This window comes from Odocoileus virginianus, chromosome 10, assembly GCF_023699985.2.
Source record: "Odocoileus virginianus isolate 20LAN1187 ecotype Illinois chromosome 10, Ovbor_1.2, whole genome shotgun sequence".
Lineage (NCBI taxonomy): Eukaryota > Metazoa > Chordata > Mammalia > Artiodactyla > Cervidae > Odocoileus > Odocoileus virginianus.
The window spans coordinates 11,611,952-11,684,040 of NC_069683.1; the positions used below are offsets into that span (position 1 = coordinate 11,611,952).

General features: G+C 40.3%; 5 protein-coding genes and 1 non-coding gene across 6 annotated transcripts; 2 read left to right on the forward strand and 4 right to left on the reverse strand.

Annotated features, from left to right (window-relative positions):
- Nucleotides 1-15,695: 15,695 nt before the first annotated feature.
- LOC139037000 (olfactory receptor 4C5-like) lies at nt 15,696-16,610 on the forward strand. The gene has a single exon (XM_070472848.1). It carries the CDS (start codon nt 15,702-15,704, stop codon nt 16,608-16,610), a length of 909 nt encoding a protein of 302 aa, XP_070328949.1. The 5' UTR covers nt 15,696-15,701.
- An 8,770-nt stretch (nt 16,611-25,380) lies between these two features.
- On the forward strand, nt 25,381-26,310 carry LOC139036999 (olfactory receptor 4C45-like). The gene has a single exon (XM_070472847.1). It carries the CDS (start codon nt 25,381-25,383, stop codon nt 26,308-26,310), a length of 930 nt encoding a protein of 309 aa, XP_070328948.1.
- A 7,242-nt stretch (nt 26,311-33,552) lies between these two features.
- LOC110123941 (olfactory receptor 4C45-like) lies at nt 33,553-34,482 on the reverse strand. The gene has a single exon (XM_020872216.2). It carries the CDS (start codon nt 34,480-34,482, stop codon nt 33,553-33,555), a length of 930 nt encoding a protein of 309 aa, XP_020727875.2.
- Nucleotides 34,483-37,900: 3,418 nt separating this feature from the next.
- Nucleotides 37,901-37,971, reverse strand: TRNAC-GCA (transfer RNA cysteine (anticodon GCA)). Its single transcript has one exon. It is a non-coding gene; the product is annotated as a tRNA-Arg (tRNA).
- Nucleotides 37,972-43,157: 5,186 nt separating this feature from the next.
- LOC139036955 (olfactory receptor 4C3D) lies at nt 43,158-44,156 on the reverse strand. Its single transcript, XM_070472795.1, has one exon. The coding sequence runs from the start codon at nt 44,154-44,156 to the stop codon at nt 43,158-43,160; it is 999 nt and encodes a 332-aa protein (XP_070328896.1).
- Nucleotides 44,157-69,545: 25,389 nt separating this feature from the next.
- Nucleotides 69,546-70,475, reverse strand: LOC139037001 (olfactory receptor 4X2-like). Its single transcript, XM_070472850.1, has one exon. The coding sequence runs from the start codon at nt 70,473-70,475 to the stop codon at nt 69,546-69,548; it is 930 nt and encodes a 309-aa protein (XP_070328951.1).
- Between the last annotated feature and the right edge of the window lie 1,614 nt (nt 70,476-72,089).

The window sequence follows — 72,089 nt, forward strand, 5'->3', positions numbered from 1 at the left end:
AAATTATGTAAAAATAGGGGAAAATTTAGTGAATATATTTATTGAATTAGTTTTAAAGATTACAGATTTTATATGCATCTTTTAAAAATAAAGTTCAAATTCAAAAATTTCACTTAGAAAATGTTATATACTTTTCTAATCTATGTTAAAACATATGTATAGAAGATTGGTAAGAAAAATAATTAAATACACTGAGGACATTTACTCCTGAATGTGAGATTATGGTTTATATTTTATTTCCCATGTTTTTCAGTATTTTGCAAATTTCTACAGCTTACATAACTAATTCTATGATTAGAAATTAAATATAACCTTCATGATTTGTCTTAGAGTTCTAAAGCTGAAACTATGTGGTTTTAAATTGACTGGAATATCCATGAGAAAACAGACATAGGGAATTGTATTTTGACACACCATGGGACCCCAAGAAAGATCTGAATATAATTAAAGTAACTGCTCTAATATACTCAAAATTGTTATCAATTCAGCAGCTGGACATAGAGTAGGGGCAGGACTGGGTGCTCACTGCTTTGAGAAAATTACTGTGAGGGGTGAGGCTGCCCTGACTGCCCCATGGGTCTCATAATTACCCTAAATCCCATCTTTATTCTACCATGCAAATATTATTGTCCTCTGCATTTAACTTATACCATTTATACTGGTAGCCAATAAGTCCTCTGAATAACCAAACCGATCAGTTTACTACAAAGTCTATTTCAACTTACTTAATGAGGAATACACATATTATTCAATTAAACTTTAAGGTAGTATATAAAACTAAGTTTTATAGGACATCAATAATGACATTTTTAATGTTCACTTTTTCCTGTATCTCAGACTCCATTATTCTCTTTATATATTCTTAAAGCAAAAAAAAAGTAGTGAAGAGTAAAATGAGTTCTCCCAGTTACACGTGGTCAAGTTGAATAATGAGGTATGTGGAAAGGAAACCTCTTACAAATGATCCCATCAACTCTTCATTGAGAAGCTAGTTTAAGAGTTCCAAGCCTCAGGATAGTGGTCTCCTTTCTGGATAGGTCAGGGCATCAGAGAATCCTTCCAGGGAAAAGAACACCTGAGGAACAAGTCGCATGTACTTCTAATTGCCAGTTCTTCCCTGGAGAAGACGGCTCTAGGGAGAACCAAGAACCTAATAACACATTTTTATAATTTCCTGAAGGCCTGTACCAAAGATTGGATTTCATGATCGAAATCACATAGAAAATCTCAAATGTGACTCATTCATTTTTATTATTTCACTTATTGTTTCAGCTTCTTGCAAACCTTCAAGTAATCAGGACATAAGTTAAAAATAGTTCTATCTTATCAATGTCTTCGATATCCTCTGTTAACAGACAGACTAAAACACATGATCATTTTCTTCCTCTGTACCTTAGCTGTGTACCTGTATCTCTGTACCTTAGCTGTGCCTATTAACATTCAAATCCTCTATAATACATATTTTTGGAGAAATGAGAAATAAAGTGTTCATCTCACAGAATAATTATTTTCTCTCATAGGGCATTCATACTGCAGTTGATAGGCAAGAACTTAGACAAACTTCCTTCCAAGAGGAGAAACCTTTATTACTTATTTAAATTCCATATACTCACACATTATGAAATACAAACTTTTACTATAAATCTGCTGTTTTCTCATTCTTAATAGAATGCAGAGATTAATTTTCACCATATGATTCTTATAATAATCATTAAATGTTGTTGGGTTTTTGCTGTGTTCACACTATACTAAGTTTTACATTCACTATTCCATTTACAACACCTTCACAACAATCCTATGAGGTTGGCAAACTATTATCTACTTTAAAGATAAGGAAATGTGGTTAGAAGGTAAACAACTTGCCCGAGTCATGATACAAAAATAAAATAGAGCAATCGGTATTAAAAAATCAGGATGTCTGCCTCTAGCTCTTTGGAATTTAGGTCTCCAGTATAGGTCTAGTTTACTTCTTGGAATCAGCAATGTCAGAGTTTGCACAAAACCGCCACCTATGACTATGTGTAATCTATGGCAGTTATTTTGGCAAACTGTGTGATGCATAGTCAGATGTTAATGAGTTCAGGATCTATTTAACAAGTTCAGAAATTTTGTGCCCTAAAATTCTTCCAGTACCAAAGGATAGTTAGAGCGTTTGGGGTGGACATGTACACACTGCTGGATTTAAAATGGATCAATGCATGGAAATGTATAGCACATGGAACTCTGCTCAATGTTACGTGGCACCCGGGAGGGGAGGGAAGTTGGGGGATAATGGATATGTGTATATGTATGGCTGAGTCACCTGAAGCTATCACAGCATTGTTAACTGGCTATACCTCAATACAAATAAAAAGTTTAAAAGAAAATTCTTCCAGGTCCTTGCATTTTATCAACTCATATGCTCTTTTAAAATAAGGAAGCTGAGGCCCAGAGAGGAAACATGGTTGATTAGTGGTAAATAAGAATCCAAGTCTTTTAATTCCCAACACAGTGATTTTTTTATCCCACCACACCTTACCTCCCATAAGATGACTTAAGTCTAGCATATACAAAGGGGAAAGAAAAATCACCTTAAGCTAACAAAGAAAATTAACTTTCATCTCTTATCTTCAGCAATATGTGCCTTGACTCTCTAAGAGGAAGGTCTAAGTCTTAGGTCAGGGATGCAAAAGTTCAGTTATATTGCAGGGACACATCCACTTCAGCAGAAATAAGATCTTGCCTAGTTAGAAGATCCAAGAAAGTTTGAAAATAATCAGAATAAAAAGTGCCTTAGAACTTGGGGTTTAATGTGTATTCCCAACCACAGCAAAGGGTACATTTTCCCTTGTAAATGCTGCAAATTTATACATTCTCAATTTGGAATTCAATATGAGCTGACAAATTCCTTCAGAAAACATGATGTAAATGCTGACCTTCCTCTCAGTCCCATGCAGACTTAAAAATTGTCTTCAGAATCCACAGATTGTAATCCTATTCTGGATAAATCATAGATAAATCCATATACAGGAAGGAGAACAAATATTTCTGCTAAAGATCCCAGGGTATCTAAAAGTAACCCCCCATAAAATATCAGAGAATAAATCTTTAATGATTTTCACTGTAAAAACCCCTTGGAAAAAAACAGAACTATTAAAAACTCAATAAAAAAAAACAGCAATTCTAGTTCACTTACTGTGGCTTCCCTGTAGCTAAGAAGAATGATCAAGGTATTTAGAAATACGAAATAACTATTACTTATAATGTCAAATAATGTGTGTTTCTCAAGTCCCTACTGCCTGGACAATTCAACAGGAAGCATTTCTGTCAAGATGACACAAATTTATTTAAATGGATTCAGCATGCTCCAATGCCTTGGAAAATCAAGTCAAAAGAAAAGAAAATGCTATGTTGAATTTGAAACCCAAAGTCTTAGGTACTAAGAGGAATCTTCTGATCTTCAGAACCTAGTCTGTGGATATAGAAGAAGAGACACAAATATTTCTGTTACCTAATAAGCCCTTCTTAGTCTTCTCTTAAAATGAGGAAGCATCTTCTCCATGAATCTTAGTGTTTAGAGAGGATACTGAGAACATCAAAAGAACCAACCTTTCTACCTAAGGCGTTATCCTCCCAGGAATTAATTATCTCTGTTTTGTTTTTGTTTTTTTTTTTAAGATTTTGCCTAGAAACAGATATCTGGGAGAATTCATCCATGAACAACACATTTTCACCTGATTGGTTCTTTCCCTGCACTTTAACAGCCTGCATTCTTGGTCTGGAAAACTATGTGATAAAGTACTCTTCATGCAAGCCCTTGGGTATCAAGAGCTGAGGCATGAAGGACTCTAAATGATGGAACCATGGGGTTTCATCCAGGTGGAATATCCCTAAGAAAATTTACTCACTGACTGAGGTCACCAGAGGAGGTTGAGATACATATAGGTTCATGATTATTATATCTTGAGTAACTGACTATTTAATCATTATAAAATGTCTTTCTTGGTCTATAGCAACAATTTATGGCCTAAAGTTTATTTTGTCCTATATTTGCATTGTCTATTCTTTCACCCTCTTTGTTACTATTTCCATAATATATATTTCTTGCCATTTTCACTTTCTACTATCTGTGTCTTGGAATTATGAACCTTGTAGATAGAATATATATGAATCATGATTTTGTCCATTCTGCCAATCTCTGCCTATTAACTGGAGTGCTAGACCATTTCTATTTTATAAAATTACTGGTAATTCAGGGCTCCCTCAACAATGAGATGACTCCCATATCTGTGCTAATCCAGCTGACTCTTGACTACTGCAAGGGTAAGAGGCAGGACGGCCAGGGGTCCCCAAATGGAGGAAATAGGCTGCAAGTGCCAGATATTTTTATCTCTCTTAAGCGGCAGGATGAAACAAACTATTGATATTTTTTTCCTTCTCTACAAATTTAGAAGGAGATTTCTCTTAAAGTGCTGTGTTGCCATGACACCTGGTTTCACCTGAAGCTAACTATTCTCAAACCCTGAGTTAACCAATACATTTTTATTATGGAAATGTCTGTCTTAAGCTCTGTTAATGTGCCCCAGGCTCTGTCTTCAAGTTGGATCCACCAAAAGGCTCAACCTACTTGACAAACCGGTATGTTATACTCAGATATTGTTCCCCTAATCTATGTAAACAAAACTATTTGTATGGTAATCTGCCCTTCTACAAGATTCAAGTCAATTGTTTTATGGCCTGGGATGAATTATCTGGTGCCATTCTGAGTTTTAAGACATTCCTTTCTTTTCATTAACAGACTGCTAGTGACTATATAACATCCAGCTGAAGACTAGCGGGGGGTAATCTTTCTGCCCCCTTCTGATGCCTATCTCAGAAGCTTCCTCTATCTCCTTTATACTTTAATAAAACTTTATTACACAAAAGCTCTGAGCAGTCCAGCCTCGTCTCTGGCCCCGGATTGAATCCGTCTCCTCTGGAGGCCAAGAGTCCTGGCGTCTTATCGTTCAGCAGCAACCATGCACTACACAGTGTTTCTTGAGGGATAATGGAACAGGGGGAAGTTGATACTAACTAACTCTAGTTTTAATCTGTCACATATACTATGTCAGCAAATGATAAGGCTGCTGATTTCATTTGTGGATTATTAATTTATTCACTCTATCATCTGACAACTCAATTCTCTCTTCTGCTCAGCTGAGCCCTTGAGTCTATATATAAAATTATGATATCTGTGAATAACGATGGTCTTATATTTTAGTTTTCCATCTTTATACCTTTCATTTTATTTTCCTGTTGTATTATATTGGATGGGCTTCCCAGATGGTGCTAGTGGTAAAGAACCCACCTTCCAATGCAGGAGATCTAAGAGACGCAGGTTTGATCCCTGGGTCAAGAAGATCTCCTGGAGGAGGGCATGGCAAGTCACTCCAGTATTCCTGCCTGGAGAATCCCATGGAAAGAGGAGCCTGGTGGGCTACAGTCCATACAGTTGCAAGGACTAGGACACGACTGAAGCAACTTAGCACATTATATTGGATAAGACCTCCAATACTATATTAAATATAATATTTAATATATCCAATGCTATATTAAATTTCTGAGACTTTTCAAAAAACATAAGGATGCATGAGTTTCATAACTGTTTTATCTCCTGCCACCACTATAATTTAAACTTTATGAAAGGTATCAATATATTGATTATATAACAATTCATTGATTTTTAACTAACTCTAGTTCCTCCTCTAACAAATCAGCTTTCATCGGATGAATCTCATGGGGAGATTTTAATTAAATTTCCTAACATATTTGATCATAAATATCAGTGTTGTCACAGATTTCATTGAAATCAAATTAATCCTACCAGTTATACCTGTATTAACCCAAAAAACAGGTACATTATGATTTATTTATTGGCTCCCTTTTTAGCAACAATTATCTTTCTATTATTTGAATTAATTTTCACTCAGATTCCCCCATTTGATATAATCCAGGGTTCCCCCTATCTTCCAGTTATCTAAGGCCCATTTTGCAGACTTTATTATGAATCCATTGGACACTTCATAAGAATCAGTACAGTCCATCTGATGTCACTACCATTATAACCCACTTCTCATTCCACAAGTGTTAGGGGAAGCACACTGATTGAAACCGCCCACCCTGGCCAGGCACCATAGTAACCATTTGCATGAGCTGTTTTATGACAGGAGATCCTGATAAGGAATACGGAACTAGTAAGCCACCACCAACCGGAAGAGTTCGGGAAAGGTCCAAAGGAGACACCACATGTCGGTCCACTTCCCAGAATCCCTCTCGCTAGCATCCATTTTGACTGAGTGATGCGTGCACCACCAGGAAAGACTCTGAATTAGAATGATTGGCTAAAGACTACCCAGAAACTAATCCCATCACCATAAAACCCAAGACCGCGAGCCACACAGCAGAGCAGTTCTCCTGGGTTCCCTCACCCTCCTGCTCTCCACCCGGGTGCCCTTTCCCAATACAATCTCTTGGTTTATCAGCACGTGTCTCCTCAGACAATTCATTTCCGAGTGTTAGACATGAGTCCAGTTTCGGGCCCTGGAAGGGGTCCCCCTTCCTGCAACACAAGGAGCACCACTCTTAATTCTATTCATTGAGTAGATTTACATTTTCCTCTTCAGTGAATTGGTTTCTATGCTGCTGCTTTCCAGATTGAGAGATGGCTTTTCACTCTTGAGCCACCATTTGTAAATAATACTGATTTTAGGCATCCTCCAATAACTGATCATCGGGAGGGACTCCTTCAGCCATGAGGTTTAGATCGTCTTCAGGAGGATCTAATATAGGGCTTGAAGGCAAAGCAGCCATTGTTCATACATGCAATGATTACCACATTCACATATTCTTAAATTTGATTTCCTATTTGATAAAATAACTCTTCTGTTCATTTCCCTACATACTAGAATGATCATCTGACATAATTCAGGGTATTTTAGATTTCAATAATATACGTCCTTTTAGTAAAAAGCAGTTTCAGGTAAAGTTCAATTCAGTTCACTTCAGTTCAGTCACTCAGTCGTGTCCGACTCTTTGCGACCCCATGAATCGCAGCATGCCAGGCCTCCCTGTCCATCACCAACTCCCGGAGTCTACCCAAACCCATGCCCATCGAGTCGGTGATGCCATCCAACCATCTCATCCTCTGTCATCCCCTTCTCCTCCTGCCCCCAATCCCTCCCAGCATCAGGGTCCAATGAGTCAACTCTTTGCATGAGGTGGCCAAAGTACTGGAGTTCCAGCTTCAGCATCAGTCCTTCTAATGAACACCCAGGACTGATCTCATTTAGGATGGACTGGTTGGACCTCCTTGAAGTTCAAGGGACTCTCAAGAGTCTTCTCCAACACCATAGTTCAAAAACATCCATTTTTTGGTGCTCAGCTTTCTTCACAACTCTCACATCCATACATGACCACTGGAAAAACCATAGCCTTGACCAGATGGACGTTTTTGGCAAAATAATGTCTCTGCTTTTTAATATGCTATCTAGGTTGGTCATAACTTTCAATTACAAGCCAGCAAATCATCTATCAGCGTGTTCTTTTTAGTGTTTCAGGTAACTGCTCAGTCCAAAATCCCACTGATTACAGACAAGTGGCAATTCTGTCATTCCCTTGTGAAAAAGCATTTTTCAGAAAAGAAAATAAATTGCTTCCATGACTCTTATTAGGAACAGAGAAGCATCACTCTGAAGTGCACCCACATGCGGAGAAAAGGAAACCCTCCTACAAAGTTGGAGGGAATGCATGTTGGTGCAGCCACTATGGAAAATAGGACGGAGGTTCCTCAAAGAAACAAAACTAGAGTTGCCACATGACACAGCAATTCCACTTCTGAGCATTATATACTCAGACAAAACTAATTCAAAAAGATACAGGCATGCCTACGTTCACAGCAACACTGTTTACAATAGCCAATACAAGGAAACAGCCTAAATGTCCGTAACAGAGGAATGGATAAAGAAAGATGTGGTACATATATGCAGCTAGAATATTATTCAACCATCGAAAAGAATGAAACAATGCCATCTGCAGCAACGTGGATGGACCTAGAGATTATAATACTAAGAAAAGTAAGTCAGGAAGAGAAATATAAACACCATATGACATCACTTACATGGGGAATCTAAAATATGACACCAAAAAATGAGTGGGTATATGTATATGTATAATTGCTTCACTTCGCTATACACCTGAAACTAAGACAACATTGCAAATCAACCATACTCCAACAAAAATTTTAATAAATAAATAAAATATGACATAAATGAACATATCTACAAAACAGAAACAGATTCACAGACAGAGAGAAAAGAGTTGTGGTTGCCAAGGGGGAAGTTGGGTAGGGGAGGGAAGGAATGGAATGGGAGTTTAGGATTAACAGAAACAAACTATTATATACAAGATGGATAAACACGGTCATACTATTTAGCACGAGGAACCATATTCAATATCTTGTGACAAATCATAATGGAAAAGAATACATACACACACACACACACATATATATATATATACACATACATACATATATATATGTGTGTGTGTATTCTGAGTCACTTTGCAGTACAGAAGAAATTAACACAGTATTGTGAATCAACTATATTTCAATAAAATGTTTTTGAAAAGAACACCCATAGTTTTTTCCTTAGCAAGAATTGTGTCACATGCCTAAGTTTATCACTAGAAAGGAGAAAAACATAGTCATAGCTACTTAAACTAATTCAGATTCACAGTATGAACTGGGGATGGACCAGTTTCTCCCAAATACACGGCACCTGGTACCAGAACAAATGGAGATTTGGTTGAGAGAAAGAAGCTGAGAGCTAGCTCCTCTGTGGACAACTAACACTATCTGCCATACATAATAAGCCTCTCTGACTGCTCTCTCCTCGCTCCTATAGCTTTATCTCTCCTTCCCTGTCCCCTCCCATCTCCCTTCCCCTACGTCTTCCTCTTCTCTTCCTCTCTGCCAATTTCTCACCCTCCCTCATCTCCTCTTTTAGCTCTTCCCGTCGGTATTTAGACATGACCAACGTTCTCCCATTTTGAAAAACAATCATCTTCAATCCCATATCCCAAGACAATACCTAAGTACCTAATTTGATTCTGTGAGATACTATTATTATCTCTCTTATAAGATAAAGGAAACTGAGCCACAGAGAAGTTGAATAACTTACCCAAGATTACACAGCTTAGCCAGGATTCAATAAATGATGATCAACAGTATTATAGTAGTGAAGAAATGCAAAATTTTCTCTCAACTTATTTCAGGAAAGATTTGTTATGCATAAAGCACTAATTGATAATTTTATGTGCTATTTTTTGGTGTTGCTCCTAATAACTCCTATTTATTTAAGCTGTACTTAAGCTGTTTTACAGCTTCTGGTAAGTTCAGTAACAAGCATAAAATCTTACAGTAAATAGAATTGATCATCAATACCCAGGTTTGTGTCTTTGGTATATTATTTCTCTAGGACTCCACCATGTCCCATTCATATAGAGGATACTCCTGGTCCTAGGTCTGAACATCTGATCAGTCTTCCCTTCTACTCTGAAAACATCAGGAAATTTCCAGAATGAAAACTCCCAACAGAGTGCTTAGGAAGATATCCCAGATGAGGGCCAAATGTGGAAATGAAGAAGAGAAATATTCTCTTTTCTCAATGGTCCTTTCTGGTCAATGCTACACAGAGGGTCTGTCTGTGGGATATGTCCTCCCTGCCACTGGTGGTAAGAGCAAGGCCTCTAAACAATGCACTGCTGGTCTGAATCAGCACCTCCTCCCCCACCAATCCCAGTGCAAAAAGCACATCACAGAAGAATCAGTGTCCAGTGCCCTACAATAACATAATTGTTAGAGCTCAAGCTTAGAAATTAGACCAGCTTGTATTTCAATCCAAGGTCTACTTATTATTACCTTTTAGATCTTGGTCAAAAATGCTCATAGCAAGCATCAATTTTCATTTATATAAAGTAGGATTAATATATCCCACATGGAGATTATGTGAGAATTTGATGAAATACCACATGTAGGTAGCACAGTGATGTAAATACAGAGTGCTCATCATTTGTTAGTTCTCATTGCATCCACATTTCCTATATCTCCTACAACCTTTCTAAGACTCAACTACACTGTCAGATTTTTTAGTGAGAGAAGGCTGAACATCCATAGATTTCTGAACTATAATGACTTATGAATCAGTATTCAATACTTTAAAACTTAACCTTCCTTCTCTCTTAGTTTCTGCATTTGCCCAGATTCTACCAACCTTAAGAATAAAGAAGCCATGTATGTGAGTTGAGACAATTCTTTCCAGAAATTTGAATCAGTCGAGCCATGTGCTCTGGTTTCCTCTACAGAAAGTGACAACAGACACCAGTGAGCTTTTGCTTTATGCCAAGCACCACTGTAAGCACTTTACATGTGCTAACTCGTAGAAACCCCACAATATCCTGTGACAGGTATTCCTATCACCCTCGTCTTACAAGTGAGAGAACTCAGGTATAAAGAAAGAGGCTGAGGAACTTGCCAAGATCACATAGTTACCCAACAGAAGAGGCAGCAAAACTCACAGTTAATCACGATTCACTATTCTGTTACTAAAAGCAGTTTCTCTAGCTGGCAGTTGCTCAGTCGTGTCTGACTCGTTGCAATCCCAAGGACTGTAGCCCCCTAGGCTCCTCTGTCCCTGGAATTCTCCAGGCGAGAATACTGGAATGTGTTGCCATTCCCTTCTCCAGGGTGCCTTCTTGACCCAAGGACTAAACCCAGATCCCCTGCATTGCTGGCAAATTCTTTACAGTCTGAGCCAATCTAGCCTACACGCCTTTATCTACAGGGCATTAGCAGGGACTTAGTTCTGCAGGGACTTAGATATTTCCACATGTTCTCTTCCTCAATCCCCCTATAACTCTGTGAGACAGGTATGAATAAGGCTGTTTTATGAACACTAGGGAGCTCATGCATCCATTATCCCATGACTAGAACCTTCTGTGCCTTGGGTCCCAGAGTCCAAGATCATTTTCTAAACACAGTCATAGAGTGGCTGCAAACCCAGCCCAGATGCCCCTCCCTCATCTCCTTGATCACAGGTGCCATGGCCACAAGAGAGAATGGATAAACTGGTTTGGCTGCCATCTTGGTTGAAGCTGCTAGTTCTAATCCTCTGGGAGTTGAGAGATCAGAGACTCCCTAACTCCTTGCACTTGAGTAATACTTATTTAAATATTTCCCTGTAACCACACTGGAAAGTGTTGGTAAAGATGAACCCAGGAAGACCATATAAGCATAATCATCCCCAAATCACAGAAGCTGTGTGGTTTTGAGTCTCCAACACATTCGGATCCAGACTCCTAGGAACCAAATAAGATATCTATAGACTGAACACAGACTTAGTAAGAAAAATATTTGAAAGAGCTAACTTCAGGGAATTGCTACTTCAAATCAACTTTTATTTGTTGCTGATTTTATGGTGCTTGCAATTCCTAATTTTTCTACTTTAACAGTTTGCTATTTCCAGGGCTTTAAGTCAGGATAGATCTCAAGTCAAGTGGCTCTTTTTAATACACTTCATCTGAGCACAAGATAGACTGACAAATGTATAGTAAGACGGCATAAATGGAAATTTCCTCCAATGGTTAGGTTTTTTCCCATCACTTTCTTTCAAAGCCTAACACTTCGGAAGGTGTCAGACTAAAGAAATTTGTTACCTGAGTGAGATGTGTGTACCTCACTCACATAAAGGTATGAGCCAATAAAGCAAACCTAAAACCCAGTCCATGAACTCAGCATTATTTAGGAATTCTCTTTCAGCAATCATTTTCAAATAATTAAGTAAAGAAAAGGAAATTTACACTTAAGATAAAAAGTGAATAAACCTTTAAAGCAGCAGTATTGATAGGTCAATGATCACTACCCCCAAGCAAATTATGCTCTACAAGTAACACCTTGTTATGAAATGAGCACGTCACTTATTTCCCAAATGCACCCGGAGAGGTAAGTACAATCTGTGGCTTGTTTATCACGTTTTCCCAAGGTGATACTTTGCTGTTGTTGTTCAATCGCCATATCCAACTCTTTGCGACCCCATGGACTGCAGCACGCCAGTCTTCTCTGTCCTTCCTCAGCTCCAAGAGACTGCCCAAGTTCATGTCCATTGAATCAGTGATGCCAACCATCTCATACTAGGGTATTCAAATTACAGGTGAGTTAGGTTTAGACATCTATTTCTGCTGTCACAGATTTTTATGACTAATAAGAAAAGGAGTCACACAGAATATTATCTCTTTTATTAAATTATTTTTCTTATTATAAAGGTAATATATTCTCTCTGTAGAAAATTCAGATCAGAAAATTTTAAAAAGAATACAAAATTTATCTTAAATCCATAACCCAAATAAGCATTACTAGTCTTTAGAGCATTTCTTTCAGGTGTTTTTCTATGTTTATATGTCATTTTCGACCATTTAGATCATAATAAAGAAGCTGTTTAATATCTTGTGTTTTCCACTCAATATAATGTTGGAAGAATTTTTTCACACCACATTAATTTTTCCTGTAAATAGCCTCAATGGTCACCTGATATTTTATAACTATAATTTGCTTAATTGTTCCTCTTTATGTAGACATTCGAATTGTTTTCACTTTTTCATTATCATACAAAATATAAAATATAGCTTGTGTGCAGTTTTTGTCCATAATCTTTATACAGAATAGATTCTGAAGGATAAGGAGTACTGGATCAAGGGGCATGGCCAATTATAAAGCCCTTACTATACAAAGTCAAACTTCTTTCCAGAATATTTTATATCAACACAGTACTAATAAAACTATCATAATTTTTTGCTCATTTTCTAATTTAAAGTATTTCACTGTTTTTAAATTGTATTTCCTTGATGACTTATGAAATAGGGACTTTTTTAAGGCATCTAATGCTTTTTCTAAGAATTTTCTTTTCATTAAAAAGTTTTGTTAATTTTTATAATTGTGTAGGTAGAACTTTTTTTTGTAAAAACTGTGTCTATGATAATAGTTATCTATCATACTTGTTGCAAATAGTTTTCCAATGTGTTCTATACCTTTATGTAGTAAAATCTGTTAGCTTTGTCCTAGTTTTTATACCAATGAATTTTGCTTAAAATGCTCTTCCCCACCTAGAGATTAGATATATATTTGTTCATTTGATTTTCTGTTTTTGAAGATATCTGTTTTATTAAAAGTCTTTAATGCATGCTACCCTTTTTTCTCTCTTTTTCTTTTTATTTTATTTGGTGATGGCATAAAAGATAGGCTTTATTTGAAAAATATCTATTCAGTTGTTTAAAAATATTTTATGAACTACACATAATATTTCTTCAAATTTTCTTTAAAAATAATGACCTTTTACAGTTTGACCATACTTGCCTCTTATTGAGCTTGTCTGCTCATTTATTTCATTCATATTTTTAAAACTCTAAAAAAAGCATTTGAATTCATTTATAGTCTACTAGTTTTCTATTATTTAATATGTTGATTTCTACATTCAACTTTTTCTGAATATATTTAGTTGCTTTTCTAACCTCTTGAGTTGATTAATTAATTCACCTATTTTCTCTCTTTGTGTTCTTTCTAGATACTAACTATAATAATCAAATATTTCAAGGATAAGAATAATGATATGTCTGTTTTTTCACTTTTATACTCATCAAAAATTTGGAGTGTGTGGAAAGTTATGCATTTTACTCTTAGTATAGCATTTTGATCTATATTTTAATAATATTCTTCAATTCCTCCATACCATCTGTTATTTTTCTTTATTTGTATATGAGAAAGTTTAGGTGCAGTAAGACTAAGGTCATCACATAGCTTCTAACCAGTGAAAACAGAATTTAAAAATACCTGACTGTATATAACACACTCTGCTAAACAAATTATAATGCTTTAGTTCCCTTACCTTCCTTTCCTTACCTTAAAAGTACCTGTTTTCTAAAGAGATCTAGAGAATTTTTCATAGTCTTCCCTAAACCGAGCTTGATTTGCAAAATTTCTCTGAGACCTAAACATGATAAAAATTCTCCAAGTAGTGAATCATAATGTTTCAAATAAATCTGGGGGATATTGCATTCAGTTCAGTTCAGTTCAGTCGCTCAGTCATGTCTGACACTTTGCGACCCCATGAATTGCAGCACGCCAGTCCTCCCTGTCCATCACCAATTCCCAGAGTTTACTCAAACTCATGTCCATCAAGTCGGTTACACCATCCAGTCATCTCATCCTCTGTCATCCCCTTCTCCTCCTGCCCCCAATCCCTCCCTGCATCAGGGTCTTTTCCAATGAGTCAACCCTTCTCATGAGGTGGCCAAAGTATTGGAGTTTCAGCTTCAACATCAGTCCTTCCAATGAACACCCAGGACTGATCTCCTTTAGGATGGACTGGTTGGATCTCCTTGCAGTCCAAGGGACTCTCAAGAGTCTTCTCCAACATCACAGTTCTAAAGCATCAATTCTTCGGTGCTCAGCTTTCTTCACAGTCCAATGTTCACATCCACACATGACCACTGGAAAAACCATAGCTTTGACTAGATGGACCTTTGTTGGCAAAGTAACGTCTCTGCTTTTTAATATGATATTTAGGTTCCTTCCAAGGAGTAAGCATCTTTTAATTTCATGGCTGCAATCACCATCTGCAGAGATTTTGGAGATATTGCATTACATCATGCTATTTTATCCTCTTCAAAATATTCTTTTTTCTTCTTGTGTGTTGGTATTCTTAGAAAGTTTTATTTGGCTGTAATATAAATTCACAAATATAACTGCCAGTTATACCTCAGAAGTGAAAGTGCAAAAAGTGAAGTTGCTCAGTCATGTCCGACTCTTTGTGACCCCCATGGACTGTAGCCCACCAGGTTCCTCTATCCATGGGATTCTCCAGGCAGGAATACTGGAGTGTGCTGCCATTTCTTTCTCCAGGGGATCTTCCCTAGCAAGGGATTGAGCCAGGGTCTCCTGCATTGCAGGTGAATTCTTTACCACCTGAGCAACCAGGGAAGCCCTCAGTTATACCTTGTTAAGAAGTACACCTTAAGTAAAGAAGTTATACCTTACTGGAGCCTTAAGCATTCATTCAGTCCAGTTTTTTCTGAGGTGTAATTAAATTATCCCTAATTTTGTGTTGAGTTTACCTGACATTTTATATTCACCCTGAAACAAGTTAAAAGTAAGAATAATAAATTCTGCAGCACCTCATCAGCCCAAGTGACTAGAGAAGGGACACAGGGAGTAAATTCTCATGAACTCAAGCCTCTGCTCCTTCGTATGGGTCCTCTTTTTATTCCTCTTTTCCTACAGGAGAAAATGCATGAGCATTTTGAGGGGAATACCCATCAATGTACACTTGTAGGAAGATGACTGGAATGTCAACAGTGATAAAACTGCATTTGTGTACATGACTGTGTATGTGCGTGTGTGGGTGAGTGGGGGTGTGTGTGAGAGAGAGAAGATAGTTATGCGTTCATTTTGTGGCTAATAATAATAATATGGCCCAACTTTAAGTCTTGGGTTTATCTACTTGATGTTTTTCTTACAAAAAATAATTCTGAGAAAACTTAGTGCGATTGGTCTAAATTGATCCTCACGATTGTGATCCCTGTGCTATTCTCAGGGAAATCAGTTATCTGAACGCCAGACTGGACTCCGGGAGCAAATGAACAGTGTGACGGAATTCCTCCTGCTTGGCCTGATGCAGAGCCCAGAGGTACGGAAGCTCCTGTTCACTCTCTTTACCCTCCTCTACTTTCCCACTGTGGCAGGCAACCTGCTCATCACTGTGACAGTCGCCACTAGCAGAGCCTTAGGTTCCCCCATGTATTTTTTCCTGTCTTTCTTGTCCTTCATAGACTGCTGCTGCTCTTCTACCATGGCCCCCAAAATGATATTTGACTTACTTGCTCAAAAGAAAGCCATCTCCTTCAGTGGGTGTATGACTCAGCTCTTTGCAGAGCATTTCTTTGGAGGAGTTGAGATCCTCTTGGTGGTGAGGGCCTATGACCGCTACATGGTCATCTGTAAGCCCCTGCAATACACCATCACAGTGAACAGGCAAGTGTGTGGCCTCCCGGCGGCCATGGTCTGGGCCGGAGGATTCCTTCATGCTCTGTTTCAAATTAATTTTAGAGTCTGGTTGTCCTGTGGCCCCAGTGTCATTGACCATTTCATCTGTGACCTTTTCCCTCTGCTGAAACTCTCCTGCACTGACACTCACATCTTTGGTCTTTTTGTTGCTGCCAACAGTGGGCTGATGTGTATGCTCATCTTTTCTATTCTTATCACCTCCTATGTTCTCATCCTTTGCTCTCTCAGAACACACAGCACTGCAGAACAGCAGAAAGCTCTCCCCACTTGCGCTTCCCATGTTGCTGTAGGGGTCCTGTTCTTTGTAGCCTGTATGTTTGTGTACCTTCGGCCCATGATCACCTTCCCTATTGATAAAGCAGTGGCTGTGTTTTATACCATGGTAACACCCATGTTAAACCCTTTAATCTACACCCTCAGAAACTCAGAGGTGAAAAATGCCATGAAGAACGCTCTGGAGCCAAAGAGTAACCTTGGGTAATAATTTTTGTGAGCAGAGAAGATAAAACAAAATCTGTTCATATCTTAAGGACTAATAGAAAGGATAATGATTTTGAAGTTAAAATATGTGACTTTAAGTATATTATTCACCCCCTTGCTTTCTGGAATCTTTAATGGTTCATCTTTCATAAAATATCAAGATTTGATTAAATGATGACTAAAGCTCTTCAAATAGAAACTTCTTTGCTTCTATCAATCACTACTAATCAAGGGATGTTGTTTTTAAAAGAATTACTTTTTAAATTTATTTTTTCAGGGTCTTTGTTTTTTTTTTGTTTGTTTGTTTGTTTGTTTGTTTTTGGCTACACTGAGTCTTCGTTGTAGCACGCGTGCTTTCTCTGGTAGCAGTGAGCGAGGGCATCTCTCTAGTTGAGGTGCTCGGGCTTCTCATCACAGCTGCTCCTCTAATTTCAGAGCACGGGCTCTAGGTGTCAGGGCTTCAGCAGTCGTGGTGCGTGGGCTTCTGCAGTTGTGGCTCACAGGTTCAGTTGCTTCTCAGCATGTGGGATCTTCCAGGATCAGAGACTGAACCATATCCGCTGCAATGGCAGGTGGATTCTTAACCACTGGACCACCCTCAAAGGGGCATTGTTAATCAACTTAAAGAATCACAGAGGCTGGAAAAACTTTGAGTTACTGTTTTCAGTAGAACGATTCTCTGTAAAGCTTCAGATATAGAGTATATAACCAATAGGCCAAATAATTAAAATAAGTTCTAACAACCACAATATTTAAATAAACAATAAGTCCTAACAACCACATATTTTTTTTAAATGAATAGTTTTAGTACTGTAGGCAAGGTAGAGTTATTATTGTGAGAGATAATGACCAATGAGAAATGAATGAGTTTTGAGAAATGAGAGTGACATAAAGGCAGGACTCATTCCAAAATTAGTACCAAGTGCTGCACAATTCCAGTGGCACCCTTTACAGTGTAATCTGGGCTGTTATCAAAATGAATTATTTTTATGTCTAAAGCCAAGAAGGGATATAAAATTCTTCCAGGCACAACTGTAGAGCTATCTTGCACACAATTTCCCAGGCAGAGTTTTGTGGAGCACTGTTTTTGTAAAAGATACCCAAATAGTTTTGGGGGGACTGATTTGTGCTTTAGCTAATGGATAGAAAAGTATCCAGTACAAACAAAAATTAAGTTGATGATAGGTAAGTAATCAAGTCAGAAAGCGTGCACATTCAAATTTGAATGGAAAATTTTAGACCAATTGTAAACCAATGAGATGGAAAATAATTTGAGATATAGACACAGTGCAAGTTTAAAGGAAATAACCCCAGTAAAAGAAAGGGATCCAAATTGGGGCCAGGACTCAAGTTTTGCAAATCCATCAAAGTTATGTCTCCCTTCAGAAGGACATGAATTAACCCAAATGACTCCACAGGCATACCTAACGTGCTCATTGCATATACATTAATCTTCAATGGTTTAGTAAGTAGTTTATTCTAAATGGGAGACACTCAGTCATGTCTGACTCTGTGGCCCCGTGGACTGCAGTCCGCCAGACTCCTCTGTCCATGGGATTTTCCAGTCTAGAATACTGGAGTGGGTTGCCATTCCCTTCCCCAGGGGATATTCCTGACCCAGTGATTGAACCCACGTCTCTTACGTCTCCTGTATTGGCAGGTGGACTCTTTACCACGGCACCACCTGGGAAACCCCTGAAATGGGAGATTTTTTTTTTTCAAATGTTACCAATCCATTTGCTGATCACTAAGAATCCATATGTTACTACCATATTTTCCAGCCCCTTTGTTTTTAAACAGGAAGTGATGTGTGTCACAGTTAGGCTGAAACATTGAGAAGTCTGTATGTTCCTCGCCAGGACTATTTCAGTTTCTTTTTTCCTGCTGCAGCAAAACCTGGAAGACACACACTGAGATGGCAGGGCCACACAGTGAAGCAAGCTGTGTCAACCAGTAGCTATCTGGAAGAGGGCTGTCCTAGAGGAGCAACTATCTCTCAGTGAATTAGGCCTGAACAGGACATGAAAGTTGAAGTGTTAAGCCACTGAGAATTCAGGATTCATTTGTTGCTACAGCAAAATGATCCTATCCTGACTAGTTACCTTGACTCATTTCATCTTTTAAAAGACATAAATATCAAGGAGAGAAAAGGTTCCCATCACTTTTGCAGTTATCTTCGTTCTCAAAACACAGAATGAATAAATGGCAATCTACAAAAACAAGTCCAAATAGAGCATTTTTGCTTCAGTGGTCATGTATGGATGTGACAGTTGGACTACAAAAAAAAGATGAGTGCCGAAGAATTGATGCTTTTGAACTGTGGTGTCGGAGAAGATTCTTGACAGTCCCTTGGACTGCAAGGAGATCCAACCAGTCCATCCTAAAGGAGATCAGTCCTGGGTGTTCTTTGGAAGGACTGATGTTGAAGCTGAAACTCCAATATTTTGGCCACCTCATGCGAAGAGCTGACTCATTTGAAAAGACCCTGATGCTGGGAAAGATTGAGGGCAGGAGAAGAAGGGGACAACCGACAGAGGATGAGATGGTTGGATGGCATCACCGACTCAATGGACATGAGTTTGGTTGGACTCTGGGAGCTGATGATGGACAGGGAGGCCTGGCGTGCTGTGGTTCATGGGGTCGCAAAGAGTCGGACATGACTGAGTGACTGAACTGAACTAAACTAAATGCACTACAGTAACTGAAGTATCTAAACCACAAGTTCATACACAATCATGTCTTTCCCTCCACCTGAGATATAAGGCAATCTTGAAGAAAATTACTAACTAGCTATTGCTGCTCAGTCGGTCAGTCATGTCTGACTATTTGTGACCCCATGGGCTGACTGTAGCCCTCCAGGCTCCTCTGTCAGTGGGATTTTCCAGGCAAAAATACTTAAGTGGATGGCCATTTCTTCCTCCAAGGGATCTTCCCAACCCAGACATCTAACCTGAGTCTCCTGCAGCTCCTGCATTGGCAGGCAGATTCTTTACCACTGAGCCACCTGGGGAGCCCATTATTAACTAGGAGTGACAACAAAAATTTCAACTTCTTGAAATTACATCTTCAAAACTTCTTGAGCAAATGTTCTGGCTGTTCCAAACAGTTCCTTCTTCCTACATATTCTTTTTAGTATATGTTCTAAATTTTCACTGATTTCCTATAAACTTTATCCCCACAAAATTTCCATGTATCTCAGGAGGATGCTATGCTCCCTACTTCTCAGGAAAAACCAGGACCAAAACAGAATCTTTCTCTCAATCTCAAGCCTCCTCATCAATAATTGTATCCATATCACCTTTTGCCCTCTATTGCAAGCTATTAATAGATATGCAAGGGTTCCTATTTATTTTTAATGTAGCTATGTGTGTTCTGCATGCAACTGCCTTCTCTCCTCTTAGAAATCTTAGTTTGCTATCAAAATTTTAACCTTTGGTCATTAATCTTTATGCTCTAACTGAACCCCCATTCACACGCAATCTGGGGTCAAAACAAGGAAACAGTACCTTTGGCTCCAATCTATGCGATCACTTAAATCCCTCCTCAGTTATTCCTAACCTCATCCCTACTCTTCCCTCTCCCACCAAATTCTCATTATTAGCTTATTTCCCTTTCCAATACATCCTTCCTTCTATAAATTAGGAGACCAGCTCTTCCTATTGAATTCGCACCATCTCTTTGCATGATTTCACCATTCTATCAACTATCAGATCACACTCAAAGTGTCCTTGTTGTTCAGTCACGAAGTCATGCCCCCCTCTTTGAGACCCCATGGACTGACTTGAAGTATGCCTGGCCTCCCTGTCCCTCACTATCTCTCAGAGTGTCTCTGGGTCTTGATAAATCTAAGGGATTGTGTTCCAGAAGAAAAAAAAATAGGGATGATTACAAAAGCAGTTTCCTTCTTGTCTTCTCGAAATCAATGATCAATCAGAATTGTAATTATTCTGGGTCATTGCTAGGAAGGTCCCACTATGGGTCAGTCATCCTGTGTCTGCTGGCATCCTCCTCCCAGGACAAAACCCCAACCAACCAGTCAAGCTGATGGAATCCATGTTCTACTTATGTGAATAAGTGTTTCTCTAAATTCCCAAGGACTCTGACATTTTCCTCAAAGACAGTCTCTCAATAGGGCATTGTTCTGTGGGTAGGGAGCATAACCATTCCTACTCCTGATCAATTCCTTAGGTAGAGAAACATCCTGAACTCAAAATGCCCAGTGAATTACATCACTCGAGATGATTCCTGGCAAGGTTGCAATCAACTCCACATCAGAGTCTGAAAAAGAGGAAAGCAGAAGCAAAGCTTTCCTACTTACAGTGTTTTTCTTCATTTTTGTACAGGTGTATTCTACAAAGTAGTTTGGCTGAGTGTGATTTTCTCAGTCACTTCTGTACATAAGCATAATCATCTACTCTATGTCCTCAAGATTCCCCATCATAGAGTAGAAGCAAACCTTTATTCTCCCAAACAGATTATGATATATTGACACCTAGACCCTCATGGGAGAAGGCAATGGCATCCCACTCCAGTACTCTTGCCTGGAAAATCCCATGGATGGAGGAGCCTGGTAGGCTGCAGTCCATGGGGTTGCTAAGAGTCGTTCGCGACTGAGCGACTTCACTTTCACTTTTCACTTTCATGTATTGAAGAAGGAAATGGCAACCCACTCCAGTGTTCTTGCCTGGAGAATCCCAGGAATGGGGGAACCTGATGGGCTGCCGTCTATGGGCTCCCACAGAGTCGGACACACCAGAAGTGACTGAGCAGCAGTAGCAGACCCTCATGAAAAAAAAAGTTATATAATGATGGCTAGTACCTGGGGGGAGGGAGGAATGATAAATAATTATTTAATGAATATGGAGTTTCAGTCTGAGAAGGTGAAAAATTATGAAGATGGTTGGTGAGGTGTTTGCACAACAATGTGAATGTATTTAATGCCACTCAAGTGTGTACTTAAAATGGTAAACTTCATTTTATATGTATTTTATGACAATTAAAAAAAATCAGGGGAGTGGGACAGACTGAGTGAGGGTGGCCGCTAACAGAAGCAGCATCGTTAACTGTTGAGAACAGAACTGAAAGCATTGCTTCTCTCTCTGTTCTGAACTCCAGGAATGCATCAGTTTGGTTTAAAGTTAAAGGTAGGTGAGACATGTAAATCCATGGCTGATTCATGTCAATGTATGGCAAAAACCACTACATTATTGTAAAGTAATTAGCCTCCAACTAAAAAAAATAAATGGGGAAAAAAATAAAAATTAAAAAAATTAAAAATAAAACAGCGTCCTTTCTGTAGTGTTTGTATTCTTTCCCTCTGGATGTCTTTATACACACGTGCTTGGCTGAGCGTGACTTTTCTCAAAGGCTACTCCAAGAAAGCATAGAGTGCAGTAAAATCACTATACATTCCCGTGGTTCTCTCTGTGGGTGGCAGAGCTACAAGCTCTATAACACACCATGAGACTCTGTCACCTAGGTACTCATCCCAGAGATCGTTTAAATGTTCATGACTTTTAAATCACTCGAAAGGATGCTCCATTATAGTCTTCTCTCCCTCAGCTTTGAGGTGATGGAGAGCTGGCTGGAACTCTGCACAGAAACATCTTTCTTTCTCACCTGCCTTTAACTTTAAACCAAACTGATGCATTCCTGGAGTTCAGAACAGAGAGAGAAGCAATGCTTTCAGTTCTGTTCTCAACAGTTAACGATGCTGCTTCTGTTAGCGGCCACCCTCACTCTGTCTGTCCCACTGCCCTGATTTTTTTTTTTTTTAATTGGGAGCTGGGAACCTGCTATTTAAGTCTCCTTGGTCAGTCACTAATAAACATGTCACAATGTCCGAGGGTAATCTGGCCCAGGCTGGCATTTCTACTCTGAGGTTAACCATATTGTACCAAACACTCATGTTTTCAGAGAGAAATCCATTCTCTGAACTCTGCCCTATGTCTAAAACCACCCCATATATCCTTTGGCAAGGTCACCAACATCAAAATGAGCAACAAAATCCTAATATCAAGATTTTCACTTACCTTACCTAAGTTTCATCCTAAACTATAGCCAGAAGTGTGTGTGAGTCAGTCATGTCTGACTCTGTAATCTCATAGACTGTCACCCACACGTCTCCTCTGTCCATGGGATTCTCCAGGCAAGAACACTGGAGTGGATAGCCATTCCCTTCTCCCGGGGACCTTCCCTACCCAGGGATCAACAACGTCTCCTGCATTGCAGGCAGATTCTTCACCACCTGAGCCACCAGGGAAGCCCATAGCCAGAAGTATATTTTTAACCAAAGCTCACCAGCATTTCTAAAGCTGGTCTCTAATGTTGTTTGTGGGAGGCAAACAGGAGCAAAAAAAAAAAAAAAGGTCCTTGGCTGATGCTTTAGCAAAGATTCCAACAGAGCCAATTACTAATCCTCTGAGGACTTGGGAGGTCAATGTATTACCAAACCCTGAGCTGTTTTGAAAGTCTTTTTAAACATTTCTCTAGAGTCAGTGAAGAAAGAATTACAAACCAGGACCTTGAAGTAAATAACAGCCACAGAGCCATGCATCAAGGTGAAGGTCTGTTTGGGAGACCCTGCTCCCAAGGTCAGTATGAGTTAGAAGAAGGGCTTAAATCAGGAATCAAAGGAGCTCGATCCCTGGGTCAGGAAGACCCCCTGGAGGAGGAAATGGCAACCCACTCCAGTATTCTCATCTGGAGAATTCCACGGATAGAGGAGCCTGGTGGGCTACAATCCATGGGGTCGCAAAGAGTTGGACACAACTAAGCAACTAATACTTTCACTTTCACATACATTCTACAATTTCATATACAAGTTTTTTCATACTTTGAAAAATCAAATTTGAATAATTTAATGTATACATTTGAATACTATATGTTTTGAGCATGCATTTATCTCATAATAAGCCCAGAAAGTGAGTTAAAATTAAATCTGAAAGCTATCAAAGTTTCCTAACTAAACAGCTTGTTTTCTGAGTAAATCCAGAAAACAGGAGAGTTGTCTAGAGACAGAAGAATTCTACTGTCCTCCTCCTTAGTTTACAGTCTATCTGCAGCTGTGGGGCAAATGCCTGGTGGGAAGAAAGCAATATCTGGGTTTAATCTAGAAACTGAAGAATCCACAACCAACTGATCCAAGTTAGTGATAGCTAATTCTTTTCCCCAAAATTTAAGAAGGTTAACTTAGCCAATTTCATTTCACTGAAATAATATTTGTAGTTAGATTCTGTAAATTGAAACTTAATCTTTCTCTCTAAAAATGAATTGGGACACAATGATGTGAAAATGTCAATAGAAAATACTGTCTGAAATATTCCCAGGCAAGATGATGCTGAGAACCACTAAAGCCACTTTTACAAGATTGGGATTAACATTTAAGTCTCATTAAGTAGATTGATCCTGAAGATCTCTGTAATTATTAAAAATTCTTTCCTCTTTTCATGACTTCCATGCCACCACACTGAAGTCAGGATTTGTGAGTTAAATCTTTGAAGAATGATTGTTATTAGTCACCATCATTGGAGTCATGGAGAGAGAAAAACAGCTCAGGCATAAACTTTCCTGAAAACTCTAAACTATCTTACCTCATCTTTATTGAAACCTGAGAGATCATGATGCTGACTTCTGTGCCCAGAAATTTTTGTGGAAAAAAAATGTGATTATGTTTTTGGCAAGGATTAGGGAAAGAAGAGAAAAAGAAAGATAATGAATAAAATAGCTAATGATCTTGGTTACAACAACATGTAATAAATCTTGAAAACCTATATACAGGCTCACTCCCCAAGAAAAGAATGTATTCTTATATATATTCAATATTTTTACAGTTAGTAATGAAAATTTCAAGTTATCTTAATTGATAAAACTTATTCCAAAAGGGGAAATCGTATTACTTAAGGTGGTCCTAACATTTTTGTCTGGTCAATAGGAAACTCAAGAAAACTTCTTGACTTATATCATTTCATAGCAAAATGTGAGTAGGGTAATATAGCTAACCCAGAGCATTATTCTATATGCGATGAAAGAACAATTGCCCAGAAAGTTCATTTCAGAAATATTGAGAACTTTTCAGGGAACTTTGCACCACTTACATGTTCACATTCAAAGATGTGGAAGGAGTGAGCGTAACTATCTTATGGAGCCAGACACAATATCTGGAGCTGTTGAGTGAATTTGCATTTTGAGGGACAAAAACTCCATCTGCAGCTCTGCCTCGGTGTGTGCATGTGCATTACTTTGAAAATAAGGAATAACGGGTCACAGAACACAGCTGATATGAGTAAGGTTTGATTGGTACTTTTCATGTCTGATACAAAGTTAATTTTTAAAACATTATATTCATATACCTATGAATATTTGTTCTAATAGACAAGCACTAATATAACTTTACAAAAATTGTCAATGAAATTTGTCCCCCAGAGTAAAAGAAAGCTATCTGTGAGACATTCAGAGCTAAAAACAAAATTTAGAAGTTAACTGCATGTCAATATTCATTAAAAAAAATTTGCTTTTATTGTGGCATTTGTAAGGTATTGTCACAATATATTTAAATTATATGAATCAGGAGAGATTCAAACTCCTTCCATTCTTCTTTCCAGCTAGCTGTAAAATATCAGAGGTAAGTGAAAGGAGTAGCTCCACCAGTCCCAGGGACCTGGGCTACAGAGATGATGAAATATTTTCTATCAAATTTAAAATGTCATCACTCAGAAATATTGTGATCTTTCCAGATCAACCATGTGCTAATAACAACTCAAGATGAATTGATGGAGAGGATGAGCAATGTAACAGAATTCATCCTCCTGGGCCTAACCCAGAATCCAGGACTGCAGACACTCTTATTTGCTGTGTTTTTAATCATCTACGTGATCACACTGGCAGGTAACCTGCTCATCTCAGTCACCATCTTCACCAGCCCAGCCCTCGGTTCTCCCATGTACTATTTTCTGTCCTATTTGTCCATGATAGACGGCTTCTACTCTTCCTCCATAGCACCCAAGTTGATCTTTGACTTGGTCTCTGGAAAGAACACCATATCCTTCAGTGGCTGCATGACTCAGGTCTTTGCTGAACACTTCTTTGCTGGAGCCGAGATGGTCTTGTTGACTGTCATGGCCTACGACCGCTATGTAGCCATCTATAAGCCCCCGCACTACATGACCGTCATGAGTCGACCTGTGTGTGCGCTCCTGGTTGGAATGGCTGGGGCTTTAGGCTTTCTCCATGGAGGGATCCAGATTTTGTTCATGGTTCAGTTACCATTCTGTGGCCCCAGTGTCACTGACCATTTCGTGTGTGATTTAGTACCTCTCCTGGAGCTAGCCTGCACAGACACGCACACTCTGGGGCCCCTGATTTCTGCCAACAGTGGGTCACTGTGTTTGCTGACTTGCTCAGTGCTGGTTGCTTCCTGCGCTGTCATCCTGTGCTCCCTGAGGACCCACAGCTCTGAAGGGCATCGCAAAGCCCTGTCCACCTGTGCCTCTCATGTCACAGTTGTCATCTCATTCTTTGTACCTTGTTCGTTCCTCTGCCTAAGACCCACGACCTCCTTCCCCATTGACAAAGCTGTGACTGTGTTTTGCACCATAGTAACTCCTATGTTGAACCCTTTAATCTACACCCTGAGAAATGCAGAAGTGAAAAATATCATGAAGAAGCTCTGGGGACAAATAATGAAAACTGGTGATGAATAAACCTTGTGTGGAGTATTCAGGCAAAAAAAGAAAAATCTAGTGATATTTTACAGAAATTTTCTCCCCTTCTTAATTGATTGAACTGGGAAGATTCTCCTGTCTGGATCAATTTTCTTTAGGGGCTCATACGTTATAAGTCAGGGTTGATATTCAGAAGCCATAGCAGAGACAGTGCCAAGAGCCCACGATAGTCTTAGGAGGCCATGAAGTGTTTTCATTTCTTTTACAACAGAAAGAAAGAAATTAATATAATCCAAATGCAGCTTAGATTATAGTCATCTATACAGCAATGCAGTCAGAAAAGATAATTTTTAACATTTTGATGGAGGAGAGGGCCCAAGAGGATGAAAGTACCATGGGTCCACAAAAGTCATAATGTTGCCCTGACTGTGGGTATGAAACAGATCAACAGCAATATTCTTGAACACTCGTTATACCCAGCACCATAGCTAGAGTGAAGTTTTATTTTAAAAGAGGAAAACAACTACACATGAAAAAAGGACAGAATAGTAGGAAATAAATTTTCAAAAAGTACGTTTATACACTTTTTCTGATCTTTCTAGGTTTGAGAGGTTTATCAATAAAATAAACACAGAAATAAAAAGAAATTTTTACTTATCACAATCCCAAAAAGATAACATTTGTGCACAAAAGTACTTTTTGAAAATTACATTTCATCATTCCCTGTAGTATACAAAGTTTACAAAAAGAATTAGAATTGGATGGCATAAAATAAACATAATTGATAAAGTCCATAGAGCTAAGGAAGAAAATATCTATACATTAAAGTCTGGTTTTAGACACAGACAAAGGAAAAGAAGATTCTGAAGACAAAATAGTGGTTATAGGAAATTTCCAGTGATTTAAGAACAAGTCATGGAGCTGTCATGGAACAGCACAAAATCATAAATCTGAGCTAGAGTAAAGAATCCATACAATGTACATAATTAAATTCTAAGAGATTCTAAAATAGTCAGAGATTAAGTGCTTTGGACCAAATAGGCTTAATTTCTCTTATTGTCTCCAGCATTAATTATTCCAGTAAATGTTAGCAAATTGTTTCACCTCTCTATTTTTTTCATCTTTAATAAGAAGAAAATAGAATTTCCCAGGTGGCTCAGTAGTAAAGAATCTGCCTGCCAAGCAGGAGACACAGGTTCGATCCCTGGGTTGGGAAGATCCCCTGGAGAAGGAGGATTTGGCGACTCACTCCTGTGTTCTTGCCTGAGAAATCCCATGGACAGCTGGTGGGCTACAGTCCGTGGGGCTGCAAAGAGTCAAGCACAACATCTCAGCTAAGCAACAACAACAAATAGGAAAATAACATTACATGCTTCCTTAGATTGTGCAGATCAAATGACTTCAAGTGGAAAACAGAGTCAGCTAAAAATTAACAGAAATTGCTCAGCTCACCAGCCCAGGTTGGATGCATGATACAGGATGCTCGGGGCTGGTGCACTGGGATGACCCAGAGGGATGATGGGGAGGCAGGTGGGAGGGGGGTTCAGGATGGGGAATGCATGTAAATCAATGGCTGATTCATGTCAATGTATGGCAAAAACCACTACAATATTGTAAAGTAACTAGCCTCCAACTAATATAAATAAATGAGAAAAAAATTGCTCAGACTTCGTTTCAACTTTCAGAGATTCCACAAGAGCATAAACTATTCTGGGAACAGTGGTTCCTAACAGAGGAGCTCAAGAGCACTGCTACTGTTATTCACTAACCAGATGTCAGGGAGACCAAACGTCCATCCCAGCCTCACTTCACTCCAAAATGTGTCATCTCAGCCAATAAAAAGTTCTCTGAATGTTGAGAGCGAGTGCCTCACCAACTCCCTATTCTGGATTAAACTGCACTTAAATATCTCTGTAGTGACAAATGGGAGAGCCGGTGGGATCAGCTATGAGAGGTTTGAAAGTGAAAGTCACTCAGTCATGTCTGACTCTTTGCAACCCCGTGGACTATACAGTTCATGGATTTCTCCAGGCCAGAATACTGGAATGGGTAGCCAGTGCCCTCCTCCAGGGGATCTTCCCAACCCAGCGATCAAACTCATGTGTCCCACATTTCAGGTGGCTTCTTTATCAGCTGAACCACCAGGGAAGCCCAAGAATACTGGAGTGGGGAGCCTGTCCCTTCTCCAGTGGGTCTTTCCAACCCAGGAATCAAACCAGGGTCTCCTGCATTGCAGGAGGATTCTTTACCAGCTGAGCTACCAGGGAAGCTTGAGCAGCACTTATTTCAGAAGCTCTCACTGATAATGAATCCTTTTATCCTGTTTCCATCCTCTGGAAGAAAGAGAAAAAGGGAGAGCTCAGTTGGAGAGACCAAGAGGCCAATCTCTATATAGAATTTGTGATTTCTGGGGAAGACTTCAGAAACTTGTTTTCAGGAGAGTTCTCAACCAGGAATTTGAACCTAAGGTGATGCCAGCATTGCATTTCTAATGTTCTTAAGATTTTATTATCAGGTTAGCTCTCACTGTATTTATAAAGGCTTTAAACAATAGATATTTTGCCATAATGATTGATTATTTTGAAAAAATATATATATATATAAGCAACTGTGTATTTAAAAACTCAAAATTATCTTTTAAACATCTAGTTGTAGTTCCCAAGAGACATGGAATGTCACAGGATAATGTAGAAAAAAAGGTGATGAGGGTGACGATGATACTGGTAACGCTGATGACAATAGCTATTTACTAAGCCCTTTCTGTGAATAAACTCTTGACCTGAGCACTCGTTCTATGTGTTTGGGAGGCAACAGATTTCTGACCTTAATTTATGACTTTCTTTAAGCCTCAAGCTGAGAAAACCTCTGTCTAAAATATTTCTTTATTTGAACATAATGGTGAACCTACCCTTAGGATGGGGTAAACATCAAAAAATCATAAAGCTAGTGTAAAAAAAAAAATTATCACAGTTTTTCTTATTTGTGTGTTTACTCTGTGAAAAGAGCTTTTCTTTTGCTATTTAATTCTTATTAAAGCCCAGAAAGCACAGTAATATTGATAAATATCAATATTATACTTAACATTGCTGTGTGTAATATATGGCCTCCACGGTGGCTCAGCGGGAAGGAGTCACACGCAGTGCAGGAGACCTGGGTTCGATCCCTGGGTTGAGAAAATCCCCTGGAGAAGGAAATGGCAAACCACCCCAGTATTCCTGCCTGGAGAATTCCATGGACAGAGGAGCCTGTGGATTACAGCCCATGGGGTCGCAAAGAGTCAGAGACAACTTAGGGAGTAAACGACAAAGGATACTATATGTGAAAGCCTAGGAGTTGCACTTAGAACACGAAGATGATCAGTAAATGCTATTAATATTTGTCCTTGCTGTCCAGTCGGCAATTTTCCTAAAGACACTAACCCTCCAATATCTGTTCCTGAAATATCCTAACTCCCTTTTCCTCCTGACAACTTGTGGACTCTCTCTAGACACTAGAAGGACACTGGGCACTTTTAGGAAGTAAGGTGAAAGTCTCTTCCTTGCAAGACCAGAACTGCACTCAATGAGACTAATCAACGATGGCACCACATTGCATTCTAACCTGTGAATGAGGCAAAACCAAGCCCCAGAACTGTTTCAGCAAGTGATGCTGTGGGGAGAGCATTAGTCTTCAGAGAAACCTAGCAGTAATAATCACCGTGTTATCACACCCACCTTATAAGTCACCCTTTTCAGTGGCAAGAGAAAGAGTTTCCGAGACCATGTTGACGAGCATTGTTAGTAGAAAGCAGAGACTACAAGCCAGCTATTTCGTTTCGAGGCTTTTCTCCCTAATGTGAGCCACAGCATGGCTTGTCAGTGATAGAGAAAGTAGATATTGGAAGCGGGCGGTGATGTTGGAAAGCACAGAGCCACCATGAACCATCAGTTCAACTTTGGACAGTCTGCACCGCATCTTTCTGAGTCTTAAATCCACTACCTTTAAACCAGAGCCAACTGGAAAGGATGGTTTTAAATGCCATAGGGTTTTTCAGGAAATAAGAGGGAAATGGACAATGGAACAAATTCTCAGCTGCTTATGAATGAATGATGCCCTTTGCGGTTTTCTCCTAATACTAGTCTAAGAAACTTTCAGCTCAGATGCATTCCTGCAATCAACAGCACTTCCCCCGTCTGAGATCTGCCTAAATGAGAAAAGCAATTTTAATCTCATGCAGGAGTTTAAGCACATGAAACAGTGATATTTGCGTTGATATGCTTGTAACTGGTCTAGGTGACCCTTTAATAACTCGCCCAGGTCCACCATTTCACGATGTTAGGATGTAAAAGAACAAAAACGAAGACAAAACACCTGATGACATACTTGTGTCCTCAGATCCAGTAAATGTAAGTTGTTGTCCATGGCATTGATGACGGTGACTTCAATGATACCATTGCTGGAGTGGTTACCATATCCAGGCTCTGTACAAACACTTACATGCACTGTTTTCATTGACTGCTCTTTGCAGACTCAGGGTGTAGCAGTACTCTTATTTTCATTTTATAAATAAGAACATTGAGGCTTTGAGAAACTGCCCATGATTACACAGAAAATAAATGGTACTGGAAATATTCAAACTTAAGTGAGTTTATGTGTCAGGATCCTATGGTGAAGCCCACAGTTCTATAGCAGAACTGCCTGGGTGCAAGTCTTAACTCTGCAACTTATTAGCTGAGTATGCTTCTGTAAGTTTCTAAATGTGCCTCTCACTTTCTTCCTCTGAAGAAATGAGGAGAAAAAGAATAATCTATCTTATGGGGATGTTATGAGGATTAAATGAGCTTATATGTTTAAAGCACTTAGGACAGTGCTTGCAAAGACTGTTACACAGGTGGCCATATACTCTTGGCCATAATGTCCTCCTCTGAAAAGGTCGCAGTCATATGTGTTTCCTGCAGAAACTGTATTTGCCTTTGTAACCAAGCTTAGAAAGAAAGTGTGCAGCTTCCTGATCAATACAAGAATCTTCTCTCCAGCATTTCTTATATTTGCGCGTCTCTTCCTCTGACACTCAATGATTCTCCTTTCATTCATATCATACTGAGCATCAAATCCTCAGCAAGTTGGGAGATTTAGTTACTTTAAGAAGATTTATGTTTCCAGGAAAATAATAGATGGTTGGTGGGTGGGATGAGTGACAGTTTTTTAGTCAAAACTTAGACTAGCACAGACATTTCTTTAATCTAATTAGGAGAATAAAGCAGGAGTAGGCATATTTTGTCAGATGAGATTCTGATTTACAAGGACACTGGTTAAGACAGAGTATCTCTTCTTCCTCCTCCTGTAGCTTCCTTTATGTAGTGAATAGGTGGATAATCATAGAATCTTTCACTGCTGGTCACTTTTTTTTTTTCAACTTTGACTCATTCCTGTAGACTGTAGAAGGACCGGAAGCCTTTAACTAGAAGGATTTCACCAGGTCCAGAGAAAGTAAAGCCCAGACATACAAATAATGTGTGAAGCAAGGGGGAAGAGTAACTTAACTTATACATGATACTGCCCACAGCAGAGGCAGAAGTGGGAGTAAATGAACAAGCAGATGTGTCAGGACATTTTAATCACAGAATAGGGAGTCAGTGAGGGACTAGCTCTCATATTCAGAGACCTGCTCACGGGCGGACATGCCACATTTTGCAGTGAAGTGAGGCTGGGATGGACGTGTGGCCTCCCTGCGGTTGTGGTGAGTGAGTAACAGTGGTGGTTTCTGGGCTCCTCCGTCAGGAACCACTGCTCCCAGCATCCCTTGTGCTGTGGTGGCATCACTGAAGGCTACAACGTCTGAGTTATTTTTGATTTTCAGCAGACTCATTTTCCCAATTCAGCCATTTAATCCTCACAACTTAAGCAAGTGCATAATGTTAGTTCCCTTTTACAGATGAAAAAACACCACCACCAACAAAAAAGCAGAGAGGAGAAGCAACTTGCTAACACTGACCAAGCTCATTCACGCTGTAGACAAGATGAGAAATCAAGACTTTTTAGGCCAAAACTCTTAATCTCTGATTTCAAAACAACCGACTGTTTCTAAATATCTTGGAATTCCATTACATTTATGGTACGGACTCTTTTCTGGAACACAGATTTGTGATTGCTGCCAAGTTCTGGGGCACACATTCTTGCTCTTGGTCACTTAGTCATGTCCCACTCTTTGTGACACCATGGACCGTAGCCCGCCAGGCTCCTGTGTCCATAGGATTTCCCAGGCAGGAGTATGGCAGTGGGTTGCCTTTCCTTCTCCAAGGGATCTTTCTAAACCAAGAACTGAATCCACATTCCCAGCTTGGTAGATGGATTCTCTACCACTCCGCCACCAGCAAAACCCTCTATGACACACACTTGTTCTTAAATCACTGGTAATTTCCCAAAAGAGCTGCTTCATTTTCAGAGTCTTCTTTTCTTTTGTTGGAGTCTAAAACTACTTTAATGTACAGGTATTTTCTGCCTTAACTGTACAGACTTTATAAATGATGTTTCTTTTATGCTCGCCAATATTCTATTTCCAATTTTTTTTGTGAACTATGGTATACTGCAGGGAATGATGGAAATGTAATTTTTGAAAACTACTTCTGTGTGCAAATCCTCTCTTCTTGGGAAAGTGATAAGTAAAAAGTTGTTTTTTTTTTTTAATTACTGCAGTGGGAGAACATTTATAAACCTCGCAAACCTAGGGTGATCAGAAAAAGTATACTTTGATAAATGTACTTTTAGAAGATTTCCTTCACTGTTCTACTTTTTTTTCACGTGTAGTTGCTTTCCCTCTTTTTTTTTTTTTTGTCTTTGTTTTTTTGTTTGTTTCCCTCTTTTAAAATAAAACTTCACTCTAGCTGTCGTGCTGGGTATAATGAGCATTCAACAATATTGCTGTTAATTTGTTTCGTACCCACAATCAGGGCAACATTATAACTTTTGTGAGCCCTTGGTACTTTCATCCTCATGGACCATTTCCTCCAAAAAATATTAAAAATCATATTTTCTGACTGCATTGTTATATAGAGGACTCTAATCTGAGTTGAATTTAAATTATATTAATTTTTTCTTGCTGCTTTAAAATTAAAACATTTCAGGGGCTCTTAAAACTATTGTGGGCTGTAGGCACTGTGTCAACTATGCCTTAATGGATACCAACCCTGGCTTACAATATATGAGCCCCTGAAAAAAAACTGATCCAGACTAAAACAGGAGATCAATTTCTATAAAATATCACTCATGAATATTTTTTTAACCTGAATACTCCACACAGGCTTATTCATCACCAGTTTTCATTATTTGTCCCCAGAGCTTCTTCATGACATTTTTCACTTCTGCATTTCTCAGGGTGTAGATTAAAGGGTTCAGCATAGGAGTTACTATGGTGCGAAACACAGTCACAGGTTTGTCAATGGGGAAGGCAGTCATGGGTCTGAGGCAGAGGAATGAACAAGGAACAAGGAATAAGATGACAACTGTGACATGAGAGGCACAGGTGGACAGGGCCTCGAGACGCCCTTCAGAGCTGTGGGTCCTCGGGGAGCGCAGGGTGACAGCGCAGGAAGCAACCAGCACTGAGCAAGTCAGCAAACACAGTGACCCACTGTTGGCAGAAAGCAGGGGCCCCAGAGCGTGCATGTCCGTGCAGGCTAGCTCCAGGAGAGGTACTAAATCACACACGAAATGGTCAATGACATTGGGGCCACAGAATGGTAACTGAACCAGGAACGAAATCTGGATCCCTCCATGGAGAAAGCCTAAAGCCCCAGCCATTCCAACCAGGAGCGCACACACAGGTCGACTCATGACGGTCATGTAGTGTGGGGGCTTACAGATGGCTACATAGCAGTCGTAGGCCATGACAGTCAACAAGACCATCTCGGCTCCAGCAAAGAAGTGTTCAGCAAAGACCTGAGTCATGCAGCCACTGAAGGATATGGTGCTCTTCCCAGAGACCAAGTCAAAGATCAACTTGGGTGCTATGGAGGAAGAGTAGAAACCGTCTATCATGGACAAATAGGACAGAAAATAGTACATGGGAGAACCGAGGGCTGGGCTGGTGAAGATGGTGACTGAGATGAGCAGGTTACCTGCCAGTGTGATCACGTAGATGATTAAAAACAGAGCAAATAAGAGTGTCTGCAGTCCTGGATTCTGGGTCAGGCCCAGGAGGATGAATTCTGTTATGTTGCTCATCCTTTCCATCAATTCATCTTGGTCCATCTGGAAAGATCACAATTTTTCTGAATGATGGTCTCAAATTCAATATAAAATAATTCACATGTACAGAATCAATCTATTTGGTGATACATAAATACTAACCACAGTTTTGTAAAGTGACTTTTGTAGTTTTCAACAGCATCTTTTTGGGAACATGGTTGTTGTTTGGTCACTAAGTCATGTCCGTCTGTTTTGTGACCCCATTAACTCTAGCCCTCCAGACTCCTTTGTCCATGGGATTTCCCAGGCCAGAATACTGGAGTGTGTTGCCATTTCCTTCTACAAAGGATCTTTCCAACCCTGAGATCAAGCCAACGTCTCCTGCACTGGCAGACAGATTCATCTACCACTGAGCACCAGGGAAGGCTTTTGGGAACATTATAGTTTTTATTGTTGATATTTTCTCATCATTACATCCAAATTCATTCTTAGAAAGTTTAACCTTCAATTCACATAATCTAACTACAAAAATTATCTCAGTGAAACAAAATTGGCTAAATTAAGTTAACCTTCTTAAACTGCAGAAAAAGAATTAATTATCACTAACCTGGATTAGTTAACTGTAGATTCCTCAGTTTTTAAATTAATCACAGTCGTTGTTTTCTTCCCACCAGGCATTTGCCCACAGCTGCAAATAGACTATGTATACTATCCAGAGGAACACTGGAGTTCTTTGTCTGTAGACAACTCTCTCATTTTCTGGATTTACTCAGAAAATGAACTGTTAGTTAAGAAAGTGCTAGCTCTACGATTTAATTTTGACTCAACTCACTTTCTTGGCTTCTTGTGAGGTTATAAATGCATCTTCAAACATGGATTATGAAAAATTCTTCAAATCAGGCAAAACTAGTATATGGAATTATAGAATGTATGAGGAAATCAAATCCACTTGATTGGATATGGTTTTCTCAAATCAATTCTGCCAAAGAGTCCTCGGGAGCAATGAGTCCCAAACAGATTTTCAGCTTGTTGATTTACGGCTCTGTGGTTGTTATTTATTTCAAGGTCTTATTCTTTCTTCATTGACTCTAGAGAAGTGCTTAAATAGATTTTCACAATGTGCAGCGTTTGGTAGCGCGTTGACCTGTCAAGTCCTCAGAGGATTAGTAATTGGCCCGATTGGAATCTTTACTGATGTGTCAGCCAAGGACTTTACTTTCGTCCTGTCTGGCTCCCAGAAACAACACTTGGAGGCCAGAAATGCGGTTGAGCTTCAGTTAAATGTATGACTCTGGCCATAGTGAAGGCTGAGACTTGGTAAGGTAAGTGCAAAGTTTGGTGACAGGGCTTTGTCCCTCATTTTGGCATTGGTGACCCCGGCAGAGGATATATGGGGTGATTTTAGGCATAGGCCAGAGTTCAGAGAATAAATTTCTCTCTGAAAATATGAATGCTCAAAAGTGTATGGTTAAAAAATAAATAAATAAAAATTTTTAAAAAAAATTTTTTAAGCGTATGGTTATTCTGAGAATGGAAATGACAGTCTTCAAGGTTATGTGCCAGCTTATCCTGGGACGCTGTGACATTTTTATGAGTGACTCACTGAGGAGACTTAGCGGACAGGATTCCCAGTTCCCAAACACTGAGTAATTTAAGTCATAAGCATATAAACTTCCTCTGCGATGAGTACCTAGGTGACAGATTCTCATGGTTTCTGTGGTATTCTCGTGGCATTCTCTCTATTCAGAGAGAGAATCGTGGGAACTTACAGTAAGTCCTAGGCTTTCTCAGAGTAGCCATTGAGAAAATCACACCCAGCTGGTCACTCGTGAATAAAGACGTCCAGAGGCAGAAAATAGAAACACTACAGAAAGGAGGCTACACCACTGTCGTCTGACCCTCCGCTTCTGAGGTGATGAAGAGCCAGCTGGGACCCTGCACAGAATCGCCTTTCTTTGTTATCAACCTTTACCTTTAAACCAAATGAATGCATTCCTGAAGTTCAGAACAGAGACGAAGCCAGGCACTCAGCTCTGCCCACAACAGTTAACAACTTGGCTCCTGTTTGCTGCCCACCTCACTCAAAGTCCGTCCGTCCCCCTTGATTCTTTTATTGTCATACAATACATATAACAGGAGATTTACAATTTTAACTGCACAGTTCAGTGACATTTAATACATTTACTAATACATTGTCATGTAAACATCTTCATAAGTTTTTCATCTTCTCAGATTGAAACTCCACATCTGTTAAGTAATTGCTTCTCATTCCTGCCTTCTTTCAGCCCCTAGAAACCATAATTTTGCTCTCTTTGTCTCTAAGAGTTTTATTATTTTATACAATTAAATAAATTGAATTATGCAGTATTTGTCCTTCTATAACTGACTAATTTTACTTATAATAATGACCTGAGTGTTCATCCATGTTGCTACAAATGGCAGGATTTCCTTCTTTTTAAAGTCTGAATAATTTTCCACATAAGTATATACCACATTAGAAAATCCATTCATCTATTGATGGAGACTTGGGTTGTTTCCATGTCCTAGCTGTTGTGAATAATGCTGATAGTGAAAAGTGAAAGTTGTTCAGTCATGTCTGACTCTTTGCCACCCCATGGACTATACAGTCAATGGAATTCTCCAGGTCAGAATACTGGAGTGGGCAGCCTTTCCCTTCTCCAGGGGATCTTCTCAACCCAGGGATCGAACCCAGGCCTCCCACATTGCAGGCAGTTTCTTTACCAGCTGAGCTATCAGGGAAGCCCAAAAGTGAAAGTGAAAGTTGCTCAGTCGTGTCCAACTCTTTGTGACCCCATGGAATATACAGTCCATTGAATTTTCCAGGCCAGATTACTGGAGTGGGCAGCCTTTCCTTTCTCCAGGGGATCTTCCAGCCCAGGTATTGAACAATGCTGAAATGAACTTAATAGTGCAAATACTTCCTTGAGATCCTAATTTAAATTGTTTTGAATAAATACCCAGAAGTGGGATTACAGGACATATGGTACTTCTAACTTTGATTTTTTGAGGAAACCCCCTCTTGTTTTCCAAAGGGTCTGTACCAATTTATATTCCCATTGACAGTAAAACAAAAGTACCCCATTTCTCCATATCCTTGCCAACCCTTTTGTTTTATATAATGGATGTTCTAACAGTGAGGGGATATCTCACTGTGGTTTGGATTTGCATTTCCCTGATGATTAATGTTGTTGAACATTTTTTCATATACTTGTTATTCATATGTACGTCTCCTTTGTAGAAATACATATTCAAGTCCTTTGCCCATTTAAAAAATTAAGCTATTTTTGAGCATGTGAACACTAGGTTAAAGTGAAAGTGAAATCACTCAGTTGTGTCCAACTCTTTGCAACCCCATGGACTGCAGCCTACCATGCTCCTCTGTCCATGGGATTTTCCAGATAAGAATACTGGAGTAGGTTGCCATTTCCTTCTTTAGGGGATCTTCCCAACCCAGGGATCGAACCTGGGTCTCCTGCATCGCAGGCAGATGCTGTACCTCTGAGCCAACAGGGAAACCCTTAAGGTACTAGATACCTAAGTTATTACATGAAAATAATAATTTAATTACCTAAAATTTAATTTATTTTGTTTCTATTGAATTGGAACATTTGGCAGACATTGATTTTTCTAGTTCAACCTGAGTACATCTCTGACAGTTTTCAGCAGGGTTCCACATAGATACGATGGCCCTTGAGTAACCCATGAATAGGATTTCCTGAAATCTCTGTATGTATAGTCCATACTTTTTTAGTTAAAACTTTCTTCTGCTATACAATGAGGTTTTCTACATTTTCTGTTACGTTTCCAATAGTAACACAAATTAATGTAAAGTGAATCATGAAATTCCCGATGTTCAAGCTGATTTTAGAAAAGACAGAGGAACCAGAGATCAAATTGCCAACATCCACTGGATCATCGAAAAAGCAAGAGAGTTCCAGAAAAACATCTATTTCTGCTTTATTGACTATGCCAAAGCCTTTGACTGTGTGGGTCACAATACACTGTGGAAAATTCTGAAAGAGATGGGAATACCAGACCACCTGACCTGCCTCTTAAGAAACCTACATGCAGGTCAGGAAGCAACAGTTAGAACTGGACATGGAACAACAGACTGGTTCCAAATAGGAAAAGGAGTATGTCAAGGCTATATATCGTAACCCTGTTTGTTTATCTTATATGCAGAGTACATCATAAGAAATGCTGGGCCGTCCAAATAGGAAAAGAAGAAGTGAAACTCTCGCTGTTTGCAGATGACATGATCCTCTACATAGAAAACCCTAAAGACTCTACCAGAAAATTACTAGAGCTAATCAATTAATATAGTAAAGTTGCAGGATATAAAATTAACACACAGAAATCCCTTGCATTCCTATACACTAACAATGAGAAAACAGAAAGAGAAATTAAGGAAACAATACCATTCACCATTGCAACAAAAAGAATAAAATACTTAGGAGTATATCTACCTAAAGAAACAAAAGACTTATACGTAGAAAACTATAAATCACTGATGAAAGAAATCAAAGAGGACACAAACAGATGGAGAAACATACCGTGTTCATGGATTGGAAGAATCAATATCGTCAAAATGGCTATTCTACCCAAAGCAATCTATAGATTCAATGCAATCCCTATCAAGCTACCAACGGTATTTCTCACAGAACTAGAACAAATAATTTCACAATTTGTACGAAAATACAAAAAACCTCGAATAGCCAAAGCAATCTTGAGAAAGAAGAATGGAACTGGAGGAATCAACCTGCCTGACTTCAGACTCTGCTACAAATCCACAGTCATCAAGACAGTATGGTACTGGCACAAAGACAGAAATATAGATCAATGGAACAGGATAGAAAGCCCAGAGATAAATCCACGAACCTATGGACACCTTACCTTCGACAAAGGAGGCAAGGATATACAATGGAAAAAAGACAACCTCTTTAACAAGTGGTGCTGGGAAAACTGGTCAACCACTTGTAAAAGAATGAAACTAGAACACTTTCTAACACCATACACAAAAATAAACTCAAAATGGATTAAAGATCTAAATGTAAGACCAGAAACTATAAAACTCCTAGAGGAGAACATAGGCAAAACACTCTCCGACATAAATCACAGCAGGATCCTCTATGACCCGCATCCCAGAATATTGGAAATAAAAGCAAAAATAAACAAATGGGACCTAATGAAACTTAAAAGCTTTTGCACAACAAAGGAAACTATAAGTAAGGTGAAAAGACAGCCCTCAGATTGGGAGAAAATAATAGCAATCGAAGCAATAGACAAAGGATTAATCTAAAAAATATACAAGCAACTCCTGAAGCTCAATTCCAGAAAAATAAATGACCCAATCAAAATATGGGCCAAAGAACTAAACAGACATTTCTCCAAAGAAGACATACAGATGGCTAACAAACACATGAAAAGATGCTCAACATCACTCATTACCAGAGAAATGCAAATCAAAACCACAATGAGGTACCATTATACGCCAGTCAGGATGGCTGCTATCCGAAAGTCTACAAGCAATAAAGGCTGGAGAGGGCGTGGAGAAAAGGGAACCCTCTTACACTGTTGGTGGGAATGCAAACTAGTACAGCTGCTATGGAGTTCAGTGTGGAGATTTCTTAAAATACTGGAAATAGAACTGCCGTATGAGCCAGCAATCCCACTTCTGGGCATACACACCAAGGAAACCAGATCTGAGAGAGACACATGCACCCCAATGTTCATCGCAGCACTGTTTATAATAGCCAGGACATGGAAGCAACCCAGATGCCCATCAGCAGACGAATGGATGAGGAAGCTGTGGTACATATACACCATGGAATATTACTCAGCCATTAAAAAGAATTCATTTGAATCAGTTCTAATGAGATGGATGAAACTGGAGCCCATTATACAGAGTGAAGTAAGCCAGAAAGATAAAGAACATTACAGCATACTAACACATATATATGGAATTTAGAAAGATGGTAATGATAACCCTATATGCAAAACAGAAAAAGAGACACAGATGTATAGAACAGACTTTTGGACTCTGTGGGAGAAGGCGAGGGTGGGATGTTTCGAGAGAACAGCATGTATATTATCTATAGTGAAACAGATCACCAGCCCAGGTGGGATGCATGAGACAAGTGCTCAGGCCTGGTGCACTGGGAAGACCCAGAGGAATCGGGTGGGGAGGGAGGTGGGAAGGGGGATCGGGATGGGGAATACATGTAACTCCATGGCTGATTCACGTCAATGTATGACAAAACCCACTGAAATGTTGTGAAGTAATTAGCCTCCAACTAAAAAAAATAAATGAAAAAAAAAGAAAGAAATGCTGGGCTGGAGGAAGCACAAGCTGGAATCAAGATTGCCAGGAGAAATATTAATAATCTCAGACATGCAGATGACACCACCCTTATGGAAGAAAGTGAAGAGGAACTAAAGAGCCTATTGATGAAAGTGAAAGAGGAGAGTGAAAGACTTGGCTTAAAGCTCAACATTCAGAAAACAAAGATCATGGCATCTGGTCCCATCACTTCATGGCAAATAGATGGGTAACAGTGGAAAAAGTAACAGACTTTATTTTTCTGGGCTCCAAAATCACTGCAGATGGTAATCGCAGCCATGAAATTAAAAGATGCTTACTCCTTGGAAGGAAAGTTATGACAAACCTAGATAGCATGTTAAAAAGCAGAGACATTACTTTGCCAACAAAGCTCTGTCTGGTCAAGATTATGGTTTTTCCACTGGTCATGTATGGATGTGAGAGTTGGACTGTGAAGAAAGCTGAGTGCCGAAGAATTGATGCTTTTGAACTGTGGTGTTGGAGAAGACTCTTGAGAGTCCCTTTGACTGCAAGGAGATCCAACCAGTCCATCCTAAAGGAGATCAGTCCTGGATATTCATTGGAAGGACTGACACTGAAGCTGAAACTCCAGTACTTTGGCCACCTGATGAGAAGAACTGACTCATTGGAAAAGACCCTGATGCTGGGAGGGGTTGGGGGGCAGGAGGAGGAGGGGACGACAGAGGATGAGATAGTTGGATGGCATCACAGACTCATTGGATATGAGTTTGGGTAAACTCCGGGAGTTGGTGATGGACAGGGAGGCCTGGCGTGCTGTGATTCATGGGGTCGCAAAGAGTCAGACACGACTGAGCGACTGAACTGAGCTGAACTGATCTGAAGCTGAGTGGAATGGGGAGACACTGACTGGGCTGTAACTGGAGACTTGCCCAACTTCTCTTTTACCCCACTTGCTCGTTGACCCCCACTTCTGCCAGTGCTGTAGACAGTATCATGCCTAAGAAGTTAAATTACTCTTTCCCCTTGCTTTACGCATTATGTATACTTCTGGGGTTTGCTCTCCTTCAACTTGGAGAAATCCTAGTTAAAAGTTACCCATCCTTCTACAGTCTAAAGGGATGAATCAATGTTAAAAAAAAAAAAAAAAAAAGTTTTGTGACCGTCAGTGAAAGATTCTATTAAATGACTATCTGCCTATTTACTTAAGGGAAGGAGGAAGAACCAATGCCCTGTCTTAAGCAATGTCCTTGTAAATTAGAATCTCATCTGGTAAAACATTCTTACCTACCCTTTATTCTCCTTATATTCAGGAAATGCCTGTGTTTATCTAAGTTTTGATAAAATAAAAACTGTCCCACCCACCAGCAGTCTACTATTTTCCTGGAAACATGAGTCTTCTTAAAGTAGCTAAATATCTCAACCTGCTGAGAATCTGATGATCAGTATGATGAGATGGTTGGATGGCATCGCCGACTCAGACATGAATTTAAGCAAAGTCCGGGAGTTGGTATGGGAACTCCCAGGGAAGCCTGGCATGCTGCAGTCTGTGGGGATGCAAAGAGTTGGACAGGACTGAGCCACTGAACTAAGATGAATGACAAGACGTGGGGCCTCTCTGGTGGCTTAGTGGTCACGAACCTGCCTGCCAGTGCTGGAGATTTAAGAGACGCAGGTTCAATCCCTGGGTGGGGAAGATCCCCTGAAGGAGAAAATGGCACCCCACTCCAATATTCTCACCTGGATAATCCCATGAAAGAGGAGCTTGGCTGGCTACAGGCCATAGGGCTGCAAGAGTCAGACATGACTGAGTGTCTGAGCGGTGGAGCAGGGTGTGCCAATACCAGATCAATGCTTGATAAACCTTACATCATGTAGGGGTGTTTGTGTGTGAGGGTGCAAGTGTGTGTGGTCACAGGTGCACACTTGTTTCAGAATGTCACCCCACATTACAGTTAGCATACAATCACGCTTATGTTTTAGTGTATAAACCCCATTCTGTACACTTTCATGACTTTAGTTCTACCTTAATTGTAGTCCCTGTATTCTCAAAGTCTCATCAAACTATAGATTCTTTCTGATATCACTGTCAGTGTAAATCAGGTGCAGGTGAATCATCAATAACTGTTGTGATCAGTACTCTGATGGGAGAGTTGGAGGACCAGGTTAGTAACATTTCAAACAGGAGATTTTGCTCATGACTGAGGAAGGCTCCATCTCAAACAGAAGTTGGGAAGAGAAATGTGGTGCTTCGTGCTTCTGCGGTTTAGGCCAAACTTATGAATTAAAAACATGAAGGGGCATATACTCGCTTGCATGGTCAACAACGTAGGATATGGATATATTAGGCATAATTTCAAACATTCAAATCAGCTTTATTCTGAAATCTTTTGATGATTTCTCAGCTTTCATGATGACAATAAGAATTCTTCTCTGAGAGTGACTGGTCATTTCTTTCCCTAGGTTCCTGTATCCTCCATCCACAATTGCTCATTTTTTTCCAGAGATTTTTCAGGGCATTTTTCACCTCTGCATTTCTCAGGGTATAAATCAGGGGGTTGAACATGGGTGTCAAAATACAGTAAAACACGGCCACTACCTTGTCGATGGACAAAGTGGATGATGGCCGCATGTAAATAAATATACAGGGCACGAAGAACAAGGCAACAACCGTGAAGTGGGCCCCGCAGGTGGAGAGGGCTCTGCGCCTCCCCTCTGCACTGTGGGACCTCAAGGAGCGCAGGATGACGAGGTAGGAGGTGGCCAGCAGGAGGAAGTTCAGCAGGCAGATCACGCCGCTGTTGGCCACCACCAGCAGGCCGATGACATACGTGTTGGTGCAGGCAAGTTCCAGCAAGGGGTACAAGTCACAGACAAAGTGATTGATCACGTTAGGCCCGCAGAAGGGCAGCTGCAGGACCAGCAGGAGCTGAACCAGGGAATGCAGGAAGCCCCCCAGCCAAGCCAGCCCCACCAGCAGGGCACAGAGATGCCTGGTCATGATGGCCGTGTAGTGCAGCGGCTTGCAGATGGCCACGTAGCGGTCGTAGGCCATCACCGTGAGCAGGATGATCTCAGTCCCTCCCAGTAAATGGGCTACAAAGAATTGAGCCAGGCAGCCCTCAAAAGTGAAGGCTCTCCCCTCGTACAAAGAGTCAGCAATGAGTTTGGGGGTCATACACGAGGAATAGCAAGTATCAATAAAGGACAAACACGAGAGGAAAAAGTACATAGGCGAGCCCAAGGTGGGGCTGAAGACAATGGTGATCATGATAAGCAGGTTGCCCCCAACAGAGACCAGGTAGACAATCAAAAAGAACACAAACAAGACCCTCTGCACCTTGGGGTTTTGTGAGAGTCCCAGCATGAAAAACTCCGTGACATTTCTTGGACTATCCATGAATCGTGAGCTGCCACAAGAACTTGGGTGAAAAGAGGTTTACCAAGAAAAAATTGTTACTACCTCTTATAAGACATTTCAAAGATTAAAAAATGGGGGAATTCAATGTGCAATACAATTAAACCAAATCCTCAATCCCAAAGCAAAAACATACATATTATTTTCTGCACTTCAGTAATTTTCCCAAAGTACAAAGCTAAATCACAGACAAAACAACACAAAATATTACATCTCTTGTAACCATTAAGAATAAATTCTCATTTTTTTAGATTAATATCTTCAAGGAGTCTTTTATAATAAAAAAAATTTTATATATGTACATATATAAGTTCATTAAAAATACCCAGTCATGGGAAAATAATTTTCCTAAATATTTTTCATAGCCGCACTTCCAACTCCCAGTTGTACTGTTCAATGCACCTAATTATCTTCTATATTTCCTCCATCCGCTATCACCATTGAAATCATCATTGACTTTTCCCTTTACTAGTCCATCTTATAATACCAAAATGAATCGCTGCAGCTTTTCAAATCTTATTCCTTAACCTTCATCCATTCATCCATTTATTTATTCCATAAACATTCTTGAGGACCTACCACACTGTGGGCTTCCATGGTGGATCAGTCAGTAAAGAATCTGCCTGTGATGAGGGAGACCCAGGTTAGATCCCTGGCTTGGGAAGGTTCCCTGGAGAAGGGAATGGCTGCCCACTCCAGTGTTCTTGCCTGGAGAATCCATGGACATAACATCCTGGTGGGTTCTCAACGGGTCAAACACAACTGAGTAACAAACGCTTTCACTTCACTTTCACCAGACCCAACCACAGTTCTCAGCACTAGATTTAGACTAATTAGCAAAGTAAGTTGATGGTCGTGATAATAACATCATAGCTGGTGTCTCCGTCGTCTTCCTCACCCAGACAGCTGCTCAGTGGTCCACACTTCAGTCACAGTAATATTTATAAAACTTAATCATTCAATCATGTCACTAGCCAGTTTAAAATTCTTCAAAGACTCCTCTTTATATTCAAGATAAATATCTAAGGATTTTAGTCTCCTTACAAGTCCCTGGACCCTGCAAACCCATCCATGATCTCCTTCAGTTCCCCTCCCTGTTCACTGCTGTGGACTACCCTAAATTTCTGACCAAGCCATACTCATTCACATCTCATTGCCTTCCACATGTTATTCCATCACCCCAGCTACTGCCCCATCCTACATACCCATTCCCAATTCTACTTACTGACTCAAACATCCTTCAGAATTTCCACAAGGAAAATGATGTGTCCCCTCACGTTAGTCTAGATTATCAGAACTTCCACTGTGCACCTATATCACCTCCATCCTAGACTTTTTCACACTAAGTTCTATTGGTCTTCCTCCACCCTCCCACCCTACATTAGGAGTAGCTTGAAAGCAGGAATTTTTGTGCTCAGTATCCTCATTGCCAGACATGAAGCAGTGTTCAATGAATGTCTGTTGAATGAATAAAAATCTAAAACCAAAAAATATAGGAAACTTATAATACCTGGATCTAAGAAGGTTGATAGCTTCTTATTAAAATTTTTATTAACTTCTAACATGGCAGGGTGATATAACCAATATAATTCTTGCAGGTCATCTGGTCTATATTTCTGCATCATCTGGTCTTTCTTCCTTGATGATATGTGTGTTAAGTGCCTAAATAGGACTTTTAAAAGTTTTTGCTGAGAGGGAAAAAAAATGCAGTGAGAAAGTATCTGTGATTTCATAACCTCTTCTTTGACTTGGAAATCTCTCACAATCCTGAGTGACCCAGGTTCAAAAACTGGATAAGAGATTTCATCTATTTATGGGCTACAGTGGAGTTCTTAAATCTTCACTTGCTATCTTTTTCTGCTTAAAAACCCATTAAGAGAGTTTGTGACAATTTGACAGACGCATCTTTGGTTTTGACCTTGACATACTAAGTAAGCAGCCCAAGTCACAGAAGCCAGGTTGTGGGATACCCTCGCCCTATACCCACTCCTACACCATAAAGGGTCCTCCAGGGCCCACAGTGCAAAGCCCACGGAACGGACAGAGAAACAGAAGAAGGACAAAGCTGCTCGCTCTGGTTTTTGCCAAGGTTGTGTATCAGCAAATCTTCTAAGGAAAAGGTGGGGTGAGTAATTACAAAAATAAATCAGGATGATTAGACAAAGTCTAGAAAACATTTAAAGGAGATTAAAATATAACTCTTAGTACTGCCATCCAAAAGGGAAATTCTCAATTTTCTAGTGCATTCTCCTTCCACTTTCTTCTATATATGAATTTTTATTCACTTCTCACTTAAACTTTTTAAATCATACCATAAATTTAACATATAATTTTGATTTATATTATAATTTAAACATTTCCCATATCATTGTAAACTCTTTCAACATTTTTTTAACAATTGCATACTATTCTTTCAAGTGGATATATCTGATAATAAGTCATTGTCTCTAACAGTACGAAAACTTCAACATGCATTCATTTATTTCTGGGTCCCAAGGATAATTTCTCAAGTGAATATACAATGTGAAAGTGTGAACGTGTTAGTCACTCAGTCGTGTCCGACTCTTTGCAACCCCGTGGACTGTACCCAGCCAGGCTCCTCTGTCCATGGAATTCTCCAGGTAAGAATATTGGAGTGGGTTGCCATTCCCTTCTCCAGAGGATCTTCCTGGCCCAGGGATGGAACCTGCATTTCCTACATTGCAGGCAGATTCTTTACCATCTGAGCTATCAGGGAAGCCCCAAATATACAATAGAACATTACATATTATAAAGACGTTTGATATCTCTAACCAAAAGAGTACTACTACCAATTTACACAGCTATCAACAAAATGTCTTAGATTATTTCTTTCTTTCACCCAGGCCAGTAATGGATATCACAATTTTTTTTGTGTGTGCTAAATTTTATCTTTCTTTTTTTCTTTTTGTTTGACCGCTGCTGATGGTAAACAACTTCCTGTGTTTTTCTATCCAGTGTATTCTGTCTTTGGAAATTGTTGAAACTGTAAAGAGCAATTTGGAGTGAACTGAGAGTGAACTTCAGAGAAGGCAATGGCACCCCGCTCCAGTAATCTTGCCTGGAAAAATCCCATGGATGGAGGAGCCTGGTGGGCTGCAGTCCATGGGGTCGCGAAGAGTTGGACATGACTGAGCAACTTCACTTTCACTTTTCACTTTCATGCATTGGAGAAGGACATGGCAACCCACTCCAGTGTTCTTGCCTGGAGAATCCCAGGGACGGGGGAGCCTGGTGGGCTGCCGTCTATGGGGTCACACAGAGTCGGCCACGACTGAAGCGACTTAGCAGCAGCAGCAGAGAAGTAACTTAGTAGATGATTGATGTTTCCCAATATTGGCCTCTTAGGTGAAAACTCTTTTTTTTTTTTTTTTACATGTATTCCCCATCCCGAACCCCCGAAAACTCTTAAAATTCCTTCCCAAGCCAGTTTTGGAATTGGTTGAGAAAATTTTATGTCCATATAATCTGCCTATTTGAATATATAACTCAACATTTTGTTATGCACCATATCGTTTCATCATTACAATGAGACTGAAAAGCAAATATTATTCTCTCCTTCATAGATGATGAAATTAAATATCAGTGAAATCTCTTCTCATACTTAACTATCCCAAGGCTAGCAAGTGGTAAAACAGAATTTGACCACAGCTGTATCTAATGTCAAATTCACACACTTTTCATTGCATTATTCTATTAGGTTAGAAAACAGCCTGAGTTTCATAATTCTTTCTTTCCTAAGCAGCACTATTCGCTGTTAATAGTGCCTGAGTGACTGAGTTAGGAGGTCTGGGTTCTAGTTCTAACTCATTCAAGAGGTAACTGTGAGACTTCTGGAAATTCACTTCACCTTCCTGAGCCATAATATTCTCACTTGTAAAGTGATGGAAACTGAAGGTAAAGAAAGTGTTATCAAGACATAGAGAACAAACACATGGACATAAAGGGGATAAAGGGGGATGGGATAAACTGGGAGATTGGAACTGACATGTATACACTGCTGTGTGTAAAATATATAACTAATGACAACCTACTGTATAGCACAGGGGGGGGGAAAGGTACAATTAGTTTGTAGGACATATATTAAGTTAACCTTAAAAATGCATTCCAATATACATTGAGTGCAGACAAATACTGTTTGATTCCACATATATGAGATACCTAGGCTTCCCTGGTGACTTAGGTGGTAAAGAATCTGCCTGCAATGTGGGAGACCCAGGTTTGATCCTGGGTTGGGAAGATCCCCTGGGGAAGGGAATGGCAAGCCACTCCAGTATTCTTGCCTGGGAAATCCCATGGACAGACAAAGGAGTCTGGCAGGCTGCAGTTCATGGGGTGCAAAGAACTGAACACAACTGAGTGACTCACAGACACACATATGAGATGCCTAAGATATTCAGGTGTAGAGAGTCAGAAAGTACATTGGCAGATGCCAAGGGTCGGGGCAGGAGGAGGAGGAGGAAAGGGGAGCTGGTGTTTAACCGCGACAGAGTTTCAATTTAGGAAGGTGAAAAATTCAGGAAATGGATGATAGTGAGAGTTGCAAAACAACGTGAATGTTCTTAGTACCACTGAACTGTACAGTTAAATATGGTTAAAATAGTATGTTTTATATTATGTAACTTTTACCACAAATTAAAAAAAAAATGTTTTAAGTGTTATCAGCTGTAACCAGCTGTGGTGGTGTTTGGTGTTTACTCATTCAGTCCTGTCTGACTCTTTGCCACTCCGTGGACTGTGGCCCTCCAGGCTCCTCTATTCATAGGATTTCTCAGGCAATAGCTAACTGAGCCTGTTAGTAAACTGAAGTTTTTCCTTGTGTTTGTGAGCCATTGTTTTCATTTTTATAATCTCAGCACAATTTGAGACCTAGGTTTGAATCCCAGGGTTGGTACTCATTAATGGTATGAATTTGAGCAGATTTTTAACCTCTTTATGCCTTCATTTCTTCTTCCTTGTATCTAAAGGAATAAAAATCTGCTTTCATTTTTTTCCCCTAGTTATTATCACAAAAATGAATCTCAAGGATCTCTCTAGTACAGTTCACTCCCTCAAGACCCTGGATACCAATCCACTGATTTTGGATTCTGCAACTCCAAAGTTAGTTACTTCAGCAATTACAAGTCTGAAAGAAGGACTTGACACATTCTACATGCACCTTGAAAGATGAACTATAGGAAATCATAAGGGAAACATCATATTCAAATTATTTGTAAGCCATGTAAAGCTGGAGTTCATTCACAGCTCCTGAGATTCACAGTAGGGTTGAAAGGCCCATCTGCAATTACTAAACCCAAAAATACATTCTCTTGGTAGCCAGGAAGAAATGGACCTAGCTACAATTTAGCAATGAGAGAATTTATCTTCCATGTTCCACTTTGCTTGCAGACATATCAACCCAAGGCACAGGGAGAAACTAACAGATTGGAACCAGTGCTCCAAACACCTGTTGTAGTCTTCTGTTTATATGGCAGGTCATGAAGAGACACATTATAGCGAACCCATCAACTCAGGAAATCTATAACCTGTGGCTGAGGTTTCAAGAAAATTTTGCCTGAATAGAAAGCCTCACTCGCTCAGCCTAAGTTTAGTATCAAAGAACAGTCTGCTGTTGTTAAAAAAAAAAAAAAAAAAAAAAAAGTTCAAATTTACACACAAGAGGGAGAAGTCCACTGTAAAGTAATTAGCCTCCAACTAATAAAAATAAATGAAAAAAAAAGATGGAGAAGTCTTCGTAAAAGGATAGAGGGAAGAGAGGCATTTTCTACAAACAGGAGCTTCTGGGAAGGAGTCGTCAGAGAAAGAGCAATCAAGGAAAAGAGATCGTTTTTGACTTTTTGTTTGTTTGTTTGTTTACAAAGAGTAAGAACAACCATCTATTGATGTTTCATTGTCACAGGTTAGAAAGAAATGGCAACCCACTCCAGTAATCTTGCCTGGAGAGTTCCATGAACAGAAGAGCCTGGCAGGCTACAAGTCCATGGGGTTACAAAGAGTCAGACATGACTGAGCAACTATCACTCACTTCGCAGTAAACTCTTTACACGCATCATCTCAGTCTCCACAATAACCCTTAAGATACATGTGTCAAGATGTACAGAATAGACTTTTGGACTCTGTGGGAGAAGGCGAGGGTGGGATGTTTCGAGAGAACAGCATCGAAACATGTATATTATCTATGGTGAAACAGATCACCAGCCCAGGTTGGATGCATGAGACAAGTGCTCAGGGCTGGTGCACTGGGAAGACCCAAAGGGATCGGGTGGAGAGGGAGATGGGAGGGGGGATCGGGATGGGGAATACATGTAAATCCATGGCTGATTCATGTCAATGTATGACAAAACCCACTACAATATTGTAAAGTAATTAGCCTCCAACTAATCAAAAAATAAATGGGGAAAAAAAGATACATGTGTCATCTTTATAATGAAGAGTCTGTGTCAAAGATAATTGGCATGCTCAAGCTTACTTCTCATGACCAGTAAGTAGCCCAGTCTGGATTTTAATTGAAGCTATCTATTTGAATACACATCAGGGGTTTGAAACAGCATGATCCTGAAGTATTAAATGGTCAGTTGTGATCAACTGGAAATAGCAATAGATTCTGCCAAAATGAGCAGACGCTCACTCTGGGTAAAAAGGAAATTTACAGGCTAAAGCATCATTAAACCAGAAGATTCATAGCTGGGGCCCAGAACTTAAAAATGTGTTACATTGAGGAATTCAACCAGGTCCAAAGACCAGCCTGTCCTCTTCTGAAAACTGGGAGAGAGAAGTATCAGCTTTTTTATGCTTTGTTATAAAAAAGACTGAGACATAGAGTCAAAAACTGTGAAATTAAAAAAGCCCTGACATTCAGGGATTCCCTGGTGGTTGGGTTCGATCCCCAGCCCAGGGAGATTCCACGTGCCATGAAGTGGCTGTGCCTGGTGCCCCAACTGTTGGGTCTGTGCTCTGGAGCCCAGGAACTGCAACTCCTGAGCCCGTACCCCGGAGCCTGTGCCCTGTAATGGGAGGGACCCCGCAATGGAAGACCTGCTCACAGCAACAAGGGGTTACCCTGTGCAGCAACGAAGACCAAGCACAGCAAAAATAAATAAATACATAAGACTATTTCAAAAAATAACTCAATTCCTTAAAAAAAAACTCTGGCATTCTAATGGACATGAATGGTCCAAAGAATATTTTTATTCAAAAAGAAAAAAAAATTACAATATCAAACCAGCAAAGGAGAAGTTCAGTGTATTCTAAAATCTCTGACAGTGGTCTTAGCATCTCCAGTCCCTTTTGGATCAGCTTTTGTACTGACGGGGGTTCCACATCTGAGTGGATGAGCACTAACACTTCCTAGAATTAATCAAATCGAAATAGAGCTGAGATATGGGAAGAGCCTTAGATTCTCTATTTGTTCACTCATTCATTCAGGTGTTATTTTAGCTGTTAGGCTAATTGATCGGGAAGCAGCAGAGGAAATCAGCTTGATTCCTCTTCTCACAGAGAGCATGATGGTCAGTGCTGTGACAGACATTTGTCCAAGGGTTGTACGGAGCAGGAGAATGCGTCCCACCCCAACCTGGAGGCAAAGAGTGGGAAAACTAAATGACTCACAAGTGTGAAGCGTAGTTCCCTTGGCACTGAGCACTGGCTTCTCACTGCACAGATACACTCAACTCTCACCCGGGAGCCTTGCCACTGCCACCCTACAGCCCCTGGAAGGCAGCCCGGCAAGTCTCCCATCCATTTCTCTAGGCTCCACAGTTCCTCCACCCATCCAGCTCTCCTAGTCATGGGACACCTTTATTTCAAGTTCTGCAATGCCCTCCTCTATAACTAAGCTCCAATCTCTGACATCCAAGCTGTTGATTAGGGCCCATAAATTTCAACACACTGATCGTAATTGACCCTTCCAGCCTCATCCATAACTGTGAGAGTCATAAACAAAGAAAGTCAAAAGAACATTTTTTTACAGAATGCTGCAGAATTCCAGAAGAAGGTGCTATGGAATTTCCAGGTAAACTCATTAATCCTCGCAGATAAGGGTAGCTGAAAATATATTTTAAAGAGAAGCTGAATCTCTTTCAGAAAGAGCTTGAGAAATTTTGTATTATCTGTCATCTTGCATCCTTATAATGAGGGGCTGGCAGAGGAGAGGTAGAGAAATGTGCAAAAGAAATTTACAACAATTCTGAATGGGTGTGGGACTCACTACCCTGGACTGGGCTGTTCTACATCTGATGACAAAGTCTTAATCTTATTAGATCCTCAGATTCTGAAATAGTCATAAAACCATGGAGGTCCCAGTTCTTTCACTCAGCCAGTTTGAGCCTCAGTTTCTTCATTTGTAAAATAGGGATGCCAATAATTATTCTCTACCTGCCCTGGATAAGACCAGATGAAAAAAAATAAATGAACATATTGTAGACATTGCAAAGCTTTAGGAAAATATGCTGTTGATTATTATTACTTATATGTTATTAATTTTTCTCAATTCAAACCCTAAAATCGGTAAAAAAAATGGGATTTTGAAAACTTTAATCAAAATTTAGAAAAATGAACTTAGGTTCTTTGCAAACTATCAAATGAGTTGTTTCATTGTGTGTTTCCATCAAAAATGATAGAACTTTGAATTTAGTAGAAAAGATATCAACAGTGAAGGAAAACTCACCTGTACAGCAAGGTTGAAGGACTTGAATAATGTGTAGTTTATTTTCTTGCTTGGATATTTCTCTAGAAAAAGTCTTGAAGATTAGAAATTTCTGAAATATGAGTTGAAGTTTTGGATTCCACCTGTAGGAATGGGTCCCAGCATCTCTCGTGTGGCAATCACCACAGCACTGAACTTGCTTAAAGCTGGTCAAGGCCTGCTAGCTCTCCAGAGTCAGAGTGGGGAAGCCAGAGATGGCCACTCCATGCCTTAGATGACCCCAGTCCTAAGGCCCTGATGTCTGACCTCTCAGATGCAACCACTAAATGTATAACACCCACCGGAACGGGAACATCTTAATCTCATTTTCCTGGAAACAGGAACTGAAAGGAACTGACCCCTCCTCACAGTCAGCTGGAAGAAGCTGGCAATGGCCCAGGGATTTAAACAGTGTGCCCTGTGAGACCCTGTCTCAGAGGCCACCAGGTCTAATCACTGTGGACCAGGGCCAGCACATGGAAACTCAGAGAAGTGGACAAAGGTGGTCACGAGAGCTGGATCTGTGGCCCCAGGTTGCCCAGCCTTCCGTGGTCACTCGGTTATTGATGCTATTCCAGGAAAACAGCTTAACCCTCTATCTCGGATTCCTGCAGAAGAGGATTCTGAGGCATCTGGGTTTCTGCTCCAGATTTCTCTCTTCAGGCAAATTATTTAACATTTAACCTTCTGTGCTTCAGTTTCCTCACCTGAGAAATGGGGCTAAAATAGTGTTTACTTGGGTACTAACAGCACAGTGACTATCATTAATACATTTATATACTTGAAACTTGTGAAGAGAGCAGATTTTAAATGTTATCACCACACATCAAAAAAAGTGGTAAGGAAATGGAGGTGTTAACTGACCTATTGGGGTCATCATTTCACTATATATATATCAAGTCATCACATTGTACACCTTAAACTTACATATGCTACATGTCAATGATACCTTGATGAAGCTGGAAAAAAAAATACACCTACCTCATAAGGCCTTTATGAAGATAAAATGGGAGTTTATATAAAATGCTTAGAACAATGCCTGGCACGTAGTAATTGCTATGTAATTATTTGCTATCACTGCTACTATTATTAACACCATCACCATTACTATCTTCAATGTTGCTATTCCCTAACCATGTGCACAGGCTTCCCTGGGGGCTCATGGTAAAGAATCTCCCTGCCAGTGCATGAGATGCAGGTTTGATCCCTGGGTCAGGAAGATCCCCTGGAGAAAGAAAGAGCAACCCACTCCACTCTTCTTGCCTGGGAAATCCCAGGGACAAAGGAGCCTAGTGGGCTACAGTCTATGGAGTCACAAAGAGTCGGACACGACTGAGCAACTAAACATTAATAACAGCGAGCATGTGCATCTAACCACTTCTGCGCCACTGCAGCAACTTCATTGCAGCATATGGACACTTGCCTGAATCATGTGACCCAAAGATAGTATACAGAAAGTTTCGTAACATAAAGGAAATCCCGATGACGCAGAGGGGGTGAAATGGGGGCAGGGGAGGGAGGCTCAGGAGGGAGGGATCTATACTTACAGCTGATTCACGCTCTTGTATGGCAGAAACCAACAGAACATTGTAAAGTAATTATCCTCCAATTAAAAATAAATAAAATAAAAAAGGAAATCCTGAGTGCTAGTATCAGGCACCAGTGCTCTCAGCAGCCACCAACCACATCACATTCTAGGGAGTCTCTAGATCAGGTCGCCTCCATCTCTTGAGGCTGCTTCTTCCGGCCCCATCACATCTGCTGGATCTTCTCTTCCCTCTATCCAGAGCCCCACATGTCTACCTCCAGATCTTTGGAGAGAGAAAAAATTTCTTACAACTTCTTCATTCAAAATAATCCCCCTTTTATTTTGCTGTTTTATACTTTATTCTGTTACTGATATGTTTTATTAGGTATGAATAAACTAAACAGGGCAGCTTAAATCTTCTCTGCTTCAACTTCTCTTTAGAGATTCAGGGACCTTGACTTTATAAAAGTCAAATGATAATGGAAATCTTTTTCTTAATAAAGCAGTAGTACTCACTCTGAAGATGAATTTTGCCATCATCTTTAGTATGTTGAAAGACTTACAGCTCAATTTTTATAGTGTGAAACTGAAAATCTTCTAAAATGTTCCCTCCGCCTCCCCCAGTGGCTGTAGAAGACCCAGAGGCCCTCTTCCTTCTGTGACTTTTTCAGCATCTCCACTCTCAAACGATGGCCTCTAAGGCTTGGCTCTAAACCTTAACATGCTATCACACGGTGCCACCTGCTTCACGCATTTGTCTCTTCCCTCCTCCTGTTGGTCGTTTTTTACCCGGATGGCACATTAGAGAACTGTAAAACTGAAACTATAAGCAATCCATTAATTTTTTTTCTTGAAATAGTGGGATATAAAATCCAGTAGGGTCATTTGAAAGTTTGTAAATCTAACTTCTCATTTTAAAGAAAAGAGAACCGCAGCTCAGGACAGGTAATGAAAGTGTGGGGAAATGGTGGAAATTAAGAGCTAGGATCCATCTCAGAAAATCTACGGCCTTGTCAAAGTCACCACAACACTCTGACCTTCATCCCATCTGCTCATCCTTTCATCCAAGAGGAACTGACACATTTCAGCTGGACATTGTGTACAATGGGGTTTCAGGTTAAGGAGGGTCAGATAGAAAAAAAAAAAATTCACATGGCTTCCTCCCCCATAGCATGGTCAATCTAGTAGGCATAATGACTCACTTGGGGGGATGTAATTTGGGATCAGGAAGACTTTTCAGAATTGCAACAATACAACCCAGGGGCACCCTGGAGTTAAACACTGTTAAAAGCAGAGACATTACTTTGCCAACAAAGGTCCGTCTAGTCAAGGCTATCGTTTTTCCAGTAGTCGTATGAATGTGAGAGTTGGACTCTAAAGAAAGCTGAGCAAAAAAGAAGTGATGCTTTTGAACTGTGGTGTTGGAGAAGACTCTTAATAGTCCCTTGGACTGCAAGGAGATCCAACCAGTCCACACTAAAGGAAATCAGTCCTGGGTATTCATTGGAAGGACTGATGTTGAAGCTGAAACTCCAGTATTTTGGCCACCTGATGCAAAGAGCTGACTCATTTGAAAAGACCCTGATGCTGGGAGGGATTGGGGGCAGGAGGAGAAGGGGACAACAGAGGATGAGATGTTTGGATGGCATCATCAACTCAATGGACATGAGTTTGAGTAAACTCCGGGAGTTGGTGATGGACAGGGAGGCCTGGCGTGCTGCAGTTCATGGGGTCACGAAGAGTCAGACTTGACTGAGCAACTGAACTTAACTGAACTGAACTGAATAGTAAGAATTGTGCTTTCTCTTATTTGTGCATTGAATTTTGCAAAGGATTTGCTCATCCATTAACACGTTTTTTGATCAGAATGTTGTGTATTAATAGAATGTTGTGTATTAATAGCAGATGTGATTATCAGTGTTCATTTATTCTGTAATACACTGCTGCCTTAGCAATCATTAATTCAGCTCAGAGGTCTAAGTTTCCTCATTTCAGAAATTCTCCCAAGTAAGGGTGATCCTCCACCACTAAGGCAGTAGTTGTGCAGCATTCACCCTCTGGGTACCAGGTGGCTGGGGGCATTGGTGGGAGGTGTCCAGAGGTTAGAGAGACATGGTCAGTGCTGTGCTGAGGGGCAGCACAGCAAGAGTTCTATCCAGGACAGCTCCTGGTCCCGTGAATAGCGCTCCTCAGAATGGTCCATTCATCCAGTCCTTCCTAGGTGCCCCTATCCCTACCTCTTCCATTCTTCACTTTATCAAATAAATTCATTAGCAACTCTATTATCTGTATTAATTGCCATGCACTAGAAATGCTGTTGGAGTACAAAATAGCCCAAAATTCAGTGGCCTAATCCCAGTGAAAGTTTATTTCTTATTCACACTAAGTCCAGTGCAGATTTGCAGATTTTAGGGACAGCTCTCCAGCAAGCTATGCCTATCAGAAACAGGCCCATGGCAATCTGTGATGCCTCTGGTCTCCCGGGACTTCAGGACCATCTGCTGGATCATCTGCACCCAGCTAGCCAGTCATCAAAGATGAATTGAGGATCCCTGGGGACACTTTATGGACCAAGCCTAAATGGGTACGTCATTCCCACCCATTAGTAACAAGACCCCATGTGGATGTAAGCGGGCCAGGAAAGGCAGCTTGTGTGCCCAGAAGAAAAAGATGAAGTAATTTGGTAAACATATTCCATTATTCAGACCACAATTCCTCATTTGCTGGCCTCTATCCTTCCCTTCAGAAAACTAACATCATGTCATCTGGTCCCATCACTTCATGGCAAATAGATGGGGAAACAATGGAAACAGTGACAGACTTTATTTTCTTGGGCTCCAGAATCACTGTAGACAGTGACTGCAGCCATGAAATTAAAAGACGCTTACTCCTTGGAAGAAACGATATGACCAACCTAGACAGCATATTAAAAAGCTGTCAAAGCTATGGTTTTTGCAGTAGTCATGTATGGATGTGAGAGTTGGACTATAAAGAAAGCTGAGCACCGAAGAATTAATGCTTTTGAACTGTGGTGTTGGAGAAGACTCTTGAGAGTCCCTTGGACTGCAGAGAGATAAAAACCAATCAATCCTGAAGGAAATAAGTCCTGAATAATCATTGACTGATGCTGAAGCTGAAGTTCCAATACTTTGGCCAACTGATGCAAAGAACTGACTCATTGGAAAAGATCCTGATGCTAGGAAAGATTGAAGACAGAAAAAGGGGATGACAGTGGATGAGATGGTTGGATGGCATCACCGACTCAATGGACATGAATTTGAGCAAGTGCCAGCAGCTGATGATGGACAGGTAAGCCTGGTGTGCTGCAGTCCATGGGGTAGCAAAGAGTCGAATGTGACTGAGTGACTGATCTTTTTTTTTTTTTTTTTCATTTTCATTAGTTGGAGGCTAATTACTTTACATCATTACAGTAGTTTTTGTTATACATTGAAATGAATTAGCCATGGATTTACATGTATTCCCCATCCCAGTCCCCCCTCCCACCTCCCTCTCCACCCGATCACTCTGGGTCTTCCCAGTGCACCAGGCCCGAGCACTTGTCTCATGTACCCAACCTGGGCTGGTTATCTGTTTCACCCTAGATAATATACATGTTTCAATGCTGTTCTCTTGAAACATCCCACCCTCGCCTTCTCCCAGAGTCCACAAGTCTGTTCTATACATCTGAGTCTCTTTTTCTGTTTTGCATATAGGGTTATCGTTACCATCTTTCTAAAGTCCATATATATGTGTTAGTATACTGTAATGGTCTTTATCTTTCTGGCTTACTTCGCTCTGTATAATGGGCTCCAGTTTCATCCATCTCATTAGAACTGATTCAAATGCATTCTTTTTAATGGCTGAGTAATATTCCATGGTGTATATGTACCACAGCTTCCTCATCCATTCGTCTGCTGATGGGCATCTGGGTTGCTTCCATGTCCTGGCTATTATAAACAGTGCTGCGATGAACATTGGGGTGCACGTGTCTCTTTCAGATCTGGTTTCCTTGGTGTGTATGCCCAGAAGTGGGATTGCTGGGTCATATGGCAGCTCTATTTCCAGCTTTTTAAGAAATCTCCACACTGTTCTCCATAGTGGCTGTACTAATTTGCATTCCCACCAACAGTGTAAGAGGGTTCCCTTTTCTCCACACCCTCTCCAGCATTTATTGCTTGTAGACTTTTGGATAGCAGCCATCCTGACTGGCGTATAATGGTACCTCATTGTGGTTTTGATTTGCATTTCTCTGATAATGAGTGATGTTGAGCATCTTTTCATGTGTTTGTTAGCCATCTGTATGTCTTCCTTGGAGAAATGTCTGTTGAGTTCTTTGGCCCATTTTTTGATTGGGTCATTTATTTTTCTGGAGTTGAGCTGGAGGAGTTGCTTGTATATTTTTGAGATTAATCCTTTGTCTGTTGCTTCATTTGCTATTATTTTCTCCCAATCTGAGGGCTGTCTTTTCACCTTACTTATAGTTTCATTTCTTGTGCAAAAGCTTTTAAGTTTCATTAGGTCCCATTTGTTTATTTTTGCTTTTATTTCCAATATTCTGGGAGGTGGGTCATAGAGGATCCTGCTGTGATTTATGTCGGAGAGTGTTTTGCCTATGTTCTCCTCTAGGAGTTTTATAGTTTCTGGTCTTACATTTAGATCTTTAATCCATTTTGAGTTTATTTTTGTGTATGGTGTTAGAAAGTGTTCTAGTTTCATTCTTTTACAGGTGGTTGACCAGTTTTCCCAGCACCACTTGTTAAAGAGGTTATCTTTTTTCCATTGTATATCCTTGCCTCCTTTGTCGAAGGTAAGGTGTCCATAGGTGCGTGGATTTATCTCTGGGCTTTCTATTCTGTTCCATTGATCTATATTTCTGTCTTTGTGCCAGTACCATACTGTCTTGATGACTGTGGCTTTGTAGTATAGTCTGAAGTCAGGCAGGTTGATTCCTCCAGTTCCATTCTTCTTTCTCAAGATTACTTTGGCTATTCGAGGTTTTTTGTATTTCCATACAAATTGTGAAATTATCTGTTCTAGTTCTGTGAGAAATACTGTTGGTAGCTTGATAGGGATTGCGTTGAATCTATAGATTGCTTTGGGTAGAATAGCCATTTTGACAATATTAATTCTTCCAATCCATGAACACAGTATGTTTCTCCATCTATTTGTGTCCTCTTTGATTTCTTTCTTCAGTGTTTTATAGTTTTCTATGTATAGGTCTTTTGTTTCTTTGGGTAGATATACTCCTAAGTATTTTATTCTTTTTGTTGCAATGGTGAATGATATTGTTTCCTTAATTTCTCTTTCTGTTTTCTCATTGTTAGTGTATAGGAATGCAAGGGATTTCTGTGTGTTAATTTTATATCCTGCCACTTTACTATATTAATTGATTAGCTATAGTAATTTTCTGGTAGAGTCTTTAGGGTTTTCTATGTAGAGGATCATGTCATCTGCAAACAGCGAGAGTTTCACTTCTTCTTTTCCGATCTGGATTCCTTTTACTTCTTTTTCTGCTCTGATTGCTGTGGCCAAAACTTCCAACACTATGTTGAATAGTAGCGGTGAGAGTGGGCATCCTTGTCTTGTTCCTGATTTCAGGGGAAATGCTTTCAATTTTTCACCATTGAGGGTGATGCTTGCTGTGGGTTTGTCATATATAGCTTTTATTATGTTAAGGTATGTTCCTTCTATTCATGCTTTCTGGAGAGTTTTAATCATAAATGAGTGTTGAATTCTGTCAAAGGCTTTCTCTGCATCTATTGAGATAATCATATGGTTTTTATCTTTCAATTTGTTAATGTGGTGTATTACATTGATTGATTTGTGGATATTAAAGAATCCTTGCATTCCTGGGATAAAGCCCACTTGGTCATGGTGTATGATTTTTTTTAATATGTTGTTGGATTCTGTTTGCTAGAATTTTATTAAGGATTTTTGCATCTGTGTTCATCAGTGATATTGGCCTGTGGTTTTCTTTTTTTGTGGCATCTTTGTCTGGTTTTGGAATTAGGGTGATGGTGGCCTCATAGAATGAGTTTGGAAGTTTACCTTCTTCTGCAATTTTCTGGAAGAGTTTGAGTAAGATAGGTGTTAGTTCTTCTCTAAATTTTTGGTAGAATTCGGCTGTGAAGCCATCTGGTCCTGGGCTTTTGTTTGCTGGAAGATTTCTGATTACAGTTTCGATTTCCTTGCTTGTGATGGCTCTGTTAAGATCTTCTATTTCTTCCTGGTTCAGTTTTGGAAAGTTATACTTTTCTAAGAACTTGTCCATTTCTTCCAAGTTGTCCATTTTATTGGCATAGAGCTGCTGGTAGTAGTCTCTTATGATCCTTTGTATTTCAGTGTTTTCTGTTGTGATCTCTCCATTTTCGTTTCTAATTTTGTTAGTTTGGTTCTTCTCTCTTTGTTTCTTAATGAGTCTTGCTAGTGGTTTGTCAATTTTGTTTATTTTTTCAAAAAAACAGCTTTTAGCTTTGTTGATTTTTGCTATGGTCTCTTTAGTTTCCTTGGCATTTATTTCTGCCCTAATTTTTAAGATTTCTTTCCTTCTACTAACCCTGGGGTTCTTCATTTCTTCCTTCTCTAATTGCTTTAGATGTACAGTTAGGTTATTTATTTGGCCTTTTTCTTGTTTCTTGATGTAAGCCTGTAATGCTATGAACCTTCCCCTTAGCACTGCTTTTACAGTGTCCCATAGGTTTTGGGTTGTTGTGTTTTCATTTTCATTCATTTCTATGCATATTTTGATTTCTTTGTTGATTTCTTCTATGATTTGTTGGTTATTCAGAAGCGTGTTGTTTAGCCTCCATATGTTTGAATTTTTAATAATTTTTTTCCTGTAATTGAGATCTAATCTTACTGCACTGTGGTCAGAAAAGATGACTGGAATGATTTCAATTTTTTTGGATTTTCCAAGACCAGATTTATGGCCCAGGATGTGATCTATTCTGGAGAAGGTTCCGTGTGCACTTGAGAAAAAGGTGAAGTTGATTGTTCTGGGGTGAAATGTCCTATAGATATCAATTAGGTCTAGCTGGTCCATTGTGTCATTTAAGGTTTGTGTTTCCTTGTTCATTTTCTGTTTAGTTGATCTATCCATAGTTGTGAGTGGGGTATTAAAGTCTCCCACTATTATTGTGTTACTATTAATTTCCTCTTTCATATTCATTAGCATTTGCCATACATATTGCGGTGCTCCTATGTTGGGTGCATATATATTTATAATTGTTATATCTTCTTCTTGGATTGATCCTTTGATCATTATGTAGTGTCCTTCTTTGTCTCTTTTCACAGCCTTTATTTGAAAGTCTATTTTATCTGATATGAGTATTGCAACTCCTGCTTTCTTTGGGTCTCCGTTTGTGTGGAATATTTTTTTCCAGCCCTTCACTTTTAGTCTGTATGTGTCTCTTGTTTTGAGGTGGGTTTCTTGTAGACAGCATATATAGGGGTCTTGTTTTTGGATCCATTCAGCCAATCTTTGTCTTTTGGTTGAGGCATTCAACCCATTTACATTTAAGGTAATTATTGATAGTTGTGGTCCCGTTTCCATTTACTTTGTTGTTTTGGGTTCACGTTTATACAATCTTTCTGCACTTCCTGTCTAGAGAAGATCTTTTAGCATTTGTTGAAGAGCTGGTTTGGTGGTGCTGAATTCTCTCAGCTTTTGCTTGTCTGTAAAGCTTTTGAATTCTCCTTCATATCTGAATAAGATCCTTCCTGGGTAGAGTAATCTGGGTGGTAGGTTATTCTCTTTCATTACTTGAAGTATGTCCTGCCATTCCCTTCTGGCCTGGAGGGTTTCTATTGATACATCAGCAGTTATCCTTATGGGAATCCCTTTGTGTGTTATTTGTTGTTTCTCCCTTGCTGCTTTTAATATTTGTTCTTTGTGTTTGATCTTTATTAATTTGATTAAGATGTGTCTTGGGGTGTTTCGCCTTGGGTTTATCCTGTTTGGGACTCTCTGGGTTTCTTGGACTTGGGTGGCTATTTCCTTCCCCATTTTAGGGAAGTTTTCAGCTATTATCTCCTCGAGTATTTTCTCATGGCCTTTCTTTTTGTCTTCTTCTTCTGGGACTCCTATGATTCGAATGTTGGGGTGTTTCACATTGTCCCAGAGGTCCCTAAGGTTGTCCTCATTTCTTTTGATTCTTTTTCCTTTTTTCCTCTCTGCTTCATTTACTTCCACCATTTTATCTTCTTACCTCACTTATCCTATCTTCTGTCTCCGTTATTCTACTCTTGGTTCCCTCCAGAGTGTTTTTGATCTCATTTATTGCATCATTCATTTTTAACTGACTCTTTTTTATTTCTTCTAGGTCTTTATTAAACATTTCTTGCATCTTTTCAATCTTTGTCTCCAGGCTATTTATCTGTAACTCCATTTTGTTTTCAAGATTTTGGATCATTTTTATTATCATTATTCTAAATTCTTTTTCAGGTAGATTCCCTATCTCCTCCTCTTTTGTTTGACTTGGTGGGCATTTTTCAAGTTCCTTTACCTGTTGGGTATTTCTCTGCCTTTTCATCTTGTTTAGATTGCTGTGTCTGGAGTGGGCGTTCTGTATTATGGAGGTCTGTGTGTATTAGTTTAAAATAAGATTTAAAAAAGACAGAGAGAGAGATTGACATTAGGAAGCTGACTTCAAGACTTCTGTTTGGGTAGAACAATCCATAAACCTGGAAATCTTCAGCAGTTCTCCCGTGAGCCCATCAGCAACTACAGGAAGATGCTTGTGGTTATCACTGGTTCACTGTCAAGGGCAGCATGGTAGACAATGGTAACAAAGAAAGTAAAATTCCACAGTACTTTGTTTGAGCATTTCTTTTATCAATGATCTTTTTTTTTTATTGCAATGACAAAAAAAAAGGTCAAATGATATTTGTTAACAGCAGAACAGCACTTCCTTGGTAGTCCAGTGGTTAAGAATCCAGCTGCCAGTGCAGGGGACTCGGGTTCAATCCCTGGTCCAGGAAGACCCCACATGCCACAGAGCAATTAAGCCCATTCACCACAACTACTGAAGCCCATGCCACCTAGAGCCTGTGCTCCGCAGTGAGAAGCCACAGCAATGAGAAGCCTGCTCATCCCAACTAGAGAAAGACTGCACACAGCAACAAAGACCCAGCACAGCCCAAAAAAAATTATTTTCTAAATAGCAGAACAGTAAAAAGGATCCTCCCTTATGTGTTATAAGGACTTAGATAAGCTCCAGTTTCTGCATCTCCCAGAGATTTGAGATCCTGATAAGGGGTTGACTGAAGACAGGTAGGAAGAATTGAAATGTCTTTGGCATGCACTCTCTAAGGTTGGCACAAAGAGGTTCCACTTAGCAGAGCCCAATTCAGGTGGAGCTGAAAGAACAGTAAGTAATAATAATGCCAGAGCCAGGAATGAGGAAATAATTGTCCTCTCCTGGGACATTCTGCCCAGGCTTATTAAGTACCTTCATCTTCCAGAAATTCCAAGCAGAAAATATATGTATTTATTTTGCAGAAAAATTATTCTTCTACCACTTGCTAAAATTCTGAAAATGGTTTAACCAGATGGTTACATTTAACCACAGAACAGAAAGGAAAAATAACCCTGGAAATAGTGAGCCAGGTCCTTTCATTGAAAGAGAATGCTAGAACCAAAACTAATATAATCATTGGGTATAACCTCCAAAAAGGCTGTAATAGCAGATAAATAACCTAAGCATTATTTCACACACACACACACACACACAAAAGCTACCATATTTTGTTTTTACCTAGTTTTATGATGGGTGTATAGCATGCTTTTGTTTCTATCTGGTCTTTCATAACACTCAAAAAAAGATTTAAAAATAACCTCAACAAGGACATTCTGATGTAAGATGCTTGAAATTGCAGAGTTGGTATTTTGGCCATCAAATTAAAACTGCTCTGGGAGGCAGCATTATCAAGAAAACCTTGGCACTGGAAACATATTCTGTGCAACTGATTTTCAGTTTTTCCATTCTCTAGCTAAACGACATTGGGCGAGTTACTTGATCCTTCAGAAACTCAGTTTTTTCATATTTCAGGTGGAGAAAATAACACATGTCACGTAGGATGGCCAAGTAAAACACTGTACAAGTATTTAGCCCAGTTTTTGTCATTCAGTAGGTGCTTAATAAATATCAAGTATTATTAGATCTCAATGGTTGCACATTAGAGTCAAGTAGGAGATTAGTTTACAAGGCCACTGCCATAGGATTTATTTCCAAGGTTCTCTTTTACTTCTATTTATTTCAAAACATTTTTTATTAAATTTCAATTACAAAGAATCATAAAACTCAGGATACCTAATGGGCAAGTTGGTCTGGTTCTATACAGTTCACAAAATGAAAATAAATAAATAAATAAAGGATCATGAAGACGACTGAATGCTACAAATCCCGTGGCAGAGTCTGCAGTCATAATAGAAAGATGCAATAGTGGCATCATCCTAAGAGGTGAGGCAATTTCAGAGCAGGCTGAGTCAACACGGCATGTTCAGCAGAGTTCGCCCTGATCGGGCACACCATCTTTTCTGAGGCATGCCTTCACTCTCACTAAGGAAGCTCTTGCCCTGATTCTCTGAACTTGGACTTTAGAAGGAACAAGGACTTATTGTAGAGCACAGAGACATTCAGTGTTATGGGGCAGCCTGGATGGGAGGGGAGTCTGGGGGAGAATGGACACTCGTATATGCATGGCTGCCTCCCTTCCGTGTCCACCTATCACACCAGTGTTAAGTCAGATATGCTCCAGTATGAAATAAAGTGTTTCAAAAATCCTTAAAACAAATGATTTAGGGGTTTTTTTCTCCCTCTCTCTTTTTTTTTATACTAGTTGGAGGCTAATTACTTTACAATATTGTAGGAGTTTTTGCCATACATTGATATGAGTCAGCCATGGATTTACATGTGTTCCCCATCCTGAGCTCCCCTCCCACCTCCCTCCCCGTCCCATCCCTCTGGGTCATCGTAGTGCACCAGCCCTGAGCACTTGTCTCATGCATCCAACCTGGGCTGGCGATCTGTTTCACACTTGATAATATACATGTTTCAATGCTGTTCTCTCAGATCAAAAAAGAAGGCGTGGCTCTGCTCCCCCTGCTCAGAATGGAGGCCGTTTCCTAAAGCCTGTCACTCTATAACCAAGCTGCAGAACCTGACTATGAACAAATCAAGAAAGACATGTAGACAGAATATTTTACAATGGTTTTTAAAGTTTCTTAAAGGATCTGACTATGTTTTATGAACATAAATCTTACATGTAAAGCTTATTTTTCAAAAAGAAATAAGATGATCTGCTGCCTTAATTGAAGCCATACAAGCACCTGTTTGCCTGCATCTTGTCTTCTCCTGAGCTTCTTCTTCACCAATCCCTGAGGTGCTTGAAGAATTCTGGGTTCTAACTCATGGTTCCCAAACATCTGGTTCAGAAAAATAACCGGGGCTTTAGAAGAGTCCTTGGCCTGCAGTTTCCTCAACTGCAAAGTGAGCGTTGTCCCCCTGGGGCAGCGCCCTTCAGACCTAATTTTAGGAAACTGATTAGGGGATACGCAACTCATACTAGTCTTTGACTTCTATTTCCCATTTTCTGAAATGTATGTCAGTCTCAAGAATGCTGCCTTTTTCAGCATTTGAAAAATTCTTCTTGGCCGACATAAGGCGTTTGATCCTATATATTAGCTAACTCTTGCAACTCAGTGATCAGCTTTTACTTTCACGAGAACTAGAGGCTGAGCTGAGAGGAGCACCATGCTTCCCTGGTTCTTAACTCACTGTTTCCAGATCTGGCGTCTCAAGCCCTGGTTTCTGTGGACCCAGGAACATATGTGAACATCATAAGGCAGTTCAGGCTGTATTTTGAAGAAACACTTTTCATTTACGTTGAAGTGATTTCATAGAAAAAAACACCTGACAATAACAGAGATTATGAAACCTCAGTTTTGAAATTGAGAGACTTAGATGTGTTTGTGTTCTGTGATCTTTAAAAAGCAGCAGAGGAAAACACAGAGAGAGCAAGAGCTCAGAAATCAGACAGTCCTGGGTTTGAATTCAGCCTTTCGGGGACCTAACACTATGACCTGGATCAAGGCACCTACCTCCCAAAGCCTCAGCGTCTTTATCTATAAAGCAGGAGACTCACACCTACATCACCAGAGCATTTTAGGATGAAATGGAGATAAAATATATGAAATACCTTGGATGACAGTAAAATATATACATAATACATGCTCTTTTCATATACATATATAACGTGTGTGTGTGCTAGATGACTTCAGTCATGTCTGACTCTGCGACGCTATGGACTGTAGCCCGCCAGGATCCTCTGTCCTTTGGATTCTCCAGCCAATGTATGTTATTCTCAGAAAAAATTAAGCAGTGATTATTGATTTGTCTCAAGCAGTATAATACCGGTTTATTAATTAGATAGTTGAGGTGAAAATACAGATGTAACAACCACTGTTCACTTACAATCTGAAGCACTACTGACTTCTGGAAACTTAATAGACCATATATTTATTAAGTTTTACTGTATATCATTAAGAGCAAGGGATAAAAATGAGTAAGATTCATGCTGTATACCCAAGAGTTAAAGTCTAGGGGCAGAGTCAGGGCTGGAGGGGTAAGAAAAATAAACACTGAAGTTTAGGTAGCAAAGGCTTGAAAAGATTTTAGCCAAGTGCTGTGGGAATTCAAAGTATTGAATACATTTTCTCTCTCTTTTATCCTTCTGGGACTCCTAAAATGCGAATGTTGGTATGCTTGATGTTGTCACAGTGTTCAAAAAATTATTCTCGTTTTTCTAAATTTGTCTTTCTTTTTGCTGTTCTGGTTGAGTGTTTTCTATTATTCTATCTACCAGATTGTTTATGCATTCTTCTGAATCATCTAATCTGCTGTTAATTCCCTTTAGTGTAGTTTTTATGTCATTTATTGTTATTCTTCAGCTCTGACTGGTTCCTTTTTATACTTCCTTAATCTTTGTTAAAATTCTCACTGTGTTCAACTGTTCTTTTCCCAAGTTCAGTTACGATTGATTCAAACTCTTTATCAGGTAAATTATTTCTCTGTTTCACTCAGGTTTTTTCACGTATTATTTTCTTGTTCTTTCATTTGAAACCTATCCCTTTGTCTTCTCATTTTGTTTAACTTTCTCTATGAAATTGTGAAGCTGTCACCTATGCGGGCCTTGAAGGCATGTCCTTCTGAGAAGGCAGCCCTGTGCAGTCTGCGTGTGCCCCATGGCTTGGGGGGAGCTTCCCCTGTGTGCAGTGGCCGTCACCGCCCTGTGGAGGTGGACTCTGGCCCAGGGAGGTGAACCAGGAGCCGTGAGAGCAGCGGGCTTCTCCCAGGCTTGATGGCAGTCTCCACCCTGGTTTGGGAGCTGGCTGGGGTGTGAAGCCTTGCAGCCGCACTTCCCAGGTGGTGCTGATGGTAGAGATGCCGCCTGCCAATGCAACAGATAAGAGACACAGTTTCAATCCCTGGGTCAGGAAGATCCCCTGGAGAAGGGCATGGCAACCCACTCTAGTATTCTTGCTTGGAGAATGCCACGGACAGAGAAGCCAGTGGGGTACATACAGTCCACGGGATCACATAGAGGTGGACACAGCCGGAGTGACTTAGCACGCACACACGTGTGGAGCTTGGTTACAGGACGGGCTGGGGTCTGAGCGGTGGGTGCCACACCACTGGGCTCATTCCACCCCCTCCCAAGCGTGCCCAGGGGATGCACGCCCCAGGGGTGGAGGTCTCTATCCTGTAGCTTCCCTCTCTCCCTTCAGAGAGTGTGCACAATGACAGACGCTCTGGCGGGGGTTCTCGCCACTCGGGACCTAGCCTCGCTCCCTCTCGAGTACGTGCACCAAAGCGTGTGCTGGCAATGGCTGCCTCCCCCCAGTCGGAAGTGGGGCCAGGGTCCAAGCTGACTTCGTTCCCTCAAGTGTGCACCCCTGCACTGGAAATGGCAGCCCCTGCCTTAGTGGGGAGAAGCAGCAGCGCAAGAGGGGCTGGAAGCGGAGCCCAGTGAGGACCTGGGGACACTGGGGTGATCCTGGTGGGCCAGCAAGAGCAACAGGCAGCGTTTAATCCGCTGCCTTTGTGCTGTGATTGGAGGTAAGCAAGTATGTGTGTATGGTGTTTTCAAGGGCAGTCTCTCACAGTCCTCCAGTAATCCTCACTGGTTTTCCATAAGAGGCTTGTCTAAACCAGTATCAGAACCAAAGGGCTGGGGTACCTAAGGTGTCGGTAGAAATTCTCACTCCCCAGGGAGGATTCCTGACGCCGTATCACTCCCTCCTCTCCTGTGCCCCCTTGGAAGTATGGGTCTGCTCCTCCTCCCTTACTAGCAGACTCCACGTGGGTCTTTCTTCACAGCTTTGGCTGTAGGAGAATTCTGCCAGTACCCAGATTGACTGCACTGAGAGTCACTATATATGTAGTTGTAGTTTTCATACATTCATGAAGGGAGGTGAGTCAGCATCCTCCTACTCTACCATCTTGATCTCTTTCCTTGCAAACTATTCTTCAGTGCAGGCTTAACTGATATTTTATGATTAAAGTAACATTATATATTTTTGATAGGAATATTATAGCAATTATGCTGTGTGCCTCAGTCTAAATATCATAAATGTGTCTAATTACTAAAAAGAGTGCCTTCCAGGATTCTTGATTATAAAGTGATATTTATCCTTTTCCAATTAATAAATCTCTTGTGGGGAGATGAGTTGAGACTATATAAAATCCTATTTCTCATCAAGAAAAAATTTAATGAGTGTTGAGTTACAAACATTAAGAACTTATTTAGCACCACGCATCAAAAGTTATTACACTTTTTTAACAAAGCAAGGTTTCTATAGCAAATAACTGTTTAAAAATCAGTATCATTAAAGATTTCTGGTCAGGAAACTTAGAACATTGTTATTTATATTATAAAATTTCAGAAACAATTTAAACATCTAACAGAAAAGTAGCCCATTAAGTAACAGTAAGAGAAAATATATGATAAGTGATTACAGTGAAGTTGATGAAGAGTAACTCTAAAATTAGCAAGTCCTGGGAACTGTCCTTCATCTCATTCTGCCCCTTCAGTTTGGACAGAGCATCACTTAAACCCAAGGATCAAGACCAAGGCTCAGCCTCTACCTCTCTTCTGGTTTCATTGCTCTGACCCACAGCCTCTTCATGGCCTTCTTCACTTCAGCATTTCTCAGGGAGTAGATGACGGGGTTGAGCAGTGGGGTGATCACCGTGTAGAACACGGCCACCATCTTGTCCGCAGACAGGGTGGTGGAAGGTCTCAGATAGATGAAGACGCAGGGCCCAAAGAACAAGGTGACCACGGTGATGTGGGACCCACAGGTGGACAGGGCCTTGTGCCGCCCCTCGGAGCTCCGAGTCCTCAGATGGAGCAAGATGACCACATAGGAGGCTAAGAGGGCCACGAAGCTGATCACAGACAGGGTCCCCCCATTGGCAACAATCAGAAGACCAATGAGGAAGGTGTCAGAGCAGGCAAGTTTGAGCAGGGGAAGCACATCACAGAAATAGTGGTCGATCACATTGGGGCCACAGAAGGGCAAGCGGAAGACGAGAAGGATTTGGGCCAAGGAATGCACGAAGCCCCCCACCCATGCTGCGCCCACCAGGAAGGCACACGCCTGCCGGTTCATGATGGTGGTATAGTTGAGGGGCTTGCAGATGGCCACGTAGCGGTCATAGGCCATCACGGTGAGCAGGAAAATCTCAGTGCCACCAAACAAGTGGATAAAGAAAACCTGTGACATGCAGCCCCACAGAGATATGGCTTTCCTTTCAGCCAGCAGATCTGAGATGAGTCTGGGGGCTGTCGTCGAGGCGTAGCAGATCTCCACAAAGGACAGGTAGCTCAGGAAGAAGTACATGGGGGAGCCAAGGCTTCTGCTGGTCATGACAGTGAGGACAATGAGGAAATTCCCCAGCACAATGGCTATATACAGGAGCAGAAATATCACAAAGCAGACTTTCTGCACCTCTGGATTGGAAGAAAGTCCCAGGAAAATAAATTCTGTCACATTGTGTGTTTTAGCCATGACGTAGCCACCAGGAAACAATGGTTGACTTTATTTTTCTGGGCTCCAAAATCACTGCGGATGGTGACTGCAGCAATGAAATTAAAGGACGCTTACTCCTTGGAAGGAAAGTTATGACCAACCTAAAGAGCATATTAAAAAGCAGAGACATTACTTTGCCAGCAAAGGTCTGTCTAGTCAAGGCTATGGTTTTTCCATTGGTCATGTATGGATGTGAGAGTTGGACTACAAAAAAAGATGAGTGCCAAAGAATTTATGCTTTTGAACTGTGGTGTTAGAGAAGACTCTTGAGAGTCCCTTGGACTGCAAAGAGATCCAACCAGTCCATCGTAAAGGAGATCAGTCCTGGGTGTTCATTGGAAGGACTGATGTTGAAGCTGAAACTCCAATACTTTGGCCACCTGATGCGAACAGCTGACTCATTGGAAAAGACCCTGATGCTAGGAAAGATCGAGGGTAGGAGGAGAAGGGGACGACAGAGGATGAGATGGTTGGATGGCATCATCAACTCAATGGACATGAGTTTGGATGGACTCTGGGAGTTGGTGATGGACAGGGAGGCCTGGCATGCTGCGGTTCATGGGGTTGCAAAGAGTCGGACACGACTGATTGACTAAAGTGAGCCACCAGGAGGCAGTAATTTGGGTGTGTGATCTGAAATAACACAAAAGACTTCTTCCTTTAGCAGCTGAATTATATAATAGTCCCTTGCATATCTGAAATGCTACCATTCAGACTCTGCAACCTTAGAGTGTTCTCAGAAATAGGAAATCCATCTCTGCAATCCATATACACATTGAATTGTAATTGTGCTATGTGACCATCTGGCCCACCAAACTGTGGACTTTCTAGAGCAGAGATTATGTCTTGCTACCACTCCATCTCCAGTGCTAACTGAAGCACCTGCACAAAATTACACTCAGTGAATGTACATAGGATGAAGGAACAGTGCATATAGATCATCCTAGCCTTCTTAGCACAGTATTTGGTACATCACAGAAGTTCAGCAAATACTGAAAGAACAAAGGTCACCAAGGACCAAGACCACATCTTTCCATCCCTGAATCCCATGTCTAGCAGAGTGCTTGTTTCAGGCAAAGGCCAGGCCAGCGTGAGAGCACTTTGTGAAATACCACGGCTTTCCTGGTCGCATCCCCTTCACTTTCAAAGGGGAATTATAGTCATCACATGCTCACAAACAAAACCAACCCCACTGTTCTGGGCCTCTGCGGTCTCACTACTGTTCCTTTTATCTGTTCTGATCCCAGGGAGGTCAGTAGTGCTCTGAGCACATCCAGTTTTCAATCTCCAAGCATTAAAGCCAAGTTATGTGCCAGAGCTCAGACATCTCAGGAGTTGCCAGATGGAGGATCTGCTCTCCATGCAACCTTAGGAATGCTGAGACTAAGCCAGTGGGTCTATTCCACCTGATTAAAAGCAAGAACACAGTAGACTTGCCTCTCAGATGTTCCACAGAGAAATAAGAATTCTGGCAGCTCAGCCTTGAGTTCACTCTGCTGAGAGATACTAGGGGTGAAGGGGGTGTATGATGATCAAATGAGAGAAGATTGGTCCCCAGAGAGGTCATGTCTTTCCCCTTCCTGATCAGGCACC

Coding starts and splice junctions, on each gene's coding strand:
- LOC139037000 (XM_070472848.1), top strand. CDS start 15,702: ATGAACAGTGTGACGGAATTCCTCCTGCTTGGCCTGATGCAGAGCCCA.
- LOC139036999 (XM_070472847.1), top strand. CDS start 25,381: ATGGAGAGGATGAGCAATGTAACAGAATTCATCCTCCTGGGCCTAACC.
- LOC110123941 (XM_020872216.2), bottom strand. CDS start 34,482: ATGGAAAGGATGAGCAACATAACAGAATTCATCCTCCTGGGCCTGACC.
- LOC139036955 (XM_070472795.1), bottom strand. CDS start 44,156: ATGGATAGTCCAAGAAATGTCACGGAGTTTTTCATGCTGGGACTCTCA.
- LOC139037001 (XM_070472850.1), bottom strand. CDS start 70,475: ATGGCTAAAACACACAATGTGACAGAATTTATTTTCCTGGGACTTTCT.